Source organism: Struthio camelus, chromosome 1 (genome assembly GCF_040807025.1).
Source record: "Struthio camelus isolate bStrCam1 chromosome 1, bStrCam1.hap1, whole genome shotgun sequence".
Lineage (NCBI taxonomy): Eukaryota > Metazoa > Chordata > Aves > Struthioniformes > Struthionidae > Struthio > Struthio camelus.
In genome coordinates this window covers 53,110,521-53,182,609 of record NC_090942.1, presented here as the reverse complement: position 1 = coordinate 53,182,609, position 72,089 = coordinate 53,110,521, and the positions used below count along the sequence as shown (strand labels likewise).

General features: G+C 41.0%; 1 long non-coding RNA gene across 1 annotated transcript; it reads right to left on the bottom strand.

The window, feature by feature from the left end:
* Positions 1-25,513: 25,513 nt before the first annotated feature.
* Positions 25,514-51,292, bottom strand: LOC104143813 (uncharacterized). The gene is made up of 4 exons (XR_693976.2): positions 51,205-51,292; positions 49,303-49,398; positions 47,896-48,013; positions 25,514-26,357 (listed from the first exon to the last, which is right to left on the bottom strand). It is a non-coding gene; the product is annotated as an uncharacterized lncRNA (long non-coding RNA).
* Positions 51,293-72,089: the final 20,797 nt, after the last annotated feature.

Below are 72,089 nucleotides of genomic sequence, written 5' to 3'. Positions count from 1 at the left end.
ATTTCATATAAAAATGCAGATGGAGATAACAATTTCTAGATCGTGGCCTCTCCCAGAGCAGTGGGGATGGCTGCTGCAAAAGCGTCCTGGTGGCCCCTGGCACCTGAGTGTCTGTGGCAGGCCGGGAAAAGCCTGGTCTTTGGCACCGATTTACCAACCGAATATTAGCATGGTTCGAATAATCTTTCAATGTCTTTTTTATGCCAACTTCATACCTGCATCTAAAACACCACTGAAGAGAAAGACAATGTGTTTGTCAAGCAAGATGGGAAGCCTGGCTGAGGTTTTGTAGAAGGGAATGAGATACTTTATGGAGGAGAGGAAGGAACCTTGGATGTTTGGAGAGGTGAGGTCAAGGGAAGCATATGCTGAATGCTAAGTTAAACTGCAGATATTGCATTTAGTTACCACAGGAATGGGTACTTTTGAAATAAAATGGAGAGATATTTAATATACTTTAGTGAACATGGTCCAGACTGTAACTTTTCTTTTTTTCCCCACAGAGCAAATACAACTGAGGTAGCAGCCAGGCTAACCTACCAGTGTGCTGCCAGCTGACTTGGAACAACTTGTATGGGAGAAGAGTAGCTCATTTCCATGGTCCATCTAACCTTTGGCTTTTCTGCTAAAAATGTGCTAACTAATGCTGCCTGGGGTGGCAGGTTTTTTGCAAGCCAGTTCCTGCAAAGGTATAAGACAAGGAATACCATTTCTAACATGGCACTAAAATATTCTCAGAAAAATAACACTTTGTTGTTAACATCAACCTTGGTAACAAAAGAAAGCCAGACCCAAAGGCCACATGATTCTGAACCAGCAAAGCTCCAAACCAAGCTTTAAGCATACAAATACTCCCCTTGGTGTTAATGGGACTGCTCATATGCTTCCAGCTAAACTTGTTTAAGTATGTCAGTGGACCAGGACTCCAGTGATATTTCTAGTACTTTAAGGATCTTGTTTTCAAATATGGCTTTCTTACTTTCTACCTTTATTTTCTACAGCATCTCTATGAGGATGAAAAAAACAAGCAGGGATAATGTCTTCTAAGTATTAGAACTTAAGGGTTTAGAGGTCTTGTGGGGATGGATCCCATTATCCCCGAGGGGAAAGCTGCCACTGGTCCTACCAGGAAGAAATTAGTTCACACAATTAGTAAATTCATCTATAGAAAGAAAAAGTTGCAGTAGAATTAAGCAATCTAAACCTAATGTCTTAGAACCTGTAAAGTGATCTGTTGAAAATCAACTATATTTTAGGAGTCAATGAAATATAACATCCTTTTAAATTGAAGCTGACTTATGCTTAAGTGCAATACTGCACTTTGCAATTTTCTTTTAAACAAATAAACCCCAGGTACAAAGTGCTGTGAAATAGCGGGATTTCTGAGTCTGTTAAATAATTAAAAATATGTAAACGGATAAATAAATAAAAAGAAATACATGAATGCTCTACATTTCAAAAGCTGTCTTGTACTTTACACGAGTTGTTTTACTGCTGTCTTGTACTCATCCTATGCAAAACTTAAGAGATCCACTTTAAATGTGAACTTTCCAAGTACGTACTTTACAAAAGGCTATCTCATTACGCAGCCAATTAAAACGATTTGTTTGTTCATGATGGAATCTAATGTAGAGATTTGTTTTCTTCAAATAGATACCTTCTGCTAAGAAGCCAAATTGGCACAACTTTATAATTGCACTAGTTCCACTGGGAACTACAAAGAAGTTTGTGAAGCTGATAATTCTTTAGTGCAAATGAACTAACAGCCAAGAAAAGCCACTTATAAAATTTTCCATCATGAAAATTCAGAAACATCGCAGCATTCAAAGAAAATGTAGAAGATTAAAAAGCCAGCACTGTATTCTATTACCAGCTCTATTGTCTTACCTATCTTATAATATTTATTACATTATTATGTTACCATCTATATTATATTTTCATCTTTATAGATGGTATGTTGATGAAGTCTTTGTGATGAGGATTTTAAGATCAACAGCTCAATATTGCAAACCTTGCTCTTCCCTGAGTAAAATACCAAAGATGCTAAAAAAGTTGTCACAGTGACATAGCTACAGCCACTGTTGCCCAGATAAAACCGTTAGCAATAAAAGCCTAACAGGCCACACAATTCAGTAACTCAATTAAACATGTTTTAAAATTGCAAGGAAAACCCTCACAGCCGCCTTCTGCCTGTAGTGAATGTGCATGGAAATTAGCAACAAGGAGTGCAGAGCAACAGGCAGCGTGCTGTCCATTCAGAAAAGTGCAGCATGTACAAACTCTGGAGTTAGACTGCAAGACGTAGAGGGAACAGGAAGAATGGGGATGGGGTTTTAAAACATTAGAGGTAAAACTGAACCCACATGAAAGGGGGGTGAAATTTCCAAGGACAGCACAGGGTTTCCTTAGCTCAGTAAAGCTGATTTTGGCTTGGAAGCTTAACTGGAGTCATTACTGCAACAGCCACGTGCACAAATACTTACTCACCCTTTGACTCTGAGGTTTGGTTTTCAGTTCTGGTTTGGAGGAAAACAGCAGCAGAACAAGTATCACTTGTCTTCGTCCTTTTGTGAAAAGGTGTTTTTGCAGCAGCAGCAGTAGCATCTTAGGGGTGCACTGACACTCGCACTCCCAAAGCACTTGAGGGACAGCAAAAAGATGTCTGCAGCTGGCAGTGCAGTGGAGTTTGTGTGTCTCTTAACAGTACCAACAAGTCATATTTATGGGTGACTGGAACCATAGGCAGTTCTCTCCTGGACAGTTAGTATTTCAGGAGAGACAAAGAATAAATATTAGTACTGAAGAGAGAGGAAGCCTCGTTCCCTTTCATCCCGTCTCCTTACAGTGAGCAATCTAGTCTGAAAGCGTCGAAGCTGAAGAGGGGTCTCTGAGCAGCCCAAAGCATCAGAAGGCTCTGCAGAAATGTCAAAGTGCCTGAAAATGAAGCAGAGCCCTTGGTATGAAGCATACGTTTCATCATAGGCACACAAGTAATTCAGTGGCCCACCGCTGAGGGTTTTGTTCACACTGTGGTGGAGGTGGAGAAGTGGGTTCCCCTTTCTCAGAGGTATAAACTTGTTTTATACCATTTGCTTCAGAAGACTAAAGTTAGGAGCTAAAATCTGGTGTATGTTCAGAAACACAGATACTTCTAAAGACAGGGATTTCCCTCAGGGCATCTAAATTGCCTCAAGCAGATCTCCTTTTCTGGTCATAAGTGTGTGCAACTAGCATCTCCCTTACCTTGTGACTTTATTGTCTTTCAAGTCAGTGCGAAGCAGTAGTCAAGTGCCACCAAGCCAGAAGTGTGTATCATCTCATTTCAGTTTGGTAACTCTATAAGGTGCAAGAGAAAAAGATGGTTTGTCAGAGCATTTGAGCTCTTTCCCTTTAGACAATATATGCCAGTTTGAAACATCGTTATTATTCTTATTGTGGATAAAATTAGAATTTAAACTTGTAAAATATATGGCAGCAGCTGACAATATAATAAAATGAAGTTTTGGAACTGATGAATTGTTTACACTGTGGATGCTTCAACAGGATAAAGAATGGAGTTAATGCAGAAAAAAATGAGCTGGATACATCTCATTAAGGGCTTACTGCTGTATTTGCATTTTTGTTTAATACTCAAATCCTGAAGCACTGCAAATGAGCTGTAACTTTGCAGCCTTTAAAAAATAAATAAAGATTAGATAAATGCAGATGCTATGCAAATAGTCGATCACCAGAAGGCTATTGAGCAGCCATTAACGAGCGCTGGAAAGTTACACAGGTGATCATGAAAGACCTTTCCAACAGGACTAAATGCCACAGTAACGTGAAAGTTCTTTCTGATTCTGCCCTTGAATTTCTCATATGGGCTGTACAAGGCAGTCTCAAGTTACGCCTTATTAGTTGGGAGAAGATGATGTATCTGTAGGTGGGGAAATATGTGTATTGAATTGCAATCGTGTAAAGAAGAGACAAATAGTATAATTGCACAATGCTTGAATTATTGTAAGGGAAAAGAAATAACCTTTTCTATTATTGCTAGTTTTTCTTCATTATCAAGTAACATATGAATATCTCCAGTGTTCAGGATCATACTCGGATCTTCTAAAAATGACTCATCCTAGACCAGATGAGACAGTTGCTCATTTATACTCCAGATTACAAAAGCATTTTAAAAATCATTCTTTCACTATCCATTTGTTTCTCTTCCCCATGCTTTCCTATTGGTTGTTCGTTATGAAAGAGATTCCTAGTTTAAAAGTCCATCTTATTTATCCCCTTCCTTTTAATGAGTAACTATAAAATCAGCATCATTTTCCTAATGTGCATTTGGAGTGTCAGAAATAGGCAATTTAAATGTGAAGCTTCATAACACTATTAATGCTGCAATTTAGTGACAACATATCTCTCAGTTTTCAGTGCCTCTTGCCACATTTCTTCATTTCAATGATTTATTATTGTATTATTCCTGTGGCTGTAATAGTTAGGGACCTAAGTAGTGGGTTTATTTTTGTATTTCTTCACAAATTAATATATCTCCCTAACGGCTGACTCTACCTTTATTTGACAAGCAGCAGAGAGGAACGCGCTGTAAGCCCCCCATTGTGCCAGGCCCATCTCGACACCTTTTCTGAGATCGTCTCTCCATTCACTGACTGCGTATGAATCCTGAATATTAACTTAGAAGAGCTCAGCCTGCCATAAATGGCTCCAGTCTCTTCACAGAGCACCAACCACTGCTTTCTATACCTGATGACAAGGGGGGAAGGCTGTCACAATGACTCACATGAAAATGTAAGTAATGATAGAGATTAGCTGATGATTAGCTCAGCTTCACGCGCTCCGAAGCCTTCAGAGAGGATGAACTCTATCTCAAGAAAAGTACTGTTGCTCGGTAAGTTTACTGGTCTCTCCTCTGCTCACAATTACACTACAAGCACAACTTCTGAGCACTCAGTGTGTGGTGTGCACAGCTTCCGGGTACGGGATTATAATGCCTGCCTGCATGAGGCACAATGCAAATTACCAAGCATCCTGCTGCTATTCGAAGATATCAAGAGGACTGTTTCAATTTTAAATATGCATTCAAAATCCAGAGACTATACCTGCATTAGATACACACTCATAGCGAAAATGTTTTTGGACAGCTTTATACAAACTGGATGTTTGTAAAAATACACTGTGGTGCTCTGAAAGCTCCAGAAAGACAAATCACGCACCTTTCCACAGTCTTCTCTTCTCCCCCCAAACTTCAAAGCCTGTAAAAACAGTACAGGTACTCTATTCATCTACACCCCATGTACGATACAGGGGAGGCTTATCATCAGTATTTCTTGTTAGGGCTGAGGAAACAAAGCCCAAACCAGTGAGGAATCTGTTTTAGTGTTGTACAGCAGATAAATAGAAAAATTTCCTTGTTCAGTGCCCTAATCAAGTATTGCTAAATGGCTGGCACAAACGCATTCCAGTGATGGTGTCTATACAAACAGCTAAAGCACATTAACAGCAACATTTGTCACTGGACAAATGCCTATTACCATAAGTTTGGTCCTGAATAAAAGGCTCTGCGCCTCTGCAGCTCACAAGCTCATTTTTATGGAGATTTTGTCCTTCCGTTTGAAGTCCTTGCAGAAACACAGGACTTCAGCTCTGGGGATGAGCATACAGCAAGCATAGCCCCTTTCTCTGACTGAGTGCTCAGAGACCCTGAAAGCTTATTTCTAGGAGATGCCAATGCTGTTAAGTTACCAGTGTAAATATAACTGATGGCCTTATTGTGAAACTGCATGATTTATTGTGATTAACAACTCAGTTTGGTGCCACAGGAGGATGGCACTTGAAATAGCCTATCAATTCATGTTTCTTTTCCTCTCTAGAAGAATTATGTCCCATGAACCTAAGAGAGGACGTCGTGGGCACGTGTCTCGCAGACAGCGTGGGGAAGATGTTGCCACAGAAATCTCTACGTTCCCCCAAGGGGAAACCAGTGCTGAGGTGCCCAGGAATAACAAGTACAACTATACTTTTGTAAAACCTGCCCAGGCTTGTCATGTTGTTCAGGAGGGGCCCAGGTGTGTATTTTGATCACATATTCCTGTCTTTACTCCTATTTAGATGTATGTTTGTATAGTATTTAGCATCAGAATAAGCCTTTTTTTCACCTCAAACTACATTTCTGCGAGGAAAAAGAAGCCCATCACTTTAATAGGAGTGTCCCCAATGCAACGCATTCCCAGGTGCTTGGCTGGATAGGAAGATCTGTAGCGTAGCTCCTAGACTGTGGACTGGACCACCCCATACAGCAGACTTCGTGTGAATCCCCCCAGACTTCAAGACCCTCCGTAGAATTAGGGATATCCCTGAGCTGGAAGAACCAGGCCCTCTGAGCACTTTGTGGGTGGGTGGCTCGTTCTATCAGACAGCTTGCATCTAAAAATGCGGTCACTGTGAGCCCAATTTACATCCACCTACTACTCAGTCTCACCCTTAGTTTTGCTCTGGGAGGGTGTAAGTTTGCATAGAGCCTGAAACAAAAGCTAGAAGGATATATATTCACCACTTGTAATAAAGCAAAAAAATCCTGAAATTTTGTAAGCGAAATATGAAATAAATGTCATTTTAGTGAATGAGTTCCCCTGAAAGAACACGTCAACCACAAAATTGTTCTCTACATGCACCTGAATGATCTTTGATTGCTGCAGTCAGTGACAGGCCGTCACATTATTCTGTGAAAGAAGAAACTGCAGGACTAACCGCAGAGACTTGCAGACATTAGGCCAGCAGGACTTGGAGACGCTCTGAAAGTTTTTCTCCCGGCTCACATGGAGTGGCTAGGCTGAGCATTTTGCAGCTTAACTAACCACAGAGGAGACTGTCAACTATTTTTCCAAGTCCTAATCATGTCACTTTTGTGGAGAATAAAGGAGGAAAATAATGGGAATAAGTAGCACCCTGGAACAAGAGGATGGAGCTGGTTCGTCTGAAAGCACCTCTCCAGACGCACCTGCAAGGTCTAGGAGCCCAGGCTGCTCAGTGCTTCCTGTTGATCTTCCAGTTCAACACCAGTACCTCTTTTTCCTTTTCACCTGAACCACTCATTTACTTTCTACTTATTTTAATTACTGGATAAACCAGTCATTTTCTTATTCTGACATTTTAATTTTATTTGAAGGGACAAAGTTATTAAAGAAAAAGCTACTCAAATTATCAGCTTTTATCAATCCTCTCAGAAAGGCAGTCGTTTTTTTTTTCCTTTGAGTGAAGTTTGCACAATGTTCTGAAAAGAGGAAGGTCTGAATAATTCTGTCAAACAATATTTTGTATCCAAAAGGCACACAGACTGTACACAAAATATTTCACATTTTTGCCACATTTTTCAGTAGAAAAAGAAAGAAATACATGTGGAATGACGTACTTCAGGTTTATTAAGTCTACTTGACCCCATGTCATCTACTGACATTTTAATTTTACTGCCTGGCATTTAACAAATCCTTAGCGGGCCTGAAAAAGTTAATGATTAAAACAAAAAAAAAGAAAAAGAAAAAGAAAACTCTCCTCATAGTTAACTTTAATATATGCAAATAAAATAAAATAATTAGCGGCTCCTTTTGTTTTATCACATGAAATTGTTCACTGTGGTGATTTTTAATTGCATATTCAGCATGTGTTTATCCATAGCCTTTTGACTAATAGTTTGCCCTATTTCTTTAAATAGCAATAGTTATAAAAATGGTTACACTACAAAAAGTAGAGAATGGTATAATAATAATTTATAATATCCCTAACATTTGTCAAACTTCTCCCTCCTTCACATGACTGACTTGGGGAGCCAATATTACCAGAATGAAAGCACTATGATGCCTTTGCATATATCCTACAATAGAATCATGTCCCTCCCAGCTATTTGCAAGAAGTCCTACAGGAACAATTATGAAATACTCTCATTCATTCGGCACAATGGCATATGGAAATTTCCTGCAACACTAATTACTATGGTTGCAATTTTTAGCCAAAAATGTCAATGTCTAGGATTTAATTAGTCTGCAGCAGGATTTTAAGACTGACCTTCTAGTTGAGTTAATTAATTAGCCAGTTCTTTTTTTTTTCCCTTTCAGGGAACCCTGTCAAATCACTTTTTAGGAGATTTTAATTAAAAAAAAATCACTAGTTCCAAAGATTGTTAAATATCTAAAAGTTGTTCTTAAACATTTTTAGCAAATTAAAGCAGTGAGGTCAAGTTCCTGCCGCTTTAACGTGTCCTCCTAGCCATTGCTTATGAGTGCTGAAATTGCTACCCAGGTATTTGTGAAAGGCAGTTTGCAAGGCAGTTTGTTTAAGTGTAATGAAGTTTTTCCCCAATTAATTTCATCTCTATGCTTGCATCAGCCTTCTTGCTGATACTGGTTACTTTCTGGGAAGTTTTTATAGTATTAATTAGAGTTCTGTTTGAATCAAAATACTAGAAATGAACACTGGAAGTCTTGGAAAGTTTGAATTGTCTCAGCGTCTGCAGCGAGTGGCTGAGGCCAATTTCTCATGCGAACCAGAAATCTTGATATAAATTCACTTTCAGAGTTATAAAGACAGAACTGCAAGAAAGATTTTTTTTTTGTTCAGTTTTATCTTGACATGAGCCAAAATATGCCTTTTATTCTATCCTCTTTCTTTGTGACAGTTACTCTGCTGAGAAGTTACACATTACTCTTTCCTGTGGAGAAAATTAAAAACAAGCTATCTAGCAGTTCCAACTCTGCAGCACATTCCAGCTACTGAACTGTGTCATACTGTTTTAAAAGAACTATAGTACATCTCCTGAAACGGAAGAAGCTGTGACTTTTTAGGTGCAAAGGAATCAATAAAAGGATGAAAAGTACACGGACATGCCTGAGACTGCTCTTGACATACAAACCCAGACACAATTATGACCTATAGCGTACCATAATGGTAGGGTCTTTACGGCCAAGATTTAATCACTATGAACACATTTAAGTTGCCAGCTAATCTGTGCAAACAAATCTTACATTTGTGAATGCTAATGCAAGGAGGTGTGCAAAATGGAAACTTTTGACTGGAGCTGTTCATTTACTTCTAAAAAACCAGAATGTATTAACCCTGGTGAAATACTCTAATAAGACCATGTGGCTTTTGGAAATTCTCATTTTCTTTACATTTTGCAGTGTAGACATGCCTAGGAAGAAAGATCTGGTCTGTAATAAGCACTGAGAAGTAATTATGTCTTCTCCGCTAGTGATGTTGCCTACTACCCTCTAAAATGTGGAAGAAACATGTGCCTCCCATCAGCCATTTCTCCTCTGCTGGTGTGGAGAGACAGGCTTTTCAGTCTCCCCTTGACTGGCGCTGTATCCAGCTTCAGCTCTGATGTATTCTTATTTGTTTTTTCATACTCCTAGGTTGTCTTCATAGACATTTTATTTGGGGTTTTCATTACTGTTGCAGAATATTTTTTCTTAATTTTTTCAGTAAAAAGATAGAAAAGCAGATGAATTAATCTGAGTCACCTAATCTGAAATACTCCCTTGGAGATAGTCACCACATCCTAGAACACTCTTCAAAGACCATTTCTACGCCCTACCTAGTCCACCACGCAAAAAACAATGAGAAGCTTCATATGAGACAAGGCATATCTACCTGGGGATAGATGAGATTGATTTGGCCTCTCAGTACCACTCCAGAAGTTAAAAGCTCCCTGCTAGACCCTACTGCATGTCCTACCATGTTCATGCTATGTGACTTTGATACAGGAGCTGAGTTGACCTCCAAGGTCAATGGCCCCACGGCTGACTGAGCATTTTTCTGTAGGTCTCTAGAATCCAATGCAGGACTCTTGGAGAATTTCCCTGTCACTATTTTCCAGCCATCAAGTCCAGGACACAGTCCAGGCTGAGTAGAAATGTTACCGCACTGTTTATGTTAGTGCCTGTGCCAATGAACAAGCCTGTTGGCTAGCTGAGGACCTGCTAGTTCCAGCATGTTTGCTCAACAGAACATAGGTCACCACTGTTGAGTTATAAATACTGCATCAACTCACTTTTGGTACAAAATTTCCCTTGAACATCATGAAATATCTAAAATGCAGGAACCTGCACCAAATGTTCCAGTTTTCAGGGATCTGCTTGTAATGCTGCCTCATTCTTTATTCATCATAAGGGGCCATCTGGGCATTTACAGACTGCACATGCTTGCTGTCAGTGGACTTGCCTGAAAGATATGAATTCTGTTCAGATGCATTTTTTTTTCTCATGCTGCTGATCTCCTCCTGGTGGTGAATCCCACATGGCAAAGTAAGCAAAACTGCACCGTGGCATGATACTAAGCTCCATCACAAGGACTACCAAAAATGAGATAAGCGCTCTCTCCTAATGTTATGTATTTTAACCACTGAACATACCCTCTCAGCAGAGCCAAGGAGGCTTTGTTTCACATGTGACTGAAAGAGGCTATGTGGTCGCAACATTGGCTGACCAGCAGGGGAGGGAATTTCACAGCTCACAGCTTTATCTGAATGTGTCACAACCTGCATCACTAAGTTAAAGCGAAAGGACTTCTCTCCCTTTAAAAAAAGAATCAAACAGAAGTTGTTGCCATTCAGTTGCATGGTAACTCTTGACCATTTAACAGTTCAAAGCAAGTTCCAAATAAGATCAAATATAGATCTTGCTTATTATTATACACTAAATGAATGGGTGACTATTTCTGTCTCAGAAACCAGAGGGCAGGCTGGCAGTAATCACTTCTGAAGTGAAATTAAGCTTACAGACAGCTAGACTGAACACCTCATTTCTATACTACCATTAACAATTTTGACTTTGCATGGTACCATGTAGGTTCTAAGGGCAGAATTTCATTAACATGAACATATTTTGGGCTCATCAAGTTAAAAAACAAGCAAGCAAGAGAAGGAAGAGTCACTGCATCTTTCATAATATTTTTACTGTTAGAAACTGCAGGGCTTTCATGAATTGCCTGAAATCATTAGCCGATTTTCTCGTTACCTTCACAGTCTGGAAGAAAAGTTCCCTCTCTCCCAGATTTGACTGTCTACAACTTTATCTCAAAGAACCTAGCAGACTTCCTGTACCCATAGTCACATTAATTTTCATGTTCTTTCAACAGCTTGAGGTGCTTGTTCTGTCTTCAATAACATCACCCCTTACTAATCAATAAAAAAGCCCAGAGAATATGAATCTTTCAAAATCAATAATATGTACAATAATTACACAAGTATGCTAGTGACAGTCAGCATGTCAAAGCAAATCCCAAGACCCATGATCTCAAAACCTTCAGAAAGTAGTAGAAAATGATGCAGTTTTATTCACTTGTGCCTTTGTATGAGCTAGTGTCAAGCCTAGAAGATGAGTGGGTGTTTTAACTCCTCAACCTATTCCCTCAGCTTTCACAAAACAGGCTCCACTTAAATGCAGAGATTTTCAGTTTGATCAAAACTTTCTACCGCTAGCTGTCCATTGAAATGGCAGAGTTCAGAAGAAGTGGCAAAGAAAAAAACAGTGTATGTGAGTGATAACCCCTCACACTAGCCACTTATGTGATACAAAGAGGATTCACGATGCAGAATCACGAGGCTAGTTAGATATGATCGCAGCAATGCAATCCAAAATCAGCTTGAAAAATCCACATTTGGTGGGGAGCTAGTCCCTTGAGTGAAGGGTTGGAGTGCTCCTTAACAACATTGTTCAATCATATTGGGAAATTAGCTGGTGAATGCTCTAGGAAATGCACTGCTTCCTAAGTAATATATCAATGTCATATGTTTTTGAGAAGTCTGCAGTCTTCAAATTCCAAGATACCAAATCATTGCCATGTAACTGTACGACTTTTTCAAACAGAGGTGCTTTTCTGAATCTGAGATGTTTGCAGGCTATGGCTTTCTTAAAGTCTTTCTTAGCGCTCATTCTAAGCTCCATCTATTTGCATCCACCTGTTTCTACAAAGAAAGTACAAAGAATTTGGCAGTAGGAAATGATGTGACACAAGGGTAGCTGGCACAAAGGCTTATGTTTCTGCATTCACCCACACTGTAGCACCAGTGCTTGCTCAAGTCTAGCCTCAGTTTCCAATGTTCTTTCTTTCTTTTGGCTTGGTGCTTAAAACTGAAGGGACAGATTCACAACCTTGACCTTCCTTGCTTTTGACCATTTCCTAAGTAAAGCATAATGGGGTAGAGCATAATGTTGCTGAGGGTCCCACAGCTACACAGTCCTACCTGTGCTGGGGAAGTGAACTATTAAAAAGCATAACTTAAAATGGACCTCAAAACTGCTTAAATTACATATCTACACTTTCATCCATTCAAGTATGCTCAGATCCAGGAATGTAAAAAGTATGTTACAAACAACTTCTTCGACCTACCACTCCTCCCTTTTTTGTTTATTTTTTTGTTTGGGAATACAAATTCCTACTTACATCTTTACAGAGTCACAAAAAATATTTTGGCATGGATTACACTTAGCTCTTGCAAGCTGAACATGATGCCCAGAAGACAGGCTGAAACATCCCTCTGAGAAAGGTGAAATGAGATTTACAAAAAAAGCAGCCACAGCTTGGTCATTCATTTATACTGTAGCCCAAAACCGTAGTGGAATAGAGGCAAAGCGAGAACTGGAAAAGACTTTAAAAACAAAGTAAAATAAATAAATAAAATTTAAAAGTGCACATACGTTGATGTTTCAAAGCAGAACGTTAGAACTCAGGTTTATCAGCAGGAAGCGGAATAGACTGATATCAAACAGTAGCTCTAGACTGTCAGTCAAGAGTTCAGCCAAATCTTGTTTATGAGTGTGTGCAGTTCTTAGAAATCCTTTGGAGATAAAGTGAACTTGGACACAGTCTACATTTTCTGTGTCCTTGGACTCCAAGGAAAGCGACAAACTTGTTTGAAAGGAAACTTTTCAGAGTTATAAATGTCTGCCCTTTGGTCATGTTTCTAGACAATCAAGCTAGAGAAGCTAAGAGTTTGACCAGGCAACAGGACTGAAGATGGATGTAATCGAAACACAAGAAAGAGTGAATCTGTTTGAGGAAGTAAGTGATGAAAGGAAAAAAAAATTAATGATGTGATGACTCCTTTATCTTTCTGAATGTATTTTTAATTCATTCCCTGGCCTTCTCTGCTATGTTCATTGCTTCTTGCATTACCTGAGCATCTGTTTCCTTCTTCTCCTTTCTTCCTTTCTCATTTTACATTTACCAGGTATTTTAAGGACTCCACCAGCTTTATAACCAGGAAGGATTGGAAAAGAAACAACAGAGGAGCCATAGATATGAGCTTTTAATCAGCAGGAGGGGAGGGTTCCTGAAGGACTGAAAAATCCAAATAAAACATAACTTTTCCTCAGGGCTGGCCATTTGCAGTTGTCTTATTATCTCAGGGCCCAATTCGCCTGCTCCAGTTATTCTGCACAGCGGCCTGCACCGTAAAGAAAGCCAGGCAAGCAGAGAGGAGTGTTTACAGGGATCCTCTGACATGAGTGTGTTTCTCTCCCTGCAGTTTTAGGGCACCTCTGCCGAAAGTTTCCCTATCAATTTCCACAGTAAGATTCAGGACAAGGGACTCTACTTTGTTAAAAGTTCTCAATCCTATGTAATCCATAGTTTTTAGGATATATATGTATCTTAGATAAAGTTTTGATGATTTTAATTTTTTCTCCACAGCTATGGAAAGAATAAACCTGAGTTTAAAGATGCAGGCAAGTAAACCCTTAACGTGAACAAACATTAAGGGAGAGCAATTCTTTCAGAACAGCCCCATGTCAAAACAATACCAGATGTCTATTTTAGAAAGAAGAGCACAAAGCAGCATGTAAAACTTTAGTATGGGAGTGAAAGATTTGACTTGGTTTGGTTTTCCAGCTCACTATAGCAGTGTATCACCATATTATCATTTAGACAGAGTGGCAGATCTGTTAACAGGATAAGTAAGATTTGCAATTAAGTCCTCATTGAAAAAAATGCCAAAATTCATGACCAAGACTCTTTGCAAAGAATTTCATCTTTTTTTAACCAGTTCTAACAAATGAGGTGACAGATGGCCCCAGATTCAATACAAGGTTGCACTGGCTCGGGGGCCTCTGCTTGTTTATGGGTAGCAGATGAACCCTGGGAGTGGGTTGCATCCTGGGAGATGCCTTTTGTTTTAATGTGTGTGGCTTCACATTTTTGTTTCCCATTCCCCTCCCCTCCTTTTTTTTTGTCAAATCCACACAATGGCTTGAAAATGATTCCTCACTAGGTTTCCTTTTGGCAGCATTTGGCAAACAGTTCTTATGGGAAGAGGCTTGCATAGCTTTCCCATAATGGCTTCCTTATCTGTGCAGCCAGCAGCATCACCGGCAGGGTGGGAAAATACAGTTTGTTAATTAAACTAGTGCTCCCTCTGTTGGCTGGATGTCAGTGCCCAGAAACAAGGACTTGCACAGCCAGGAATGTCATTGATTTTTGAAGAAAGATGCAAGGGGTAGAGTTAGAGTCCAGAAGATATCCCCCAACACAGTACTAGCGTTGTATTGCAAATGAAAATTAGGTCCCGAATAAGCACATTCACTGAGTGCAGGCACTGGGAGCATCGCAAAAAACTAAATCATATAATTTCTAACTTTTTGCAAAACATTATTTCCTGCCAGTCAGGAATAATTTAGAGACTCTGAAGTTTATGTGGTAAAGAAGAGAAATACTTCAGACTTGTTGTGTCCTAATGTTGCTGAATAGTGAAGGAAAGCTGAGAATTATATTTATTCTATGTAACCTTGGGCTGTGCTCAAATACAATTCAAGAACATTTCAGAGACTAAAATCAGCAACTGCATTCCAGCTGGACTATCATCTTTCACGTAGCTGAACACCTAAAAAGAATCTGAATGAATACACACCAATAAGGTTAAAATGGAAAAAATGCATCTTGCTCAAGTTGTTTATGACTTAGGCTTCAAACTTGCATAGCACTTTGTGAAAAATTACTCATAACCCAGTTTGTTCAGATTTGAGGGTTATTCCTGTCTCAGTGGTTTCTGCTTGCTTGCTGAAGAAGAATGAAGAACATTCCACCACAGAGGAACTAAATTACGTATCCGGAAACTGATGGAATATTTTTGGGTCCCTCTGTTTATCTCGTTCACATTGATGGAAGGTGAGTCAAAAGAGTGTAATGAAGTTTTGCCCTCCTTGCTCCATTATGACATGGTGATAGAGAGCCTCATTATTACACTATTCTGTTTATGAGGATGGGACTAGGCTTGAGAAAAACTATGATTAACCAAGCTCTCCACAGAACATTGAATGTCCTCGCTAAATTACAAACCTCGTGTTTCAGAACTAACGCTACTCTCCATTTCAAGGAATCCATATGTATCAACTTTTAAATTAATTACTTTACCTGGTGCTCCGTTGTGAGATAAGTGCATTTGGGGTTGTACTGTTAGAAAACAACATTATCTTATATGCAGCCCATTGGGTTGTTAAACATTGCTTGTATTTGAGGAGAGTGTCTCTGCTTGCTTAGCATCATGGAGTTTAGGATAATTTGAACTTCATAAACTGAAGGAGATGCAACACAAACTAAAGAAAAAACCCAGGATGTATGTGCTTCAACTAAGTACAGGCACTCTTTAATCCTTCCTCGCTGTAACACACCTTCCCCTGCAGAGGCGTTTCTTGGCAGAGCACTAGCTGCTTGACTGAGGCTCTGACTGTGAACAGAGAGTTGTCTCACTTCATCCGATCTTGCTGGACGCCAGCTGCACTCTCATCTAAATCCATTCTTGATGGCTGTCCACCTAGATGGCTCACTGAAAATGTCTCCTTCCTCTTTATACCCTCTTTTGTGTTTTTAAATTTATCTTTACTCCATATTTTGTTCTATTTCTCATTTCATTTTCAATCTCAGACTATTTTATACTCTCTCCCCCTCACACAAGATATTTTCCATATTTGCGGCTGAAGTCATATAAATTTAGCCAGCGCCTATCCCTCCTTCAGTGGAGTTCTTCAGTGTCAATCCTTCTGTTTCCCATTTGTGTTAGCTCAAATCTTGCTGAAATCATTTCTTGCATTTCAGGTACTGCACGGAAGATCAATAACAATTAGGAAAGTATATTGTAATAGAGATGTATTAAAATTTTTCATCCTTATAGGCCAATTTTATTTCTACTGAAGGGTAAAATAAGGCAACAATTTAGTGACAATTCCCATTTCCTGAACAGGGCTATATATCAAGTAGCTAAGAGCTTAACAGGGCATGCTGCATTTGCCTAGAGCAAAAGCCCTACCCCTTCCTACCAAAGTGCTTGTTCTTAGTTGCTTTTGAATACAGAGTAGTGTATTAAACAGACCTTACTTCTGACCTAAATGTAGGAAATGGCTAACATATGACTTACAGACCTGAAAACCATTGAGAACTTATTTTAATGAATGCATATCAGTGGGGTTTTTTTTCCCCCCCCCTCTTTCTTAGTGTAAGAGTTACAATCACAGTGCTATTTTCTTCCCTGTAGGCAAATGCAGAGGTCTGGTTCACTTCCCTGAGTGCAGGAGCTGGCTCTGGCACAGGATTTGGCTCATGCTGCTGACAATATACGCAGAAGGCAGTAACATAGTTACTAAGCTTTGTTAACCTGGGTATGATTTCAGAAATGTGTCAAACTCTGCGTTAAAATGCCCAGTCAGCTCCTGGTGGAAAGACACTGGCCCTGCTTCCTTAGGGAAGCAGCCTACGGAGATCACATCAACACAAGAGAAACCGAGGAGTCGCTGTATGTCTTCCACCACCAGGAGGGGCCATAGCCGCAACCAAGAGCGTGTCCTTGACTTGCACCACACCCCTGTCTTCCTTACATCAAAACCAAAAATGACTTAATTTTTTTCTCGTGTCGTTTCCAGCCCCCCCACTCCCCCCAACCCAATGAATTTGCCTGCGCTCCCTTCACAAAGTCTTTAATGGGTAGGGCAAAGCACCTCATGCTCTCCCTGGGCTGTTAGGTGCACCTCAGAAAGTAGAACAGAGTCATATCACAAAATAAGGACAGGTTATGCTGTTTACTGCAAATGAAGGTTTGGGGGGGGGGAGTTGCTTTTCACAGCCTAGTATTAAAAGGTAACTGTCTGCATCTCCGCTGCTGTCAGGAAGAGCTACTCGCTAAAGCAAATGGATGCCTGACAGTGCTCATTCTAACTGCTGGAGTTTAAAATAATGACCTCAGACTTTAGTTAAGCATTTAACAAACAGCAAATTAAGATTTGCATTCTCAGAGAAATTACTGGAACAGGCCTAATCTCTGGTCTGCCAATCAGGCAGTGGAAATACATTAAAAGAATAAATTGCTATCTCCTGTCCTCCTGCCTGTCTCCAGACAGACAAACCCACAGCACCAAGAGAAAGTGTCCTGCCCAGATTGGTCCTCTGAGACAGGCATTATGCCTAAGAAAAGGCCATCCTTTTGCAACATGCAGTAACCTGGCGAGATCAGAGGACGGTTCGTTCCTTCTCCATAGCCTCAATATTTGCACTAGCCCAGCAGCCCCCTTTTTCTCTGTCCACATACTGGACCTGATTCTTGTCTCCGGAGCTTTGTTCCGGTGCCTTTGGCATCATCAGTGTTGCAGTTATGCCAGACTAAGAGTGGAGCCTTAAGTCCCTGCTTTACTAATAATTCTGAGGGTCCCTCTTGAAAATCAGTACTTTTCCTTTGCTTTTGTCTTGCTCGCTTCTTTTGTTTTGTTTAAACAGCCTTGACAGTAATTTTGGCAACTCACTATCTGTTTCTTCTCCTTCTGCTCAATGTAAGTGTCCCTTTTTGCACCTTCTCCCCTCCCTGCCACAGTAGCAATCTGTTGTGCATCACAATTCATTGAACTGTGTCAGTGTCACAGTTCTCAACCTCCGTTCTCTTAAAAACCTCAGGTAATTTCAACCTAAACCATGCAGTGGGCAAGGAAAGAGCCTGGACTGCAGTGCCAGAAGGCTTCAAAGCCTCATCACATTTTTGCTCCAGTTCATAAAGCTACTACCCTGGGGGGTGGGCTGGAGGGGCAAATGTGGATGATGCCTGAGCCTTAGAAAAGTGTGGCGTGACTGGTGCTTGATCAGTTCATCTGGTGGTTCAGCTTCTTTATCGCTTGCTGTTAGAGAATTGCACGGCTCTGTTCAGGCATGAAAAAAGCAGAAGACAGAGGGTTGCCTTTGTGATCTGACACACGGTGCTGCTTGATAATGCTGAGAGTCTGAGTTTCATCCCCAACCGCTAAGGGCAAGGGTATGAGAGCAGCAAGAAAGGGGCAGCAAAGCCTAAGCAGATCATTAGGGTGAGCAAGGAATATCATTTTCTTCAGTGACACTCAAGATTCCTAATCATCGGTGTGTGTCGGACACCTGCTCTTACCCTTACAAACTTACATTAACGGTTGGGGAGAATTTACATATAAAATGAATGGAAATTCTAGTTTCTGCTTCAACTGCAAGTGAAGAGACTCTGCATTCTGATTCTGCATTAGACTTTCTCAATGCAGATTCCCTTGTACCCCTTCAGACATGTTGGGATCTGACTGCCTAGCTCTTCGGGCCACTGATAGCCTCTTCATTGCTTAACTCAGGAGTTTCACAGCCTTCAAACCTTACAGGCTCTTTTTTTTTTTGCTATTTAGTTCTCCACAACTGTGCAATAACCAGAAAGTCCAACACTCCGGCTTCACAAAGGTGTCTAACTCCACTAGTCTTCTACATCAAGACAATACAAGAAATAAATACATACAAAACAGTCAAATTCCCACCTGCTTTTCCCTAATTACGCTTCCTCACCAGTCTTGAGTGTTAGACTCTTTAAAAGCACTCAAGAGCTGTCCTCTCCTCCATCTTTGGGACTCCTCCTGCCGAAGTAGAGTCTCTTCTCGTCTTGGGCTGTAAAATTAACCTATCCTTCATGAGTTCCCACAAGCTCTTCCCTTAGAAAGCCTCACTCAAATCCCCCACAATGTTATGAGACTATCAGTGGACTGGGTTTTTTAAGCTGGTTACCCTCTAATTAAGAACGTTTCAGTGCAACACAAAACTATCAATGTTTAACCTTCCTCCATAGTCATTCCCCATCATTGTCCCCTGAAATGTCCCCAAGCTGAAGATAAAAACAGTGGAAAAGGTAAACAAGGCCCTGGCTCAAAATGTTATTTTGAGACAGAAATAGACTATATATAGATATATGTATATACCACTGAGCTTGGGGAACACTTCTGACTAAGAAATAAAACAGCAGGTATTACTAAAACAATAACAAAATAAGTGACTCTAGAGCAATTTGTTTAAAAAAAAATTAGAATAAAGCCACAATTTAAAACAAAGCCAAATAATGTTAGTTCTGTTTCAGAATTTTCAACAGAAAAAAAATGATTACAAATTTTCCAGCTAATTATTTTAGTGAATTCTGTTGTTTATCATGATTTTTTTAAAGAAATTCTTAATTTCTTGGAAAAAAGGCTTGATTTCTTGGCTAGAACATTTTTCCAGTTAGAAATGTCTGACAGCTTAACTGATGCTCTTATTCAGTGAGTAAATGAACAAAAATAATTGTGATAGGGCCAAAGAGATAGTCTTGTTTGTGTATCTGAGTTTGCTAGGAGAAACTGTTAAACACATGTGCCATTTCCTGAGATCACTGATGTAAGGGGTAGAAACAGCAACACTCCCAAAACGTTAGACTAACACTTCTGATCCCGTCATTTTAGAAACAACAATTCTGGATTATATACACAACTTTTTAACACCATTCATTCATTGGCGACCTGCAGGAGTCAAACCGTGGAATGACGATAAGATGCAGTGGGAAGTAACTATCATTCAAGAAGCAGTGAGTACAAGATGATATGGAAACTGAAAAGATTTGAGAGAGGAAAAGAGAGTAATGTAGGTAGGGTCCTTGTGTTGGTGCCAGCGAAAGGTGGTGACTGAATGTGTGAAGGGCCAAGGGGTGCTACAGGAGCCACGTTTGACAGAAATAAACACTCAGTAACTATTTGATAACCTGTGTTAGCTACCTGAAGAATCAATAAGGGCAGCATACATAAAAAAGTGTCATCTTGCATTATGTAAGGAAGGATTTGTGTGGGATAAGGCAAATCCCATATGGTCTGTATAAACTCTGTCACGATGGGCAGTGTTGGACAAGTATGTTTACGCCTCCTGTAAATCAGAAGTCTGTCACTTCTTGGATTTGGGAATCCAAGCAGAGGTGTATTTTTCCATTACATAGCTCTCTCCCAGAGCTGTTCTGTGTGAAGTACACAAAGACTTCACTAGTGCAACTGTGGGGTACAAACGAAAAGGAAGAAGTGAATTCTAAACTGAGTCTCTTCTCCCCCATTCCTTCTCCTTGCACAGTTTGAACTAGATTTCCAGGGGGGGGAGGGATTAGGGGAAGTGGATATTGCATGAAACAGAAGTACACTCTCTTCCCTTCCAGGCTTCTAAGATAGCGTGTTAGACGATGGAGGATTGAAAAGATTAAAGCTCCGAAATTTTTAAACATGAATATTCTCAAAATCTAGAATCTGAGAAAGGACTGAAACTTATTTTTCTTTTCTTATTTTGTGCCTGCCAAGTGAGTTCTCTCATTAATAGATCAAGTATAAATAGCCCACACATTTGGCTCTGGTAATTTTCAAAATATGATATACATAAATTTAACTTTATAATCTCATGATAAGTATGACTGTATGAAGAAATAATAAATGATACACTGTGTAATGCAGCTTTAGATGCTGCCAGAATATTTTATTGCTGTAGCAAGATTCATACCATCCATCGTGTGAGGAGGAAGGGGAAGATATTTTCCTTTCTCTTTCTCCTTCTGTGCCTACCCTCAATGCCCCACAGAGAAGGCAAACCATTTGCAACAGTCCTTTTGCAGATAGCTAACCTCATTTTCTCTGTCCTCATTGGGGATTTAATGCCATGGGCTGAGTTCAGTCCCTATGTAGGGACAATTCCCAGGAAACTCTCTAGGTCGTATCAGCTGAGGCCACAAATGCTGTTGGTTTCACATGTCTACAACATCTCAGAACCACCTGAGATAGAAGAGTATGAAATGTTATGTCTAAAACTGAAAAAGCGTGGCTCAAGGGGGTTCATTTTTCCAAAGTGCAGGTTGGGAAGGAAACAGGAGTAGGAACAGGGAAGCAACAGGTATAGAAACAGGATGTGGGAGGTGAAAAGTTGCAGAGCAGTCAGCCAATCTCCGCCTAAGTTTTGTGACCTATTTTTGTTCATTAGCAGAGTTGAAACCCCAAGTCCCAGATGTAAACACCCTTAGGATTTTTCCGCTCTGTAGACACACTGCTGCAACTGCAGTCTCTGGAGACATGCTTGGGCCCCTGGTGAATGAGTTAGCTTAGGTAATACTAACTATGTAACTGGGACAGCTCAGCGACTGGCACAGACAGCTGAGCATTTGCTCAGATATTCAGGCAGGCTTTGCAGCCCACACAGAGTCCTGTGTTGCCATGACTGCCCTTCAAGGAGCTTCAAGCTACTTCAGGTGAGCTTCTGCGGGGATTGCCAGCCCAGGCAGCCAGCCCTCAGCTGCAGCCCCAACAGCAGCATGGAGTGGCACTTGTATGACTTTTCAGAGTATGGTCACACAGGTCTCTTCAAGCTGTAAGGCTCCAGGCCTCTTCTGTCGTCCTCATTCAGCATGGTTGGTGCCTTTGGATTTTTCTCTTTCTTGCAAAAACACAGCCTGCAGCAACATCTGAGTTACGCTCTGTGCCATGTTCTTCAAAGTTCAATCAGCCAAAGTTGCAGATTCTTGAGCGACGGGCATGGAGGAGGCAGTGACTTTTCCTAGGGTGGTAAATGAAAGAAAAGGTGCTAATCTGAGAGTGCACACAACTGTTATGTTGAAAAGCCCCACAGGATGAACTGCTTCCCTTCTGTGTTCAGATCTACATGAATTGGCATAAACATCTACAGACTTATTTGCTACCTATAGGATATTAGGCTAACTACATTGATATATACATGCACACACAAATATACATACATATGCAGACACATATATAGATATACGCGCCTGTGTCTTTCTCCCCAAAGTGTTTAGAAGCAAGCACTGAACAGACTAAGCAGCAGGTTCTTGATTAACCCAGGAAATGTGTGAGACTTACAGAAACAGAAAATACAACAGAAAATTTCACAGAATCCTGACTTTTGTCAAATGTGCAATATCTTCTGACTCTTATGGGGTACCTGGGAGGAAGCAGAGTGGTGAGGAAAGCCTTCTTTGTCTGGTCGATATACTTTCGCTTGTTCGTCTCCAGCAAGAACTGCGATCTGTCCATCTGCCTGCCCTGAGGGACAACACAGAATTCTCACTGCCTCGAGCTGGACTCACCTGTCTCAAGGTGCTGGGGCAGATACTCAATGCAATGTAAGCCAACCAAGCCATGTAATCTGCACAAGGCCAAGTGAATACTTCTCATCTGTCTTTATAAACTTTCCCGACTACAAATTCCTTCAGGCCAAGCCGAAAGGTCAAGTCCTGCTTAACAAAAACCCTTTCAAAACTGGGACTGATCCACCTGAGAAACACATCCACCACGTTTCTTGTGGTTCTCTGGAGCCACAGGACTGAAGGAAATGGTTTTAAAGCAATATGAGTGGAGGGCGCAAGAGTATCTGGCCAAGCACAGGCTGCAGAACTCACTCCTGAAAGATATCAGACTAAGCTATACTGTGTTTAAAATTAACCTTTTTAATATGGCCTTTCTTCAGTGACAGTATCAGTAAGTGAAGCAATCAATTTCTATGTGGGGGGAGGGAGAGGAAGAGAGAGAAGAAGAGAAGCATGCACATGCTGTTTCTTAAAACAGTTTTTTTCTATCATCAGCAAATAACAAAGCTGTGTCATCATGGGAAAAGTTACCCACCACACAGTGCATATCTTAAGGCAGGATTTGTTCCTCTATATTGCTACGCCTCCCTTCCATTTCTCCATTCCTGACACAGTTAAGCTGCACCATGTTGAGCCCATCCTGATTTTCCCACCTCAGAGCCATTTTGTAACATATGGTGTATTAGGTGTAGATGTGCAACTGCTTACATAACTTAAGGCTTGCTAGAATACAAAGACCTAAGTATATAACAGATGCTCAAATGAACATGGGGATGAACGTGCTGTGGGTACAAAATGATGATGATACTGCTCTGAATCAGATTTACTCTGCTTCTCCTGTGGAGTACACCTGCCTTATGCTGGCAATACATGTGGCTCCAGCCAGTGAAGCTTCCTAGTCCAAAACTAATCTTAGATCTTCGCTCCCTCTTTAGTGCACTCGTAACTCCCCCTCCCACACCTAGTTTGTGCAGAACTTCGACATATTTGTCGAAGCATTTCATTAGCATATTCAGGGCATACCCCCAGTAGACTTTCTAAATGCAATACACACAGACACAAACAAATAAACCTAGATGAGCAAACATAAGTATACCTTGTGGGCTCGCAACAGGTTTTAAACAAATCACTAGGAAGGAAATTAAAAGTCATAAGAGCTTTAGTTGTAAGAAAGTGAGTCTTGTTTGTTGATTTGTTCTATCAGTTCATGATCCCCTTTAAAGGGTGCACGATTCCTCATGCTGTGAAGGCGTATGAAACCACACGCTTTGTCAAGAGAACATCACCAAAGGACCCTTGGCTCTGGTTTTCTGCCAGATAGAGCTCTTCCAAAGGCCAGATAATATTAGCTCCTGGCTCCTGCTCCTTTGCTCTGCTCAGGTAGCACAAAGGTCATGGAGCTCCTAATATCCAGCTGGGCATTCTTCAAGGAGTCTTCCTGTGGGGTAGTTCTGGGGCAAATGAGTTTATACTGTCTGCTTTTCCCTCTGATGCATGCATTTTGGAGTGTTCAAGGCAGCCTGGGAGCAGAGCTAGGTATGCTGGACTTCAGCCGTTTGGGAGTCTTTAGAGGACTGCAGTAGACACTGAGATTTATAGCAGGATCAGACCAGAAGAGAAATGAAAATATGCCACAAAGTAGCTTGCCCAGGCAAAGATCTGGTTGCAAAGTTCTCTTGATTATTTAAAATAAAAATGACTTCTTCAGAGGGCAGGGGGACTTCTTCCCTCCTGCACTTAGCACTACAGCTTCCGTTTCCCTAGCAGGTCGCCCACAGTCCTCCCACCCTCATGCCCTGACCGTGCACTACACGTGTTGGGCCTGTTCTTGCACCATTCCTGTCATTCCCTCACTGGGGTCACACCTCGTGTTTAGGATGATTTTATCTCTCTGAGACTGCTACAGCTCTGCCAAAACTGGCTGACAAGTTATCTGGGGTCAGGGATGATGAACAACGCAGACACAGGGGCTTGATTTCCTTGGGACTTCTCATCTGCATGAAATCAGGAACCTTTAACAGCGTCTGCAGTAACCATGCCGCTAGCGTGACAGAAACCAGGCTCTGAGGCAGCAGTGGGTCTTTTACTAGCAAATCTTTCCTATTTACCATCCTCAATGGCTTTGCTGCCAACAGTTTAATCACCTTAGAAAGCCATGGATCCCTCTGACAGTAAAGGATACTACCTAAAATTACCTCAGATGCTTCTTCCTGTGGCTATATTGTCAGACATTATCAGCAAATATTTGCTTGTTATAGACTGTCATTGGGGAAAAAAACATGCCAGTCTTCTTGCCTTCCAGGTAACTAATGCTTTGTTGTTTACCCAGAGAAGACCGTCTTCCCTGAATTGTTCTTTCTGTGTGTATTTCTTATCCAGACAGGCTGACAAGAGTGACAAGCTGCACCCACAAGCACAAGTAATTCTAACTATATAAAGGAGTGAAACCTTTATATTTAAAATGGCGTGAGTTTGTTTTCTCATTGTCCCCACATGCATCTTCTCAAACTTCATCTCATGGTTTACAGAGAGGGTAGAAAGAACACTTCCGACAATGAAAAGCCTCATTGTTCCTAAAAGGAAGGAATTTCTGCTGCATTCATTAGAAAATGAGGGATTTTGGAGCAGAAGAATGAGATGCAATTCAGTGACTGTTTCCCAAGCTCAGTATAAAATGATTCTATCTAATGCTTTAAGCTTCTAGTACAATTTCACGTTGAAAATATTAAGAAATAGTCTATAGTTTCGAGAAAACATCAGACTTGAAAAGAATCACGTTTCTCCTTTTTTATTCCCTTATTCTTTCGTATTGTACTACAGAAAAAGCTGAAGTCTTTATTTTATTTAGTTAAGGGTAAAGAGAAAGGTAGGAGTTCCAACTGAAATGCAGACACTACCTGCCAGCTTTCATGCCTCTCTTCTGAGAGGGAACATAGGCTGATACCGCCATGTAAAGTTATAATACAATTTTAAATACTTAATACTAGAAAACAAGATCTTCAGTACAACAATATATGTAATGACTGTTTTAAACATCATTTTGAACCATAATAATAAAAAAATACAGAGAGTACCAGTTCTTAATTAATGGCCCTTTCTTTTGGTACAACTGCTTTATACCTTGGGTGTATATAACTACATTTATCATGAAGTACGGTTACATTTGTCTGGTAGTCAAGCTCTTTAATGGTGCCTCCATGGCAAGGTTCTGTTTTACTCTTTCTGTTCAGATCTCAATTTTTTTAAAGCCATAGATTAACTAGGGTTGTTCTAAAACAACATAAACTTCTTTTAAATCCAGACATATGAAACATAAGCAAGGGAGAATTTGAAGTCTTTCTAACAACCAGTATTATCCTGAATCATGCAAAAAATGCCTGAATCTATTACACACACTCCCTCTAGACCCCAGCTGCATGTTAGAAAAGCATCTTCAACTGCATTTTAACCTTAAAGTCATTCACTGAAAGACAAATGATTTTGTTTTAGTCCTTAACAACCAAGAGCTAAAAATTTATTTGAAACTGTTTTGTGCCAACTTAAATACTGATGGTGTTTTCTCAAAAACATGAAAATGCATGTTGTGCTTCTCTCCCGTATAAGCTTGCCTTTCTCATGCTGTAATTCACTGCAACATATAAGCCTTTATTCCTTTTCCTATACAGGGAGTCATGTAACTCAGAGTGTTTTCCTGTTGTGACTGAGAAGATGAGGAATTATAAAAGACTAACACTACAATTTAACGCTTCAGAGAAACAGTGTATATCATTACTCCTCTGTAGCCAAGCACACTAATTAATATTTATTGCACCTGTCAAACCAGTAGCCATGGTCAATCCATTGCTGCAGCAGTTCAATGGGAGGCTGGGCACCATATTTCTCCTTGGCAGGCATGTTTAGGTCATCAACAAAGACAAAAGCCCTTTTCCCCAGTGGAGCACTGTAAACCCTCTTCTTTCTCCTGCAAAATTAAACCATTAATTTTATTCATGTTAATTTTCATCTTGCTTTGAAACAGCAGAAAAATAAAGAGAGGGGGGAAAAAAAGAGAGAGGGAGAGAGAAGAAAAGAAGAGAAAAAGAAGGAAGGGAAATCATACACTTTCAGGGGAGCCTGTCTGACATTATTAGAACCAGTTCTTTTGGAATCCATGACCTTTTATTTTTATCAGATGTGCCGTAAAGGTCACAGAAACATGGGGAGGACATAGTTATAAATCCACATGGAGTTTAATCAAAGATGGCACGTTGTTCTGAAGTAAACAAGCTAATAAAACTATTCCAGTTTAAACAAAAAAAAAAGAGAGAGAGAAGAAAAATCTTTGTTAGAGACTGTCAGCAAAGCACTGATGAACGTAAATGGCTACCAATGGAATTAATTAGGCAAGAGGGATTATAATAAGCGAATTTCAGTATTGCACCTACGGTAGGCACTTTGGCACCCTGAGTGAAGCGCTTTTATTTCCAGCCCTGTGCCTCGTTCCAAAGCATGTCACGGTGCGCAGCGTGCTGCTGGGGAGCTGCATTCACTCCAGCTAATTACAAGACAATGAGAACTTGAACTAAAGGCAACTACAGAGCAGATTGCTTCAGTTCTGCCAGTTTGTACCCTGATTACACCGAGAACACTTGTGACACTGTGAAATAACAGCATAAATGGAAGAGACCTGGGATATTACACCCTCCGTTTCAGTGTATAGTATGAAAACAAATTTTAATTACAGGCCCTGTAAGAACTCTAGGTTTTTTTCAAAAGTGTCTAGTAAGGCTGGCAGCCAAAGGACACCATGCTCAAGTCCAGGTACTAGAGAAGTTAGGGGAGCCAAAAACAAGACGTTTGCTCCACTTCTACTATGACTAGGTTTGTTGGTTCAGGTCCTTCGGAAGTGTCTAATGTCCCTAAGAGCCCACCCTGCTTAGCCAAGAGGGTCAGGACAGGAGACAGCGTGCAAGGACAGGAGGCAGCGTTGAGACAGTGGCTACCAAGTGTGAAACTGGTGAAATAACTTGAGAACCTGCTGGCTGGAGGAGCAGTAAAGCACTGGCTTCTTTTGGAGAAGCTGGAGACCACCTTAGTCAAGCTCAGTCCTTCAGGAGGCCTTGAGAGCGCTGAATTCAGATGACAAGGCTTTAAGAATATACTCTTAACTGTCTCCGTGGACATTTCTGGCAAACAGTCAGTGTATGCATATTTTAATGTTATGGGTGCATATGAGCAGTGTGATGCTTCTCCTGCAAAAGGCCGTGGGCTGGGTTTTCAGCAGATACGCAATACAAGAGATGTAGATAAATGCTTTGAAAATCCTGCTGGCTGTCTAAATAACTCATTGAAATAAGAACTGGCTGTCAAACCTACTAAGGTACATTTGAAAATCACTCTAGCAGTTACATGACTCAACAGATGTCTAACTACCTTTGGAAATGCAACCCTTTATGGTTACATATATAAGGACAGCTGTATACATAGTTTGTTTCTCACACTAAGATTTCTTACTCAGATGGCTCTAGATTCACAAGGAAGATCTCGGCTGTGCAGCATGCAGCTTTTAGGCACTCTGCCCTCCAAAGGAAAGCACAGCCCCAGGCTGCTGCTGGAGGTTTCTCCACGTAGTCCCTGGGGAGAGCTGGTCACTGAAGAACAGGTTCAGAAGCACCACCTGGCAAAGCCGATGTCCAGGGACTTTAACCAGAAGGAGACTGTAAGTATCTGCACAAAGCTAAGTCCCACTTTTTGAGGAGAGTTAGGCACTCTGTCGCCAGGCTGCTCTCATTCCTCGTTAGCCTGCGTAATAGCTCATTCCTTGGTACAAGTAGTGGAAACTGTGCAAAGGTGACCCTAGAAAAATGCCTTGGGTAGGGCACATCTCCTGGGAAATGGTATAAATCCATGCTGAAGCGAAGGAGAGCTTTGTGCCCTGGTCTCCCTTGTTGCTACCAGGGGAGGTTTGGGGAGCTGGTGGCGGAGCAAGGAAGGCAGGTTGTGAGCACCGAGTGGGCTTCAATGAGCACTAAGTGCTAGTGTCTATCTTGTGAGTCTAACCTATATTTCCTGGCTCTTTAATTCCTCTGCAGGGTTTATTACGCGAGGCTGATGAAATGTATCAAGAACTACACTGTGGGCTGAATGCAGAGAGAAGCCATTTTCTCTGCGCAAATAATTATAGAACTAATTCTCAGGTCTTTTGTCAGCTGTCTCATCTCTCCCTTAAACACCATTGTATGGCTGCAGCGCAATAAAGCAGAGTCAAAATAATCCTTGAAATTAATATGGCTTGATTTAGATGGCTGTTTATTTTATAGCCTGGTTAAAATGTCAGGGAGATTTAACAGAAGATAAACTTTATATTTGGCCCTTTATGTTAGAATAATTCTAGCAGCTAAATGCCTTGTTTTGAGAGCCTCGTGCTAAAACATTTTTCCTTTCCCCTGTCCAGTGGCCTATCAGTTAGCCATTAGTTAATAACTGACAGATAGAGGAGCCATATCAGAAAATATTTTGTATCAAACAATCACAGGAGTTAGATTCAGAAAGGATCTCTCATGTCATTCATGTCCTTACCATCACAGAGTTGTTTTGTATTCTATATTTCTGCCCAGTTCATTTTATGTGACCCAAGAAATGCTGCCTTCATTGTTTCTCCTGAAGTCTATTCATTAATGGGAGATTTTTTTTCTTAATATGCAGCCTAAACATTCATTACCTTATTATGCTTCACAATGAACTGAATTCAGTGCTTCCAGCATATAGTTGTAATTTTACCTATCAACTGGAAGTGTACTCTACTGTATGAAAAAGCCAGAATTATCATACAGCTCCTGCCTGATAAAACATTACTCAAATCCTGTAGTGTTTTCAAATCTTGAGCTATTAATAATTTAACATAATTAATTCAAAACACTTCACTCAATGTGAACCAGAGAGAGGCGATAGGGAAATGATGCATATTCCATCTTTCAAGGATGGAATTAAATATGGAAAACAAGGAAAAGATAAAGAGCTGCCAACACTTACGTGGAGTGTAATTCACCTGTTTTGAACTTGCCGTAAATTTCATGTTTCTAAGACTTTCAGCTAACTTCACAGGCATAAATAAAACCCTTTCCCCTATCACAAGTGAACAATTTAACACGGTTGGAGCTGTTTGTCAGGCATAAGAAGAAAAGAAACAAATTAACAAATGGGGAAGATTTCTCTACAAAGGGAAGTAACATTTAAGTAAAAGAACAGTTTTGTAGAAAAGCCTTTAAAATGCAATCACATAGATTACTTCCTCTTTTTTGTTACCACTCATCAGTGAACAGAATTGTATCACTTACACTTTTGCTTGATTCAACTTTCTTTAAAAATAGCTTGTTGCTGCCCCTTTCCCAATGGGGTGGTTTTTAAATTTTATTTATTTGAATCAAGGCTGGACCCAGTCTTTGTTTTCCTGGTTGAAAATTCTTGCTATTAGAAAGAACTGCAGGTGCTAAATTATGGCACAATACATCGCAGCTGCAGAAGTGCACCTGGAAAAAATTAGGCTAGTAATGAAAATTTCACCTGAAAAATGCCAAATTGGAAATCTCAGAGACTGAACGCATCCATTAAGCCACAACTTGGGGCTTACAAACTAAGTAATAAATATTGAAACTTTTAGCCTTCTCTGCATTGACCACCAGCACTTCCTTCAGATGTGTTGTTCTTTTTGGGGGGAGAAGGAAGGGAGGAACACAGAGAGAGTATATTGGTCTCTCATCTCCATTAAATCCCTGGCCAATCTCTGCTGCCAATAGAGGTACCAATTAGTCCTAATTGTAGTAGACACTAATAATGTAGACACCTGTCACTATCTATTGAGCTGGGACCATCACTAAATTCACGAAGGCCACAACAAAAGCATGTAGAATAATAACGATCATCTTTTTGGTACTGACCCAGTCTGGAAATTAAACTGTTGATTCTATGGTGATAAGCTGAGCAATGCTTTTCAAAGGTACCATAATCTAATAGAAGTAATGCACATATATATAGATACACATATATTGTTTTTTATTACAGAAACACATAAAAAAAAGATACAGGGCTGGTTACCATAGCGACAGTGCTTCCTGCACTGCATGGACCAATGGTTCTCACTATTTTGTAGCATTACAGTGGATTCATGCTTTATAGAAAGAAGCTGAGCAGCAAACCCTAAATATCCCCCCGGGCAGAGGCAGGACCTGTGTGGGTAGAGTGATGAACCCCAGCCTGTTTGGATCCCCTGTGCAGCCGACACATGCATCACTCATACACACACAGGCAGTGTTCAGGCTCTCCAGTTTCATATGTAATAATGTCATAATTTCGTATGTAATATGTCACAACGTGATGAAAGGTAATCACCTTTCATTTTGACAAAAAGCGTGCGACATCTGTCAGCTTCGCTGCAACAAGGGCAGTTCAAGGGCTGAGCCTGAGCATGTTTCCAGGCCACCTACCGACTATGTGATGCAGGTCGTTCCAGTAAATGCTCCCTTCCCTCAACGTGGCTGTGGAAAAGACCAAAAAACCCATAATGGGAATCACGCTAAATCAGCCATCCAGACACAGGACATGTGCTGCTTGGCTCGGGAACAGTAACCAGCACCTGTTGGTCTTGGGGAAGCTTGTTCTTCCTGCAGTTATTCTGCAAGTGCTCCAGGCATATTCTGCAAGCACTGCGAGAGTGATAACAAGCTCATAAAACACTGAATGCTAGAGATTACATGTAAGCATGATAGAGAAAAATTAAATCCATTAAAAATCCCTGCCAGGCCGTGATTTGCTGTTATTATTTTTTAATTCATTGTAATATATACTATGCATAAGAGAAAAGATAGCAAACATAAATGGGAGGGAAGTTAATGAACATATTAATTTCCTTTTTAACTTAGGCCTCCTACTTGGAATAAAGGGAACCGCTAGCTCATCTAGATGAGTCTAATCTGCTCTGAAACCTTCTGTATAAGGGACCCTTGCAGAAATACCAACAGGATGCTGCTGCTTGTGAGGGGTCCCTCTCTGGCAACGAAAGGGATTGGGTACTGTACTCAAAGCAAGTCATTTTTACTCCACGTAGAGCAGTTGGACAGTCACAGATTCTCATGCAGTTTTCTTATAGTCCAAGGAAAGCTACTCACACATGGGACTGGGAATTGGGAGATCTCCTGCAAGCTCTTTCCTGCTTGAAGCTGAACACAAAGCAAATCTGCAGGAATGTTTAGATAAGCAAAGCCTTCCCCCAGATATCACAGAATCACAGAATGGTTGAGGTTGGAAGAGACCTCCAGAGATCATCTAGTCCAACCCCCCTGCTCAAGCAGGGTCCTTTAGAGCATACTTCCCAGGATCGTGTCCAGGTGGGTTTTGAATATCTCCAGGGAAGGAGACTCCACAACCTCTCTGGGCAACCTGTGCCAGTGCTCTGCAATGTTTCTTTTTCAATACACAAAGTACCTTTTCCATTTTTCAATTTTCTGGGGGAAAACCTTCTGAGAAGCTTCTCTCTATATACTAGTCTCTTGTAGGGCTGCATCTGAGGAGCAGGAGCACAAATAAGCTCCTGCAACGCCTGACGGGCCCAGGGATCTTGGTAAGGACAGTCTCTCTTCTTCATCCCCCAGCTGGAGGGAGCACAGGAAAGGTCTGTGTCAGTCCCTAACTCTCCAGGGAGAACTTGGATCAGGAGTTCCCTTCGCTCACTGGAGAGCTGTGCAGACAAGCATGGAAAAGTGCCAGTTCACTCCTTGCTTTTCAGGACGGCACTTCACGCTCCCCAAGCAGGCATGAAGTGACGTGCTTAACAGTGCAGCCTGCCTGCATGTCCTGACGGAAAATGTCCCTGCAAGCAGTTAAGTTTCCACTCAGGGACCTAAGCATACACCTTGAAAAGACCCTGTCTGTGAAAGAAGGTACTCAGCGAAAAGTCCCTCTTTTTGCCAAGTATTAATTAAATGTGGTCACCAAGGAACAGTGAAACAGCTCAGGAAAGGAACTTCAAAACAGAAGCTGTAATCAAACTGCAAACATCACTCAACCCACATTTGTTCCAGCAGGTGGGTAAGTGCAATCTGCTCTGAGAGGGAGGCAGCACAAGAAAAGCTCCATGGGAGAAGACCAAGTTGCTTCACCAGCCCCTGAAAAGCATCGTTCCCCTTCTCATGTACCAGGCCAGAGTGTTTTGACTGACATAGCGGAGGGTAGGCTCCAGCCCTCACCTCCCCCTCACTGCCCTTCAGTGGCGGGGCTGGATGAGTTACACTCCAAGCAGACGCAAGCGAAGAAGTACAGGGTGTCCGTCCTTGCCCACTAGTTCAAAGAGGGCAGTCGAGGGGATGAAAGAGATCTCATTTTTGAGAGCACACTGTGCGCTGTTAGTCCCCTTATTTATTTGACTGCTTAATTCAGTACGTGACTTCAGGCATGTAGTCAGACGTCTGGTGTTCATTTTCAGTCAGTTGACAAAATGCCTGGAAGTTTGAGTCATTTGATCAAATACTCCACAGAAATAATCACTGACTGAATCACTCTGACAGAACCAGGATGGGTTCTCCTTTAGCTGATTTCTTTATAGACCAGAAAGTTACCTTGTACTGTATGTAACTTAAGCACCCCTTTGATCAGGCGGTTTGGCAGTGTTTGTTACACTAAAGGTACACCGTGTACCACTGTCACAGCCTCTTGCTGCCTCCAATCTGATTTAAAACCATGTACTGTTGACTCCTTCACCCTGCCCCCTCTGGGGCCACCACTTCTCTGGTCTAAGCTGATGATGATCCAGGTGGACCTTGCATTCACATGGTTCCTTCACCTTTCCCAGGTACTTCTGCACCCCTAGGAGAGCCCTGCACCCTGCCTGGGCTCCCCTTGGTCCTCACCCACAAACAGCCGCATTGGAGACCTTTTGTGGGGGTTTCCCGGACACCACCACCACTCACAGCCTTCTCTTAATAGCTAGGCTTCGTCTGCCAAATTGGTGCCTTTGTTTCCAAATATCTAACTTTCACATCTCAAAATCCACAGCCACCATACCGTGCGGTCCAACTTGGATGCTGCATCATTCCAGCATCGACTTTTACTAGACTAGATGGTGATGATTTGTACATAAAATGCAACATGCTTTGTGCTGAGGTTTCCAATTTAGTGCCAGATGTTTAGCAATAAGGAAGTTAATAAAATACAAACAACGACCTTTCTTACAAGGATAGTTTCTCTGTTTTTTGCTTTTACAAGTCCCGGTGATCAAATGGAAATCTTAAAATGAAGCTCTGCAACACCTGTACTACAGTTCGATCTCATTTCCAGGAAGTGCTTATAGATGAACACATGAAAGACTCAGTCGGTCTAAGTAAATATTTCTGAAATATTCTCCACTTCAGTGGTGATGGCCAAAAAAACTCTAGGAAAATATACTAAAAGTTGTACTATACTAAAAGTTGTACCACAATGATCCAGGCATCTAACGAATAACCCCTAGTGAACCTGGCTAAACAGACTCAAGGAGGAAACCTCATCTCTTCCACATAGCTCTCTAAGCTGAGTAGCTGGTGTTTATCAATTGAAAAAGATACATTTCTTTCCTACAGTTTTGGAGTACCACATTTAAGGTTGGTCAGCAGCTTTTGGCTCAGAAGTAGATATAAAAAGATTGTGAAAGTAACTTTTTTCAAAATATTTAACTGTTTTTCCGGACATTTCTTGTATTTTTCAGAATCTACACATTCTCACTCATTTTATAGCTAGTCCACTGCAATCAGTCGTCGAGACTGGTACAGATGGACTTTTAAAGTGTTTTTATGAACTGAAAATGAAAATGTTAATAATCATAAATTTGGCAATTTTTGAGCATCTCTGTGTTGAACTGGCTCTTTCCTAGAGTCTGTTCAAGTGCTATGTTTATAGCCAGATCCACAGTAAAAGGCTATTCAGTGCACTGTAAGCCAGCTCTTTAGCATCCTTACTTAGGAATATGTTGGGTCACAGACAAGGCATCTCCATGGAGAAGGCGGTCGGTGTTTGCAGGCGTGGGAGGGATGAGCTCAGGTCCTGAGATAGCGAGGAAGAGACATCACAAAAGGTGAAATTATATTCTAGAGCATTCATATTACTTTTTTTTAATCTCAGGTTGATCAGTCATTCCTTGCATACTCTTCCTTTAAAATGAACTCTAGCTGGATTGGGTTTCTCATGACATTGCATATGTGCTATATGTAAATTGAAAACAATTCCCTCCAGAGAATTTTCCTTATTGAGAGAAATTTCTACTTCAATGTGAATTAAAACCCTCCTGTTACCTAACTCACAGAGCATAAGTCTATGGTGGCCCTGCCAGGAGTGGGACTGTCAGTTTTTGGATGTCTAGTTTTTCCAAATCTTCCGCTTAGACTACTTTAATATTTCCTTTGGTAATGGAAGTTTGGAAACATAGCTTAAAGAAAAGTATAAATATAAGAAAAAAAATACATCGAGCAAGTGGTTTTATCTTTGACTATCTAGAGATGAAAATGATCATGACTCATGAGCCTCTTCAGCAAATATCCTCACGGCATTTTCTAGTCCTTTGTACTGTTGGTATGATGTATTTCTTCATTCACTAGAGTCTGTCACTTTCTATAATAGCATTTATCAATCCCTAGTGTGCATGAAAGTGTATTCTTTATGGAGTTCAACTATTTATGTTATATCTGAGTCTAATTCTTAATTTTTTTTGCTCAAGGAAGTTGTACTTATTACAGTAAGTTTTAACACCAAAAATATAATCTATAACATTCTTAACAACTCATCCCTGAACCAACCACTTTTAGCACTGAGCTTTCTCCTTACCTTTTTTTTTTTTTTTGGCATTAATAACTGGTGTGTGATGTTGCCCACAGATCTCATTTCTGGTGCTTGCAAATAAAAAGTTTCAAGATTTGCACTGCTTGGCTGGCAGGCAAAGCTCTCCACATTGAAAGATGTAGAATACAGTATGAGCTTCCTTTTATCATGCCAATTAATGTTTGACTTGTTTGCCTGCCATGTGATGAATTAAAAATGCATGATTTAGATGCTGGAGAGCTAACCATTTTCTAGATATAATCCCCTGGATGCTGCCATTCTTCCAGTTGATCTTTTTGCCCTCCCTGTGTTGGCGAGTACCATACATAGCCTACTGCTCACATCTTTCTCTAACAGATGGCTCTCTTTACTAGTTGGGACCCGATCTGATGATTACCTCTAATATGCTTTAGTGTCAAGAATGTCCAAGGACAGGCAGCCGATTCATTCTCCTAAAGCAAAAGCAGCTAAAAAGAAAAAGTTAAGTAGACATGCTTTCTGGTCTGTGTTCCATCCTACATACCCCATACCCCATAAATCAGAATATTTGTCAACATCAATTAAAATGTAGTTTCCCCAGTAATAAACATTACATGGAGAAACAAATCAGCTTTCATTTATTCTGTCAGAAATGGAAGGAGAGCATTTCGTATTATTTTGTGGATAATCTCTGTGGAGTAAACTAAGCACAATTACATATTTGATTTTAATTAAAACTCTGGGTACCTTTCGAGTTTCGTTAGGAAGATGTCCTGGGTATGATTAGCTGAGGCCTGCACTGAGAAGTTAATTTGACATACAACATATTTTTCATGAGGTAACTGTCGCAGGAAGTTGTTTGTAATAGCTATCTTTCCCAGGCCTGTGGGGGCAACAAAAAGTAATGGCTTATCCTGAAGCAGCATCTTCTCCGCTATGCGGTACATCTGCATAACAGTCCCAGTGGTGCTCACAATAATGCCATTAAGCTGGGAGACTAAAAGAACGAACTAAAAGATGCAGATAAAGGTGTTTCATTACCCTCTGTACACTGAACAACAATAGAACTCAGTCATAAAATAGTTCCGAGTCACAATAAAAGCAAAAACCACAGAAAATACCTGGGAATGACAAAGGAGTTACAGTTTATGAGCAGCAGGCCTGGTGGAATTGCCAAGTTGGAGGCTTAAACACAAAAGAGCACTAAGAAATCCTGTTTCGTGTTGAGGGAGGGAGGCTATTATACCCAATGCTGGTAATGAGAATGCAGAGACTTTGTGTCGTTAACTGTTTTCTTTTACAATATTTGACACCGGGATGGCTTAATGCTATGTTGTTTTCTCTTCAAGCCACAGTTTTCCTTCATGCGAGTGTGAGAGCAGAATTCTAATGGGAACATACACTGGGAAAAAGGGCCTCGCTGCTCTGTTTTGTCTTTTCCAATCTCTTACACTTTAACTGGAAGGTCATTTCATTTATTACACACAGAAAAGGGCAGGAGCCAGGCTTAAAGCTTGGTATGTACTCGTATATCAAACTGGCACTTATTTTGTTCTCCCTTATCTAGGCTAGCCTCCTGCCCTCATCCCTCCTATAGCTACATACAGTTGGCTAGAGAGAGGTCAAAATGACCTCACTGCATGCACCTCTCCTCCTTTGCACCCTTCCAAGGGAGTTAAGGTAACTTGGGGTATTGGCAGCAGAATTGCTCTGCCAGGCCACAGGGCATTTTGCAACCTCTGCAGCTATTCCTCTGCACGAGAAAACTGCCAGGAACATGTGCTTCATGCAGCAGGTTCACAAAGCAATTTCATCTATTCACAGCTGGCTTATTAAGGGAATCTAGCAAATGGCTGTATCATTGAAACGTTATGTTTCCTGCCCTTTTCCTTTTGAACATAGCTTTGAAAATGTAACCAATATAAACCAATTGGTGGGGTTGATAGCTTGTCACTTATGTTTCCTGAAAACCAGACACTCTGCACAGTCCCCTCTACTGAGGTCCAGATTGTGCTTTGAGCAACCAGGGCTGTGCGCACCTCGTCTTATGTGGCCATCCAGAGCGGCGAGTGGTGCGGAGGCTGCGCTGCCTGCCCCAGCGTGCGGACTGGCCGGCTCCGCTCCCAGCTCACCCCGGCTGCAGCACGGCTAGCTGTCCTCCCAGCAGCTCGCACAGGCTCTGGCTGCAGAGACTTCGGCTGAGGTGTGGAAATGCAGAGGACTGAAGGAAGGAGCCTCTCTTGTTATAGCGTCACTTTTCAGATGAACTCCCTCTTTGGCCAGGGTCAAACCGCTCAGGCCTCCTCCCTCATTTGCCCTGGATGAGCGCAGATGCTGCATTTGCATTGCACTGGCTACATTGCATGCAGCCACATTTTGCTAGGCAGTGTGCAGACACACGCACCCCTCACCTGCAAGCGCCTACCTCTAACCTAATAAGGTACATAAAAGCTGGGAAGGAAAGTCAGAGAGGTGGAGCGATATCCCCAGGTCAAAACAGCAGCCCTGGACCAAAAATGTTACCACGGTCCCTGGCTGCCCGTGTCTCACTGCAGGGTCCTTTCCAGCAGGGTGCCATGGTGTACAGTGGAGGTGGATAAGACTCAGTACCCTCAAGTGAGGAATTCTGTGATGTTTATAGAGAGCCACGGCCAAACACACACATCCCATCAGCGCACAGGGATCTAACAACAGCCTCTCTATTTCAACAAGAAGCCTCTGAAGCTTTTTAAAGCTGCACATTGAAAATGAAGCAGTTGGCCTATGCTCCTGCAGTAGAATATAGACTTTCCTTTGGGACTCCCGTCCATTTTTGTATGCAATGAATTAGTCTGATCTGGAGCGCGTCCTGAAGTACTGTTTCTCTAATCGGCCTCCTCCCTGTCCAGAAGCTGGCCCTGGGCCTGGCGGTACCTTACCAAAGAACTAGAATTAGTCATCCTTGCAGGTGGCCAAACGTTTTTGCTATTGTCTCACCTCTGCACAAATCACATCCCAGGGACCCTTGCCGTGCCCTTTAGATGCAGAGCTTTGAGGCTGCCGTAGGAAAGGGGAAAGAGAGGAGTCAAGGAAGGACAGAAAACTCCAAAGACTATTTAACTGCCATGGCCATTTTGTGGGTCCAGAGATGTGCACCGCATACACCTGTGTGTATACAATTAAGCTGTGAATTAGCCACAGTTTGACCCGTACAATATTGGTAGCTGTCCTTACAGATTGGTTACACTCCAGCCCAAATTCTCAGCCTAAAAGGTTAAATATATAATACTCCATACTGTCGATAATCCATTTTTCCTGCTTTCGGCGGTAGGAAGAAGGTGAACATACAGCTAATTAAAATACATTTGTTGAAAAGGTCAGTGCAGTAAGCTGCAGTGCAGCTGAATAGAAGGATTACGATCCTATTCACCCAATCTGGTGACAAACAGACTGAAAATGGAGACCGAGATACAATTAATCTGTTTTGCTCTCACAGAACGAGGAATGGCTCAAACTTAACAGTATTCAGGTTCTGAAAAAAATCCCAATCCTTAGTGTTCCCAACATGCTCTGGTACAGAGGTAATAGGCTGTGCCCATGCTTTTCACAAGAGATTTAAGGGGTCTGCTGCTCCAGTTCCATTCAAACCCAGTCTGAGCATCTCATTCACGTTCCTTTAAAAATACCAATTTACTTTACAGAAGTAATTTGTACAGTGCAGTCGCATATTAGTGACTACTACCTCCTGGCGAATAACTAAGCAATTAAAATCTACGCTCAGTTTGAAGCCACTGATCATCTCCTTTTTCCTGGGAGACAACTTACAACAAACAAAGTTTTGTGTGCCTGCGTCTAAATGTTCCACGGCAGATTCTGATCTCAGTTCAGGAGTCTGATATTTGACTTTATCAAAGACGGGAACTGTTTTATGTTTAGATTTCACCAGCTGCCAGAGGAATCTAAAGGTACCTCCTCTGTATGCATGCATAACAAATGAAGTTGTGAACATCACATTTTTCATGCTATTCACTACTGTGAGTCAGATATCTCCATGATGCCACAGGCCGGAGAAGATTTTTATGTCAAGGATAGTTGTATTTTAAAGAGAATCAATTCACATTCATCATCTTCTTGCATTATTCAGAAAATATTTGAAGAGCCCCACATTTGGGCTTTTTGTGATCATTATTTACCCTGGGGTGCTCTGTTGAAGTGCCAGCTCCCCATCATAGTCAAATTTTAACACCAGGGCTCCTGCAGGAACTAAAGGAGCTTGGCACCCTGCAGAGCCTCTCTGTGTGTGTGTATGTGCATGTGTGTGTATGTGTGTGTGTGAGAGAGAGAGAGAGAGAGAGACTTCTGAGGTGATGCTGTAAAATGATCTGTGGCTTATTTTGGAGGTGCCTGTGCTGTGGCGGGAGGAGAGCCGTGAGGATGGTATGACTCGTGCAGTGCTGAATACCCTGCAGCACGCCAGGGGTATCAGGAGTACTGATGTAAAGCCTTCTTGCTGCATGGGAATGCAGAACACCAGCAGACACAATAAGGGAGTGAGAGGATGCTACCTACTCGGTTATGTTCGCAGGTAAAAGTGCCGATGGGCAGCCAGCAATGAGCTAGCCACAGATATCGCGCTTGCTGAAAATGAAAGGCAGCCCAAAGCAAGATGTATTTATAGTTCTTCATGTTGAGTTACAGGGGGTTAAATTCATTATGTAACTACAAAACACTGAGAGAATATGGAGTTTTAGAATACCTAAAATCATTTGCAGAAAGACAGATGGGCAACAAACAAGACCAACAGCTAGATAAAAAAATAAAGTGGACTAACAGCCAGATCCCACAGTGCTGAACTCTTAGATTCCTGCTTCTGCCTAGATTTGAGATCCCTCATCCAGCTTCAAAAGTTATTGGTATAGGTGATCTAACATGTCTTCATTATGCAGGGCAACACCATGTACAGTTATGCCCAGCTAGAAGTAGCCTTGATAAAGTAGGTGAACCGGCGTGAGCTACAAGCCCTCTGCACTGCAGTTGGGTGAACACAGCAGATCCAGCAGGGCTCAGTGGAGGCTCAGGTGGCCATAGCATCTCCATTTGAACTGCCAGGGGCAATAGCTACACCCTAACCGTGTGACACGTGGGTCTGTGTAGCAGCGCCACTTCCCCCATTCATAGTGCATCCAGCGTGGTCTCTAACAGCACCACAAAACAATGTGTCACACATGCGTTCTCATGAGCAACGTAACCCTCACGCTGGGCAGAAACCTGCCTAGAGCTAATCAACATGTGAAGCTGATGACAAAAAAAAGTCTTAAAGCCTGCCCCTTAGGCAGTTACTTGTAGCAGGAAGGCACCACCAGAACCCTCTCTTGCAGGTTGACACTAAGACTTTTTCTTTCCAGGGTGTGAGCTGGATTTCAAGTGCTCTCAGAGCTGTCTCAGGGAAGATACTGCTGTGCTGGTGTTCTTAGGAAGCCTAGCCTGGCTGCCTGTGCCCTCCAAACGCTGGTCAAGCTGCTCAGCAGATGAGTTACCTGAGAGAAAGTCTGGTTTCAGAGCTCCTCTGGTTAGGTTTGGGGCTGGGCTGCTCAGCTCTGTCCGAACTGCAGCCTACCACGTGGGATCAGGGACTGAACCTGTAGTCATTCTTAGAACCAAACTAGTAAGATAATTAACTAAAGTAATCACAGAGTGAACGGAGAAAATCTGTGAGCAATGGACCTGAAAGCTGGTTTCTCTGTTGGATTTTCTGCTGTCTGACAGAACATCAGTTCTGACTGGAGATTTCTGAGACCGTGGTTTTTCTTATTCTCTCCCTCTCTCTCTCATAGACTTTTCAGTGACTAATGAGGATTAAACTCATGCTACAGGCTTTCTTGTGGTGGGCACCTTAATTAATGTCTTACTCCTCTACAAAGCTGTTTATTTTCATGAAACTCGTAGAATATATTTAAGACTGTTGTCCCACTTTGAAACCTGCTTGAAACTGAATAATGAGTTCAAAATTTACTTGAAGAGGATTTGTAGGTAAGACAAACGCGTACAGGGTGATCACATCAGTCTTGCTTCCTTAGGGAACCAGGAAAAAATGCAGTACCTGTGAAGTATAGGTGCTTCCAGAGGTGGTAGGTGGCAGCCAAAGGGGAGCTTTCAAAGGCATCTTTTGTAATCTGATGCTAAATTCTGATAAAGATCTATTTCTGAGAGATTTTTCTTCATTAAAAAGCCAAAACAAAACTAATAAGCACTACAGAGGAAAGGACTCATTTGTTTTCTTAGTAGGTTGAAGAGAAATTTTCTTCTTCCGACCCACACGACCCTGCATAGCATCAGCTGTACTAATTGTAAACAAAAGTCACACTGTCAAAATAAAAGGGAAACGAATTAGCAACAATAGAGTTCATTAAAGCTTGTTAATCTTTAAGAGGATGGGTGCGATGTAATTGGAAGAAGGGCTAAGAGCTATGTGGGTAAAACATTTCATGGGAATACATTTCATTTCAAATGACAGAATATAATTAAAAGTGAGAAGTTAAATCAACTGTCAAAAGCATAGTTACAACTGCCTTTTTTTTTCTTTTTCTTTTTTTTATTTTAAACACAGTCATGCTGCTTTGCCGGCTTTACCAGCCTGTCTGATCTCCTGTTCTTTGCTTTGGTCTTCGCTGTAAGTTCTGCGAGGCTGGTTCTGAAGGCTCCAAGAGAGATGGTACCCCCTACAACATTTCCTCTCTCTTTCTCTCCTGTATCCCGCTCCCAGTACTTGCCTACTAGGTCATCGGCATCATAACATCTGCTGCAGCCTTCCTTTTTCACTGACTCCCTACTTTCCTTCCTCAGCAAAGCTGATACACTTTTTGAAAGCCAACCCCAAAACTGCTGTTTGCAAGTGACTCCTTCCTATCTTTAAATCAGAAGATCAGGGAACTGCAGTCTTCTGCCCTTACTTCAGTCCCCGAGATCTCCCTATGTGAAATGTCTCAGCCTCTTCTGGAATCCTAATTTGACTGTCTTGCCCATAGCCCTCATCTCCTTCTCCACAACTTTGCAGTTCTATATTTTGCCATCTATCAGTTCTTATTCTCCTTCCTACTTGAGATGCCTGAACTACTGCTAACAACACTTTTTATGGATTGAATACCTTTTCTCTTCTGCTGGGCACAGTAGCCTCATGCTTATCATTCACATCATTTCAGCTCGCATCCTGCTCCATTTCTTGGACAATCTCTGCTATCACTGCAGTGCCAGACTAGTCAATAAGTCAACATTTAAGGAAACTTAGGAAGCAAAGTGTAAGCTTAATGCCATAACATCTGCACCCACCAAATACACTCTCCAGGAAGATCCTGCTTGTCTCCCTTTGCATTATTGCATGCTATCTTATCTCTCAGTTTATTGCTTCTTCTTGTGGTACTTCCTATCTCTGCAAGACAGTCAGCTCCTTGAATCATGAGCTTTCATGTATATGCTATCTAAACAGCACACATACACTCAAGGTGTCTCTTCCTTCACGCATAAGCACATATATTACTCTCACAATCAAAATAGGTGCTTTTCATGGAGGAGAGACAGGACTAAATAGCGGCATGCTGTGACTTTTTTTCCCAGATCATTACTTCTAAGTGCTCGCAGTGATACTTTTGAATTCTGATTTTAAACACAGGATGTGCGCTTACGCACATGCATGCACATTTGTGTGAATACATCACACAGAGAGGTGGGAATGATCATTGCCTGTCCCCGTCACCCTGCCTGGGGCATCCTCCAGCCCCAGCCCCGTTTCAGCCCAGCTTGGGGCTGTCTGCCCCTGTCCCATGATGCCGCATCGGTGCTGGCTCCAGCCCCACCATGGCCCAGCCCTGACCCTCTGGGAGCCCCCCAACACCAGTCCTGGGAGCTGCCGGTCTCATGGTGCCCTGACAGTTTTACCTCTGATGTCTTGCATTTTCTGCAAACTTTCACAGAGAAAATATTGCCAATGATAAGGTCTCTGCTCTAAGTGTTGTATCTGAGTCACCATAGTCATGTAGTCACATTGGAACTATAGGAACCTGATTTTCAGCTTTTCAGATGAATTACAAAATGTTGGTGCTTACATTTGTGGAGAGCTTTTCATAGTGGACTGGTACAAAAAAACAAAAAAAAACCCCTGACATCTTTTGGCACCTCATATTTGTCTTTCTGTCGGGCTTACCATGCTGCCTTACATCCAGGGCTACACCAGTTTGATTTTCCTAAAATGTCAGATTCTCCCCTCTTCACACCAATATCACACAATTCCTCATATGTTCAACTAGATGTTGATTTCCTCGGCTGTAAATAACAGTCCCAAAGGAATCACTTGATAAGCATTGTATTGTGAAACTGCTATTCTATTAAAAACCTCTGTTCTCGCAGCTGTCAGAGAATGAGTTTCCTGTCAGTTTTTTACAGGAGTCACCTATTACAAAGCACCTTCAGGTCTACAGGCAGCATTTGAAGTGTGCCCCATTGACCAGCGGCAGCAAAAAGATTGTCTCTGCAAATAAACTAAATGTCAACCTCTCTTCCAGCATACAGTTTCTGGGAAAGAAGCAAACCTAATTGTTTTGCCCTACAAAAGCAAAAAACTTTTTATTTTCCTCCTCTCAACTTGGAGTAACCTGTTCCCACCTAGGCACTGGGCGTTACATGAGCACTTCAGATCCCCAGGGCTCCAGAGCTGAGCCTTGATCTACCCCCTTTAAGTCCTAGTGACGTTGCTTAATTTCATCTACTTATGGCACTGACCTTGTCATCCCATAGTATAACCCAGAGCAGCATCAGTGTCTTGAAGGTGCTCTAAAGAAATGAGGCCATGTACTATTGTGTTATCTGCTGACTGCTTCCGTCGGCTATGCAGGCAGATGTGGGCACAGCTGACTGTGAAATTAGTTGGGATGGGGAAATGTGAGAGAATCATGAAAAAGGTTAAAAAAAACCCTGCATGCAGAAACATGCACACCAAACAACATTTTGGTCATAGATTTAAAGACTTGTATCCTGTCCCAGCATCCTCTTACTTATTATAGTAACTCCTCAGTAATAACTCCTAACTTTGGGGACGGAGAGTTATCTGATTATGTTCATGTAAAATATCTAGTACCCTGCCTATGCTATATAAATAATACATAATATTACTTATGATATGGTAATAGTATTCACAACTTCCACAATTGTCATTTTCATCCCAGGCAAATAGACAGATAGAAGCCTCACCCTTTCTAAATGAGAAATACATAGAAAATAAAAAGCATAAACACAAAGCAAAAGAAAAAGTACCCTCATTCCCAACCTATCTGAATCTCAGACCCACGACCTGTGTGCAACTTCTGTTTCAGGCTGAAGGTTAGGATGTAAAATGAATGGGACCAAAATTCTGCCTAGGCGTGCCTGAACGTAAGAGTTCCTAAAAGCTGCCAACTCAAATTAAAGGGGAGAAATACTGTGCCAGCAAAGGTAAAACTACTAGGTCAGTGCTATTTATACTGTCAGCTTAGGCCGTCTTCCAGATGGGGTGTATATAATAGTTGTAACAAAGATTATTATTGCAGGTTAATTGCATAACTACAAGTGTATACAGTTGTTTAAATGACATTGCTGTGAACATAGATCTGCTTGCCCACTGTCACTGTGTTTTAATATGCCTCCTTGCAGCATGAGTTACGATTAATGAATTTCTAGGTGAATGAATTACAATATTGTGATTAAATGTAATACATTAAAATGTCTCTACTGGCATCTCTGTATTAGAGAGGAATTATGCTGACTCTTTAATCTTCGCTTGTATGAGGGCTTCTAAAATATATTTTAGCAACTGCATATGTGATAGTTCTGGAAAACTTGAAGGGGGTGCTTTCAAATAAAACTTGTCTTTAAAACACACAACTACCCAGTTAATTCATTGGGAAGAAGCTATACCACTCTTTCAGAGCTTCTAAACCATGACTTTCGGCACGAGTACATTCTGCCACCAGGGACTTCAGCAGAACTTTTTCTGTTTGCTTTATTTTAGTCATATCTTGGTCTATTAAAACAATCCCACATTATAACCCCAATTCAACAAAGTGCTTGAGCACTGTGCATCTCCACTGCTGTCGGATACTTAAAGTTTTGCCTAGGCTCATTTTGCTCAAGGGAGCAGAGAGTTTATGATCATCTCTACTATGTTGAGAAAATGCCTTCTGCTAGGGGGCTTACCACTAAGTCTGGCAACAAATTTAACTTAACTCAGTCGCATTTAAAAAGGAAACGATTGACTATAGACAATACATTAAAGAATTACATTCTTTTAGCTACTTAATATTTTTACATAGGAAAGAGAGTTTAATTTTCTCTGGAGCCTTGAAGGTTTTTTTGTATCACTGTTTTAATGAAAGATTATCATTCTCCTTATTTTCTGACTTAAAATATTTAAAAGAAACATATACATGCTAATTTTTCTAATGCTTTTTCTTCCTATGCAATCATAAGAACATGAATGGCATTTTCCCTTTGATTTTTGTTTTGTTTGTGTTTTATTTTAGCGCATACAGGCCACATAACACCAAAAGCACAAAATAATTATTCCAGCCCAAGGATACCGACTGAAGACTAACAAAGAAATTATTCTGTTATCAAAAGATTTATATTTCAAAGAATGGTGCGCTGTGTTACAAGTACAGCTGGTGGAGTACAATCTCTTTAAATATTGCATTCTAGTCTTAAAAGTCAAAAAGGTGCAACCCCCCTGCAAGATATTGACGAAAAACTCCACTAAATTGTTTGTGCCACCTTCAATTCCCTGAACAGTAGCCCTTTAATATTTTTTCTAATAGGAATCATAGATCCAGGCTGTAGCATACTAATGAGTCTAAGCCTACCAATTACATTTTGCTCTCCATTTCAGATTAAATGACTCTCTATCTAGGCGCTCATGCAGCCCATTCCCTCCCCCTCCCCACGGTATCCTGGTTTTCAAAAATAGAAATAATAACAATAATAATGTACTGTATCTTCCCAGTTAGCTACAACTCTATATGCTTTGTTAGGCTAATGATAAAGAAAATGCCTGAATCTCGATGTTATGGTAGCTGCTTCATGAGGATAATCAACTTGCCATGCATCTCTGCCGCTTTCCACAGCCGAACAGAGAGATAGAGAAGGCTTTAAGGAGTCAGAAACAGCAAAGTGTATATAGAAAAGAAAAAATGTCCGAAAATGAAACAAAAGAAGAAAGCGGAGGGGTAAAAATAGCAGAACTGCTTAGGAATTTTCCACTTCTTTCTTTTCCACTGGAAAAGACTTTTTTTCCACAAAATCTTTCCAGTGTTTTCTATTTGAAGAAGGGTCTCGCCATAAAAAAGAAAGCAGACCTGATAGGAACCTTCAGGTGGGCTGCCTCCACCTCCGTGCCCACACTGTCCTTCCCTTTGCAGCTCTCCCATGCCCTTTCTCCCCACTGCCAAATCCAGAAGAGCAGGGATAGCTGCTGTCTGGCCTCCACTCATGCGAGCTCCCAGAAAAGCAAAAGTTTAAGGGCCCTCAGCTTCCAGCAACACGCAGGAATGTCACTCTTGATCTCACCACCTGCCTGCCAGATGCTGGCACACACCCAACCGTACAAAAATATTGCACCTCCTTTGAGCTCACGCCTTGCAGGTCTGCAAAATGAAGGACGTCGAACTAGACCCACACCTCTCATTATGATCTGCCTTTCACGTCTGAATGCCCGTCCCCCACCTTTGCCGTCAAAATTGTGCTCAGTATTTTTATCAGTTGTGCCAAAAGCATAACTGGACCAACCTGTGGCTTCCAAAATGGTAACACAGACTTTGCTATCAATGGAAAAATATTCTACATACGCACACACACACGCACACACACGGGTCCTAGCCTGTAGGATTCACAACGGATGGCAGATTAAGAGAGGGAGAGTGAGCATGCAACAATGGGCTATTTTTATAAGAACAGGAGGCTAGGTTTATGTAGAATAACATAATAACAAAGGTTTCCTAGAGACTTGTAGGAGATGGTTATAGTATTCCAGACAAACTTGAAATTCACATGCAGCCAGGAATAGCATGGGCAGGATTAGGGCAGGACTGCAGATAGACAGGTTGCATAAGATCAGAGAGAGGCCAGGGCATCTCAACACACATATCTTCACACACACCATTGCCTTCTCATACCTTTAGGCCCTGGCTGGCAGGAAAAAGATGGCAGGCTTTAAAGTGATATTTCTCACAAGTGATACTTCTGACAATGAGTTGGCGTCATGCCTGAAGAGTAGATGTAGCAGCCCTCAAACTGGCTGAAATTAATGAAGGAGGGTAGATGACTTGTGCCATAAAGCCATTCCTGGATTGCTCCATGATGATGAGGAAAGGTAATAAACTTGCTGCCAAAACCACATGTATCTCATATTGTCCTGAGCCCCTGAAACTATGGAATACTCTATTTCTCATCTCCCTTCCAAGGCTGAAGATATGTCCCCTAACTCTTTGCAGCTGTTGTACAAACCTGCTCTCTCCTAGCGCTGGTTGGGCAGAAAGGGCCAGGTACCTAATTTTATCCACATCTAACTTTCATGTGGCTTGTCCATTTAGTGGGATACTGGGCCACCTAGCACAGCAGTGACAACTCTGATTACCTTCTCTGTTGTAACTCCAGAATGAGAGCAGAATTCACCCGACTGTCATACGGGGCGGGCACATGCTTACCTTATTGAAATCAGTGGCAAAACTCCACATGTGGGCACCACAGGTATGCTTCAGAGGAATCATTGCCAGGTTACAAGTCACTAAATGAGTCCCACTGGTTTTGTATCAAGCATATGCACTGTAAGAGAACGGATAAATGAATTAACGCATACTGAGGTTGTTAATTTTGCCTTGTAGGCACAACCGGAAAAAAAAAAAGTAAAAATTGCAGGTATTCTCTCTGTTCCTTCAGAGCTCAACCTCATAAACAGCTGAACTGGCACAGCCATAGAGGCAGAAGACCTCACAAAGGAGGGGAAGGAATGGCAGACTCAGTGGTTTGCAGTGGGAGTTTTCTAGGACAGATTGACAGCTGCTGGAGGATATTTCTCCCTCTTTGAGCAGACCCTCTTTGATGGACCTTCTCCATCCACCTTGTTCATTCTCTCCTCCCTCTGGGGTGCCAAGTGCTGAAAAAGGTATTTTAAGACCTACGGGGGCAAGATCAAGAGGCCTTGTAAAGAATGTGCAAAAGGAAAAAGGATTACTGTTTGTGAAAATAGCCATTGACAAACAGGTCCCCATCTAACAGCCCTAATCTGGACTTAGCTGAACAACACTGTTGAACAAAGAGTCCTTGGGGCGGGGGCGGGTTGGTTTTGGTTACAAATGCAAAGAGACATGATGGCCCATTTTAGCTTAGCCTTTCACTTCGAAGGGACTCAGATTTCACCCAATGAGTCTGTTTAGTTGGAATTTACCATACTCAGATACTTTTTGCATTTCATTCCCTTCAGATCTTTCACTCTCGGCTTCCAGTCGGGAACACAGCATGGCCTGCAGCCTTCAACTTGGATACCTCTACCACAGAAACAATTTTACTGTCAGGTAAAGTCTTACTCAGCTGCATCAATAATCTGTCTAAAAGAGGAGACATTTGCCAAGAAAGGTTAATTGACAATCAGAGGGCCTGACTTACATGGAAAAATGAGAAACCTAAATTTGACTAGGGTGGCTGAACAGCAAGTATGAGTGTGTGGATACACGAACCATCCAGAGGTATCAGAAATACCTGAACACTAAGGTCGGAAAGGTGTTGATTAAAGTGGTATCAGAGGTAAAAGTAAGAGCAATAGGAGGATTGTCTTTTAAGAAATGATGTATTCACAGCTAAATACAAAACTAAGCTTTGACAATGGAACTGGCATATTGTAGAATAGTTTTTCACAGTAAGCCATTAAGCCCTCTCTCCTGAGACCTTAAGCCTAGATTCAGAAAGTACCCTATAAGGCAGGGACAAAGCTGTCACAGCCTCTAGTATGGAAAAGATGACCCAATATATCTTTTTCTTCCATAATTTCCATAATTCTATGAGCTTTCATATTTTGAAAATAAAATTTATTTCTGTTCATCTGGTGCTGCCACTACCTGTTGCCTTGTGAAAGTGGAAACCTCTGCCCAAAAAGTTTCAGCTGACTTTTATTGCAGTCTTTCGTCACTGTCACATCATAGTCTTCAGGCTATCTGCAACAGAAAAATTTGTTTAGGCAGTAAGATTAATAACAGGTTTATTTGAAGTGGTAAAAATGCAATCGGATGCATGATTTTTAGCCTCTAGCTGTTAATGCAGCATCTTATACACCTCGGCACTCTTTGCCTGTGAAAAATAAGAATGCTGTTTCTGCTGATATTAGAAACACAGCCTGTTGACAATGCTCCACTTTGAGTAGACAAGTAATTGTTGACCGCTTGCTATTAATAAACAAAGAAACCCTGACTCTGAGTATAGCACTGTTTTCCAGAAGGATATTTTTTCTAGTTTACCGAAACTACCATATTTTCTTTAGCGCTCTAAAGTGCAGTGTCTCATTTTTGAATTGAATTGAGGTTGGAATGGAGTAGAACGGTAAATGAAACAGTGGGAATGGAAAGGAATTCTTTGTTAAAAATGGAATGATTGAAGTTAAATATACCAAAAAAGCTTTCTGTAGAAGAAAACATTACTCTATTTGTAGCAAGTAGTTTATTTTCCCTCAGCGCTTACCTTGAACCACTCACAAGAAGAGAGAAATCAGAATTTCAGCAGGACTCAGTATAGCCAGAAAGGAGACACAATGGAGAGCTGGACAAAAAACTGTAAATAAATTCCGTGAAAATTGTATTTTTTTTCCTAATGACAAGAAATCTTCATTCTGTCCATTTACTTGTTCTTTTTTATTGTGTCCTAAGTAGTTAGTCCCCATTTCACAGAGTGGAACGTGTTCTGTTGGGAAATAATTGCTCAGCTAGGGGTGAAGAAGGGGGATATTTTATTACACATCTTGGAGAAGAAGGTGTGTTTGGATCATTAAGCCGTTCTTTTCTCTCTGGATAAAATCAGATCAGAGGACACTGGAGACATGACAACAAGGGGAGCATGAACATAGATGGATATATACCCAGATAAGATGGGTAGACAGGTATGACAGATGCTGATAACAGGGTTTTAATATATGGGGTAGCAGACATTACAAAACCTACAACCTTCCTACGGCCAGATGTGGACAGAACGTCTTTCTGGAATGTTACATTTAATGTTAAGAATTCTGTAAAAGCATTGAGGGTGATCTGATGCATATGATTTATAGTAACTATAAAGAAGCCACCAACCTACAAATAGAAAAATAGAAAGGCTCTGAGAAGCAGAAAATCATGGGACAACAGAAATACTTTGAAAAATAGTATCCTCAAGTAATATAGACACTTTCTCACAGATCTCTCCAGAGCAGAAACTTCTTACTGAAATAAACAGCAATCTTGTATCTAGTCCCTGTAACTGATTACATCATGTGCTATATTTAGAATACCTCCAGTGTAACCATGGAAACTGCTTTTTCTTAAACTCGCATTATTCCATTCAATATTAGTTGACACTATAGAAATACTTTGGGAAGCTCACAAAACAATTAATGTTACACTATTATAATGTGCCTGTAGATACAGTAGCATGTTTTTTGTCTTTTCTTAAAGTATGTATTGTGCATACCCAGGGATGCCAGATTTCGGACAAAGACTACAAAGAGCCACACGCATAGCAGTGGAGTGAGCATACAAGACTATAGGAGAATGCAGAGTACATCTTCTGTACTTTGCTTTTAGCCCAACTGCTAAACGAAAGGGCTCATGCTGTCACACTGCACACCCATGTCTCTGCATCTGTTTCTGCCATCCCCCCATAATTTTTGCACCCAGTTTCAACCAAATTTGACAAAGACAAGAGGAGCTTAGAGGATTTTAGGCTCCTACAAGCTGTGCAAAAATAAACAGCTAAGCAGAACAAGAAAATCTTACCAGTGATTCCTCTGAGAGACTAGGAAGTCCAAGCCTTATTAGACATAGGAGAATCTACAAAAAAAGACGCTAGGAAACCAGGTTGTATGAATTCTGCAAGTCAGGGAGCTACTTACAATGCCAAAAATAATACTAGATGCCAGATGAAAACTACAGACATAAATTGCATTGCAAAGGTGCAAAAATGAAACTTTTCTTCTGTTTCATTATAAAAGTGCAGCTTTGCAAAATCATAAAAAATCCCAAATCGGAATCATAACATATATTTCCAAATTCTTAGAAAGAAATTCAGAAGAACACTTCCAAGCATAAGAGATCTTAGACTCAGACATCCAAACTGGGGGAAAGAAGCCACAATCATTTCAATATAAAATTGCTTCAAAGTTATGGAAGGGGTTATCTGACGTTAAAAGGTAGGCTTAGTATTAGGAACAAAAGGTTTGTGATACAAAGTAAGCACAAATGGACAGTTTCACAGAGCAGGAATTTTACCATGAGTCCCAAATGTATCTGTGATGTTCAGACTGAGCTGTAAATGCAAACAAGGTGACCACATTTGCAGACTAAATTGCAGAAGGATCTGATGAAATTATGTGGCTGGGTGATAAGATGGCAAATGAAATTCAGCAGCAATAAATATGAAGCAGTGTATGTGTGGGGAAAATAACCCAAACTATACACGCACAGGGATGAGCTCTAACTTAGCAATTATTTCTCAGAAAGAGATGCTGGATTGTAGTCACCTCAGCAATGTGATGGGTAAAAAAGGCAAATCAGATATTCAGAGTTATTGGAAAAGAGAATCAGAACAAAATAGAAAAGACCTTATGCCACTTCAATATACAATTCAGAGTGCGGACATATATTGCGGACTTTGTGCGACTTTAGTCACCTCATTTCAGAATGAACGCAAGAGAATTGGCTAACATGAAGAGAAAGGGGAGAACAGTGAGCAGAGCTGTGCCATCCTTTCAAGGAGAGAAAAATAGATTTGAATTCCTCATCCTGGAAAATAGCTGGCTGAGGGGTGGCAAGATTAAAGCCTGTAGAGTCATGGGTTGTAGGGAGGAGACGAAGGGGGAATGACCTCTTTCACACTGGGGAGAGGATGAAATGGGAAGAAGAAAAATGGCCTTGACCCCAGCTTCCACTTTATGTGACAGTCCTGCTCGTGGTGCAGCTTTTGCGTTTGTTCCCAATCCTGTATCCTTATTCTCGGTGGTGTTGGCCAAGAAGCCATGATGGATAACAGGCTACAGCACTTTATATCACCCAATAAAGAGACTGCAGGAAAGCAGAGGAATCATTAAAGAAACTGGGAAGAGAAGTTCCTAGTAACTACGTATCTAAATGAGTAAAATACCAGCAACACTTACCAAAGACATTACTTTTGCTCCACTAAAAATGTAATGGGTAGCATGCTGTCGCTAGCAGCATCCCAATTCTGCAGTAGCATCACATCAAGACCAGCTGGATACTTCAAATGAGTGGCACAGCACTTAACTTTGAAAAGACTATATAACTGTCCAGCGTTTTCAGCTGTTCCTCAATAACAGTGGCGATGTCTTGTCCTTGGCTACACCTGCAGTGGACAAGCTGTGGAATAAGAGCAGATTCGTAGAATGAAACATTTGACGTGGAGGAGCTGATGTCTTTGGCACATGGTCTGGGGAAACAGAGGTGCTTCAGACTTGCCCTAGCTCAGCTCCAAGGCCTGAACATGCCAGATGCCCTCCTGCCCTCCCTGCGCTGCAGCCGCTGCTGCAGCGCGCTGCCCCGGTGAGCTGGCCTGGCACCGCGCTTTGCAGAGCCAGGTTGTAAAACAGGTCACTGAAATGATCCAGGTTAACAATAACTAGGCAGAAAAGTCTACTCAAAATACAGCTCTGCTGCAGATGATGGCCAGCTGCTTGTGAGCTGCCAGATGGGTTTTGCTCGCCTGATTTCTGCAGGAAAGCAGTCAAATGGAGTTTGCATGCAGTGGCCGAGCAAAGGAGGGCAAAATGAGACAGTAACAACAGCCACTGGCTCCAGGACCAGAAAGTCCCCACAGTGACCAGAAAGAGATATCTAAAAGTCAATCCCTACAATGTTGAATATCAGGGTGTCTCACACACCATGGGTGAGGGAATGAGTCCTTCCTTCACAGAGGAAGTCTGCAACCCCTTCATAGTGGCAGACCACCAGCTACATATTGCACAAGCATCTGTGCTGGACACACAAAAACCATTTCATGGTGAGAAAAATTATTGCTCACATGTAGTAGCTTGATTTTCAAACAACACAACACTCATCTTTGATGTTTTTTAGCAAACTTTCTTCAAAGCACCAATCCCTGTTCCATCTTGACAGTCTCAAAGCTGCTGGCTTAAAAAACCACCTTTCAAAAAATGTTATAATTGTTTCATGGTACGTCCACCTGTACCAGTGGAATTCTTTAACAGAAAAATCAGAATGTTACCAACATCCAGAAACTAATTAGGAAGGAAAAGTACATTTCAAACTGCAAATAGTCTTTTCTGTGCTCTCAGAGCATTACAAATTGAATGACAACCTGATTTTCAACCCCTGCCCCCTCCCCCTTCTGCAATGTTAAAAATGTGACTGGAAAATAATATATCACCAACCTGAAACCTTGTTTTACAAATACAAGTTTTAGCCTGAGGCAGCAGTTTCAAGCAGTCAGGTAGGAAACCTTGAAAATAGGGGCTGGAGTGTCCTATTGGAGTGGAAAGGCATCGTTAACCAACGCATTGTCTACATGTTGCTGTTTAATGGCATCTTATTGCCACTAATGGGGTGGAGGTGATTTCAGATCTACATTAATTTGCTAAGCTAAGTCATTAGACACCTCCAAGTCATTTGCATCTCGCTCTAATCCTTCAGAGTAACGCAGGCAGTTCCATAGCCCCACATAATATGTACCAGCTGAATGGGTTCCAATTTATCAAGAAACTATAAATTGCAAAACACCAAGCTGAAACTGCAGTAACAAACCCAGTGATCACTGTCCCATACATTTTAGACTGTTATTTAAGGCCTCCTGGGAGATCAATCCTGTATAACCTATTTCTCAGGATTTCTGTCAGCTATATGAACTCTTTCCAACTGTTTTCACTAATATATTATGACTTGTTTATGATACTGAAGAATAAGCGATGGCATCAGCACGGTCACGGTGGAATAGGAAATGATGTGGAAATTGTCTGGAAAGGGTATCATTTTTTTCCTGCCTCTATGTGCATATAGTGAAGAGCAATGCCATTACTAGCTTATCCCACAGGCCTCCCGTTTAGGTCCCTCAGATGCCTCTTCTTCCTTAGAAATATACTATCCGGGATGCTGATGCAATTTTGGTTGCTTCCTAAAAAAAAAATCACAGAGGTTCTTTTCTGTTTAATCACATTTAAGATTTAACTTTAAAATTAAACTTAGAAGTTACCAGCAAGATCTCTCAGAGAAATTTCAAATGGCATTTGTGGATTTCTTCCTAGATTATGCAGCCATCAGGTAAAGCAACACCCCATTTGTCAGGAGCTGGTACAACAGCACATTTTGACCTGCTCTGCTCCCTTGCCTACTTCCCGGTTTTGCCTATGGCTTCCTGGAAATAGAAGGCCGCATCCATTTGGAGGAGCCTCCCTGCTCTGACTACCACAGACACAATGGATCCAATAGGTTCTTTTTGGGGAAGTAACACATCAAGTTCCCACTGAACAGGGAATTTCCTAGTTATACCTCTGTTACTTTTCCAAATTACTGCTATACTTCCTCAACCAGCGCTTCTCAGCCAGTAAGCCAAGCCTCACCAGCAAGGCACCAGAGAGAGTAAGCAAGGGGCAAAGCTGGTCACCCTCCCTTCCATGGGAGCTGCCTATGGTGAGGAGGCTCAGAAAGCAGTGACGGCTAGAAAGATTGAGGACGGCAGCTCTGGGCACTCTGGTGACAAAATGTCATGCTCCTTCCTTCTGATCATTCTCAAAGCCAAGACCCCTCTGCATGTTTTTAATGGCTCTGCATCCCATGCGTATGAGTTCATATCTGCATACGCAACCCACAGTGTGACCAGCACCCCAGCAGCCCCCTTTCAGTCTTACCGCAGACAGAATCATGTCCCCCGGAAGACTGCCGTGTGCAAACTGTTTTCAACATATTTTGTGACAAATTTCCCCAAAGGCTCGTGCTTTCAGTACAATTATTTCCATTTTACAGAGAACATAACTGCAGCTGAGAGCTTATCTGATTTCGTCAATGATTTGTCGCGTGAACCGTAGATTTAGCTCAGGAATACATTTAAGTATATACTTAAGTCCATTTGCATTGCTTTCTAAGACTACACTCTTAAAGACTTATTTTAAACTCCTCTTTAAATCCTATTGATTAAAGTGCATGCCGATATAGCTTTCTGAATAAGAAAGTGTCTCTGAATTGGAGTTTCATGTATGACATGGAGGACTCTAAAAAATAAAATGCTGTTCACTGCAGGCACCTGACAGAGCAGAGAAATATGTCAGGGGCTTTCACGCTTTATGTCAAGCACGATCAGATTCATTTTGGGGCTGTCTTCTGAGCAGAGAACCTACCAGCAGATTGAAACTGTAATACATAAAATAAGAGAAATAAACACAATGGTCTTATCAGATAATCAGGATGCAGTGTGTTTCTGATGCTTTTTCTCTTTTTTTCCCTCTGACTAAAGGTCTACTAGTTTTCCACAGAGCATTAAAGAAGAATAAAACTATTTGCCTACTAATGGAAAGCTTAATTTCCCGTTGTTTTTAATGCCAAAGCATACCCAGCAACATTTCTACAAGGTAGTGAGTTTTGCAATCAATATGTGCTTCTGTGACAAGGTGTTTTAAGAGCTTATGCTCGAGTGTCATTTCCCAAGCAACTCTTCTCCCCCCTCTTCCTTCCCTCCCCCTGCACAATGATTTGCAGGATGCAGCCAGCATAAGATACTTGTAATGACATCACCTTATTTCATACACACAGATATATAGATCTCTCACAGCAAAATACTGAACAATGAATTGAAATATAAGCCATAATGAGAAGAGTTAAATTGTAGGATGTATTGCAGTTGTTAAACAGCAACTATTAAAGCCTTTCTCTTTTCTGTCACAAGACATGGTGTGTATCTTTATAATGCTATAATTCAAAGAACTGTTGAATTATAATAGCTGGGTTCAAGTTCTGATTCTTAATCTACTTATTTGTGGCATACTTTCAAAATGCTACATTAAAGGACAATGCTACCTTGACCTAATGGAGAGAGAGCAGGTTTTTTGAACTCTTGCCCAGCTATATTTTGCTCCACAGCACAGTATCATAGTTGTATGTATGCCCAGATGTGCATACACACACATAGGCTAACTCATATTGTCAAAGTAAGTACCGTGTATACTGATAAAATATGTCCTTTTCAGGGTAAAATCCTACAACTGTTTAATGGCATGCAGTCAGACTGCACATTAATTTAAGAAAGCAAGGGTTTTAACTGCAGGGGGGAACCTCAAGCAGCAAACCAGGTACAAACTAAGATTTAGCAAAGCCATCAAGATTAATAGCCACAGACTTAAAGACAAAATTACCTGCAATGAACAAAGGTGGCCAGGTCCCCAGCTTTATGGCCCAGTTAAACCATAGCATTTAGTAGTGACTCAGCCTGAGCAACTCAGCCTACCAAACGCCCGTCACCTTTTCCCATGGCACAGAAGTGTTTCTTCTGTATGCTTGTGCAGCAAAGGCTGATGCTACTTGCTGCTCCGGGGCTAGCTCTGGAGGGGCTGGCTGGAATGCAAGAAACAGCTGAGCTGAACTATGGGTTGTTCTGCTCTAGCTTTGCTAAGAAGCCTGTGGTGTTGTGACAGGCTTCCCACCTAAGAAATGATTTACTTGATCCTTGCTTAGCATATCAATTCAGATAGGATCAAAGTACTAGCTGACATGGCTGAAAACTGATCAGCTTATAATTTGCAAAGGGTACAGTGCTAGTATTGTACATCATTAATAAATATGACAAAAATCAGACAACTCTGCTTGCTGGTCATTCATATTACATAGGAAATTGACTGAGAATGTCATTAAAAAAATCTGTATTCACTCAGAATCAGGAGTGCTTTTTCCCATTTTTCTTTTCAGGAGTAGTCCAAACCTTTAAATGTACGGAAGAGTTGCTTTGATTTTCTAAAAACTCAGCTATCCCTAAGTGGGTTTTTTTTACATTATGAAAATTATTGACAGCCTTTTTCGTTTGCAACTCTAGGAATGTTCCACAAATCATTTTTTTTTGTTTGATTTTAGGTCAATAAATATCAGGCTATCTGCAGAGGAGATGAGATGAAAAATGAAGCAGCTGAAGAGTCATCAAGTGAATTGCTACTTTCCAAAGACCTACTAAACTAGAACAAAATTTTTGAGACACTGGAAATCACTCAAAAATCAACGAAACAGCTCCACATCCGTTCAACAGTCAAAATATTTTGCACAAGCCAATCTGAAGGGTTAGTCCTTCTTATCAGACTGTAGGTGTGAGTGGCTTTGAAATATTGTAGCAGAGGGCATGAGAGCCTACTAGTAATCCTACCCGGCTCCTGGTGAAAACAGTTTTGAAAACAGTAAATGAAACCCGACAGAAAATTCACTGGCCTTTATGCAGGTGGGATGAGCAGGGCTTGTCAAAATGAAATCCAAGCAGCTGTCCAAGATGCTGCATTTTTGGGACTGTTCCTCCTGCCCGTGACTTTTGGGTGAGAAAGTGCTCTTGGCCCTGCCACAGGTTGGTCTCAGGAGGGGTATCTGCTGCTTTGTGAAGCCTTTCGCTGCTCTCATCCCTTCCCACACCCCACTGAGGTTTGACTGCAGGGTTGCTTTCCGTTCAGCTGTTGGTCAGGATCAGGCTGCTTTCTGTGGGATCTGACTTTGCAGTGTGTCTCTCCTAGCTGGCTTGGTGAGATCAGTCACAGCCACAGTCTGACATGTTCAGTGGCGTCCGTGCAAATGCAGGAATGCATTCCATAGTCAAAATGAAATCTGGGGCTTTTGAGCACCATGTTTGCCCAGCCTTTCTCATTTAATTAGGAAATACCTGTAAGTGGGAAGTAATTCAGAGCAATAACAGGGTTTTTAAAGGCCAAAATCATGCATAACAGTATTTTTTAAGTGTTTTCTCTTATGAAGATCAATTAACAAAAAGAGCCGTCTAAAATAATCTCTAAGTGCAAGCACCATTGAAGGGACTGAATATTTAACAATTTCAGGCCACGACCAATAAGAATTAGTTAAGAATAGCTCTTGTCTTAAGTACAGTGATAGTAAAGGATAGCATCAGCCATTTTAGCTGGAGAAAGGGGAGAAAAGAGTTTGGTCTGCTTTGATATTTAGGATCCAGTCTTTGACTTTGTTAAGATAAAGTTGAAGGAATGAATTATTCATATAAATGTTGCCGTAGTAACAGGGTAGCAAATAAAATAATGAAACCAGCCTCTTGTTTTTAAGGGGAGAGTACAAGTTTTAGCCCATTGGCCTTGAAAGTTAAACACTTTGTACACTCTGGAACAACTTTAAGGTGTGATTATACCTGCAACATGTCAGTTCTCCATATTCCTGATTTCCCCCATACGATCTTTTTTTAGCAATCAGAGGAAGGCAGGAGGAACTGCCTTGGGGAGCCTCATGCTGCATGAGAAGAGTATTCAAGCACTACCTCGAATCTAGTTCTGTAGTAAGTGGAGATTTTTTTTCTTTTCCCAGTAAGACAGATTACTCCATTCCAAAGGCCTTATTAAAAGAAAACTAAGGTTAAAATGCAAAGCACACACAATCATGAAATTCCAGTGCAAAAGTGATTACAAGAGGGTTTAGAAATAACGCATTTTTGTGGAAAGGTATGCAGATACATAGTCTGGCATTTCCAAAGCAGTTAGATCAATTAGGACAAAACCAACAAAAAGAATGGATTTTATCTCTCTCTCTTTTTTTTTTGCTTGTTTTTGTTTTTTACTGCCTAGTGAAAATCACAGTGTGAATTCCTATCTGATGCTTGAGGAAAATCCAACATCCAAAACCACCTCAGTCCAGAAGCTGGCACAGTGAGACCAGATTGTCCAAGTCCATCAAAAAAAGGCTATGGATAAGGGGGCCAAGTCCTAAACCCCCAGCCCTGGGGATAGTGGGATGCCAGAGTCGGGCTGAGCCCTGGGAAGGGCTCTGCACCCTGGGCACCCTCTCAGGAAGGGCCGTAGGGTGGTGCAGTGATGCCGACCTTGTCTGCCACAGGGTGCTCCCAGGGGGACTCCCCACCCTGCTGCTGGGACCTGAGGCATCAACCACCCAAGGTCACCGGGGTGGTCAGGACATCATCAGGGAACCCAATATTTTGGTGAGCCCAGGCTGAAGTCAGAGCCTACTATTCAGGAGCTAGTATTTAAAATGGGATTATAGTCCAGCTGGAGAATAGAACTACAGCCAGGTGAGCAGGGCACTGCTGTAAATACTCACCGATCCGTGTAGACAAGCCGTGGTGTGAAATTTGTTTTCCTGAAAGTTCTTGTAGTTTTAATCATATGCAGCTTGGCTTATTTTGCAAATCTATTTCTATTTACCTTTTTCCCAAGTCATTAAAAAAATCAGCCAGGTAACAATACTTTGCTCTGTAAATAAACCTGAGGCTAGACCTGAAGCAACACCAGTTTATAGCAACAGAGAACCTGGCCTATATTCTTTCATATTCTCTCTGTCTCTTTCTTCCCCCCCAATCCCTTTTTTTTCCTGGAAACATTTTTTCATTTTAAGTAACTGTACAGAACATTAGAGAAGATAGAGTACAACGTGATATCTTTGTAGCATACTACTTAATATCCCAGGTGAAATCAATTGAAACGATCTCTAGTAGTGGAGAGTTTAAATAAGGGTCAATTGATGTCAGCAAAAACTTAAATTCTTTACTCTCTAAAAAGTTTTTTAAAAAATGTGTATTGTGTGGCCAAAAAATTTAATATGGATAGGTGATATCATACAGAGTATCAGTATATACTCTTATGTCTAGTGTTTTTCCCTTTATTATCATCTAAGCTTGGCTTTATATATTTTGGAATTGCCTTGCATTGGGTCATTTCAAAGCAACATCTGTTGGTTTCAAGGTTAAGCTTGCTGTTACAATAAAGTACCGTTAAAATGTTAGCTCTCTACAGAAATATCTTGGCCAAGGTTCACTTTACGCACAAATTATTGTCTTCGAATACTGGATGGCAACTAGAAGAAAATATGCGCTAAATTACAAGGACATTTGTTCGGAGCAATCAGTTTCATTACAACAGCTTCAATCTGATAACGCTAAACGACCCTGGAATTACACTGTTTTGGAGTCTGCGAGCAGGTAACAGGGGGCCCCTTGTTAGCATCAACACTGGCTGCCCACAGCACCCGAAGGTCACCCCACTGGAGTGATGGTTTCTGCTGGGTTGACACGAAGGCCAGACAGTGCTGGATGCACCAGGGCTGCAGCGGATGCCCAGCAGCCCAGCACGGCCCGCGAGTGCCAGCAGGTCCCAGCAGACCCTCGTGCACGGTGCTGTGGGATTATCACATACCCTCTCCCAGGGCAGAGCCTCAGCTGGGGCGGCGCTGACTCCAGCAGAGTAGTACATGCAACTAAAACGCTTTTGTTTCTGGTGGTTGTTTTCATTTTAGTGAATTTATTAAACTAACATTAGACAGACTCCTGGCAATTTTCATCTTACCAATTTACCTTGCTTGTTATACACAAAACCGCCTCTCATTCCATCTAGTCTGTTTATTAGATCAGCTTGTGAGGTTAGTGATGCTTGTGAAGTAGGCGACTACCTAGGCATTGGCACTGCTAAACTTATTTTTCATGTCAACAGCCCGAACCTCCAATCTCAGAGTGGGGCAGATTAATGCTTGTACCACACAGTTCCACCAGGATCACAAGTTTAAAAAATTCTCCTTAGCAAATAGAAGTTTCATTAGAGGTTAGAAATATAAATTGGTGAAGTGACAGATTCTGTGATATGATGGAAGCTCAATTATAAGTGGATAACATAATATAACAAGTGCAGATGAAATCCTATTAAGGTTTGAAAATCCAATATCTCATCTTCCTGACTTTTAATTGATCTTTACACATATTGTCATTGCAGTCAAATATTTGAAATGATTCCTGTACACATAAACAAATGTAAGCACATTAACTCTGTTAATAATTTTAACAAGTAATTTGTATTTCCCATTAGACTATCTTACAATTTGCTTTACTATAATTAAAGATATCATCAGTGATAAGCTTAATGTGTTATTTAAAGTCTGCCTGTTTATAAGATTTGCTTTTATCATTAACCACAGGTTGATAAGATCCACACATACCCTCATTAAGAAATTATATTTTATGTCTAAAGCAAATAGGATGTTCAGGTAGGGAAGGACGGTTGTTTTTTTGCATAAATCCTAAGTACGAATCTTTCTTCCTAAGGCTGATCTGTGGTAGGTCAAGCAACTCAGTTGCACCAGTAGGTAAAGGCTTTCCGTCTGCTTTACCAGAGTAACAGTGCTGTTTGGCAAACAGCATATCCCTCATTTGGCATAAAACCGCACGTCTCCACGGTCTCTCCAGTACTGACAGGTGAGAAAAGATCTTCACATGAAGATAGTTATGGAAACTTGTCGTGGAAGAAAGTCACAGGTCATTTTGCCTTTTGGGGGAATGAAAAGCCCTAAAGAATGGAAGTTCTTTTGTCTGGGTTTCTCAAAGCCCAGACAGCCAGAGGCTTTTCAAGATCTAGCTAGAGAAACGACTGGAATACATGAGATGTGGGGCACTGGTTAAATCCTTTGCAAATACTTTACTGTTTATACCCTTACAAATCAGATACAAAAAAATAATCCATTATTCTTGAATAATACAATGGGAATCAACAGACTACCTGCCTCTGCCCCTGCTCTGTTTTGTACAGTTGTTATGTGCCTCTTAAAAGCAAAGTGCTCTGAACTGACTTTTGAGATGATTTCTTTTACATTACTCGTCAAGAAGAGAAAGAGAATTACTATGTATGTTTGCAGCTTGAAGTCTGAACTATTTGCTCGTGGTACAAATGTGACATTTGGGAGTCTTTCTTTAAATATACCCAACGCAGCCACATTGTAAACAAAAACAACTTTCGACACAAGCTATGATTAATCCATTGCTTTAGTTCAGTAAGTAGAACATACGTTCAATTCATAATCAAACAGTTAAAATTACCCTTTGAAGCTGGAAAACTGATGAGTGGTTTAGCCTTTTTTTTTTTTTTTAAAAAAAGGTTATAAGACTTTCAGGCAGAGGTAAATAATATCCCAGTGAATAAATTGGTATAGTAGGTGGAGGTGAAAGTAATTTTCCTCAGTTTATTTTTCACTTGTGGTTTATTTGGAGGTTTTTTGTCCTCAATTTTATTTTAAGGGATAAAACACTTATTCCCCAGCCTCAGCACCTGCTGCTTTACTGTACTTATTTTTGTGTAGAGAAGAGATGATTTGGACCTTAATTAACATTGGAATCACTTCTTACCATGGAAGGATATTAAACATTTTGCTAGTTAGAATGAGTATGCAGTAAAAATTTTCTCTTGCTATTATTTTCACGACACTTTCAAGATTCCTCCGTCAGATGAATAGAAAAAAAAAAACCCTATAAAGGCACCATTGGCAAGTAATAGATTAATACTCTTCCATTCCACATGGCATTCAGAACAGCAAAACCCTCTGCATCTTCCTCCCCTGAGACCTCAGTTACCCTTTCTCTGTAACTTACATTTTCCAAACTGTCAAGAGCAAAACAGATTCAAGTATAACATTAACTGAGAACAGTTTAACTATTTATGCTGCTATAATTTTGTATTGATTTTATGTAAACTTTTAACCAAACACAGATTGCACTGCTTAAAGAAGACTTTTGGGAGTTTCTAATAAATTGCCTTTCTGATCTTTAATGGAGCATTAGTAATTATCGGATACAATGTGATTTAAAGTCATTTAGAAGCCACAGAACAGTAGTTTGGTAGAGTACATTTCTGTCTTCTCACTAACAAGTTGTATTCTATGCACTTTACTCTGTATCTGACAAAAATGCTAGAAAAAATGATGATAGTGATTCATCCTGCCTGCAAAAGGTTATGTTATCAACATATCGCATGTTATATACTCTTTTCTTCATTAACATCTACTATGGTGATTTTAGCATTTTTACAGAAAGAAGAATTAGCACAAGTAAAGTCAGATGCACAATAGGAAGTTGCAGCGGAAACTTGCACCTATTTTCAACAAAATCTAAGCCAAGGGAAAGTAAAGAAGTGCACAGCAGATAAGAAAACAAACAAAACACAAACACACTCACCACTCTCAAACTTAAAATCGGCTGCCCATTAAGAGACCCGAGCAGAGAGATCTGATTGTTCCAAAGTTAAGACAGAAAGTCTGATGATGATCTGATTTCTAGACTTTCCTTTCAATCACGGGCTAACAGCCAAGGAAACCCAGTGAACATGTATCATTGAGTAACAAGGATATACACACCACAGGAAAACCAGAAGCTCATGTGACGCAGCAGCTGGACACAAATGCATTGGAGTGGGACATGTGAATAGCCTGACATGTCCTCCATGTCCTATCTGTTTTGCTTCCAGCCCTGATAGCACCTCTGATACTTGCTTGATACATACAAGAGCTTTCAGTACTTGTTCCACAGTCCTCCCCGTGGTCCCCAGCACTGCAGGTTCAAGGAGGCCAACTTTGCCATCAGTCTGAGGACCTCGTTGGGGAGAGAATTCACTTCCCTGTGTTGCTTTATTATTTCCCCATAGCAATCCCCACATTGTCAGCACTCTGTTCTTAAGGCAATGACTTTTTTTAGGCACCTCACATCCACAGACAAAGGCCCCATCACCTCAGAGCTGCGTGCAAGCAAAACCAAAGTGTTTCCAGATGTTTGTCCCAGCACGCTAGCGACGCCCAGCCCTCAGTCCCTGTCACAGCTCACCACGTCCCTGGCCTGCTCGTAGTGCTCACTGCCCCCTGTCATCACTGCTCCCTTCGTCGCTGCTCATCTCCCTGTACCTTCCCTCTCACCTACTGATCCCCCATGTCCCAGCCTCCCCTTTCTGTACATCCACTTGCCATCTAAACATATTTCTCTATCCAGTATCTGTATCGGCTCTTTAGTCTCCTTTCCCCGTTACCTGCTTCCACTTTGTCTATCTGACTATTACTGCCACTCAGTTCTCTTTCATATTTCCACTCTATCCACAATAAGCACTGTCCAGGTCTGCAATAAATTTCAGCTAACCCATTTCTTGTTCCTTCCATCAATCTACCCTGATGCCTTTTATCAGTTTCCTCCCTAGGGAATTACTTGCCCTTTACTTGGCCCCTGTAACACTGTTGGAGTAACTGTATTCCTATCAAGTCTACCCATCTATCTTCAGCATTTATGGTGCTCTAGTCATTACAGAACGTAGGCACCACTACCTTTTCCAAGATCATCAATTACCATTGGAACCACTTCTTTAAAACTAATTAGATATTCTTACCAGTAGTCTCACTCCTTTCTCATTACCGCTACTTTCAGTATATATTTCAATACCTTTACCTTTCTAGAAATGAAGGAACAAACAAGAAATCCAAACAGTTTGACAAAAACCAAGAGGACTTATATTTGTCAATTTTTTTTTATTTTTGTACCAGGCACAGCTGAACAGCCTAACAGTAAGAACAATACTCTTCATCTGCTCAGCAGATTGGTAGCTTCCTGGGCCTGATGCAAGGCCCATAAAATTCTTTCAACCGACTTGAGCGATCATGAAATAGGGTTCAGTGCTTTATTTCCTGTTTATTAGAGCAGTAAGATGAAGCAAATGTTCTCAAGATTTAAGAGATTTTTTGTTAAATACTCGTTTCGTGATGCACAATAACTCACGAAGGTTGTGGACCTGACTCTAGAAAGCCCAAAGCCCACAGAGGTTGTTCCATGCAGCAGTCCACCGATTGAAAGAAACACAAGACATTCCCAGAAAGCAAGCAGCTAGGTTACCTCATGCATTACCTCAATCAGCTTATTCCCATGTGTGCAGAAACCTTCTTAGGTAGATTTAAAACTAGACAGTGATTGATCATGGAAAGAACTATTATATAACTTAGACATTAGCTTGATTTCCACAACCCTAATCACAAAGTTCCAAATGCATTCAAGTGACAAACCAATTTAAAAACAATTTGACTCCCAAGACAATCACAACAGGGAAAGACTTTAAACTGAGCAGGTATTACAGTGAAATTAGCACAATTAACCCTTTGTCACAGCAGCAAATCAAGAGCTTCCACCTCTTAGCATTTCTTTAAAATGACTGCTATTGGAAAATTGACTTCCAGCAGGGAGGAGTTAACACTATGGCAATCTCTTCCTTACAGATTTTTAACAGTCACCAGGTGGCAAAATCTATTTACACACCATATGTTTGTAATAGGATCTCAATTTGTAAGATACAACATTAAATTTCTTGAATGAATATACTAAACGGAATATCATGACAACTGGAGCCGTAATAACATGATGAAACATATTAAAATCAGTGTTAATATAATAATCAGCTGTGTTTTGTACCATATGGCAATTTATGTTAACAGTTAAGTTAAACCCCATCTGTTTCTTCAGAAGTTGAATGTAATAAAAAAAGAAAGGTCATGATCATGAACTTCTGCCTCCAAGTCACATAGTGTGTATTTAATAATGAACATATAGCTCACTGGTTCTCTATACGATGTATGCCAAGTTAAAAAGCATATTTTCCTATGTTAACAGCAGCATTTGGAAGGAATCTTGCTTCCTTTCCCCTAACTTATTAAATACCCTTGAGGAGGTGAGCAGAGAGCAGCAGAATGGTCAATGGCAAAATAAAGTACAGATCTAAATTCTTCCTGCGCTGAAGATCCTGTCAGTACAGGATATACCTGATTCTGTAACTACGACAAGACAAATGGTATGTTCCACACATCTAACAGGTGTGCTATGCTACCCTTCTGTTTATACTGAAATGCGCTGACAGTATAGCAATGGAGAACATTTGTCTTTATCTTTGTAACACCTGACAAGACATATGATTACTGCTGTAAGGGTATCAAAAGCAAAGCAAAACAAAACAAAAAATACCATCCAGGAGTCTTGTTATTAGTCACATCCTGAAATGTTGACCACGTCTAGCAGAGTAGAAATTATTTGTAAAATTGCCTTCAAAGGACATTATCTCCCACCCCACTTCCAATAAATAGATTAGGCAGATCTTACTTGCACTAGCTTTTCATATTCTTTTGTGAGCGTTTCTGGCAGTTTTGTAACTTAGCCAAGTTCCAATTAATAATGGCCACCTGAAATCCATTACATCTGTGGCTTTATTTCCCCAATCTGTGGAAAGAATCTAATTATTATAATAATGGATTCTTATCAATATGAACATCTCAGAAAAGTTGCTAGCTGTGAATTTCCGCGCTGCAGGTGAAATGTATATACTAGATTTGTTTTTACAGGCAAATCTCTCCTGGGATGCCTTCAAGAGAAATGTAATTATTGGGCCCAATATTCAAATAGAGGATCCTCACTTGGAAATCCTCATTCTATCCTTAGCCCCACTGGGATATGTAAAGAAAGAGTCTATGTTATCAATTTTGTCATACACATGAGAGACATGGACAGGCTATCAAATGCTTCTTATGTTAGCTCTTTAAATAATTCAGCATTCCTGAACCATCTTCACTAAAGTAGATGAATTCCTCACTTGCAGCCTGGAATTTAACCCAGAGTCTGACCTTTCTAATTTCTATGGGTGCAATTATTTGTGAATATAATCCATCCATTGGTTAATGGATGCATAGCCCTCTGTAGAGCCCCACAAATTCGCTGTGTAAACAATGCTAGGTTTCACATTTGGATGTTGGAGCCAAAATACAGAAGAGCTTAAATTTTTGTGGCCTGAGAGATCCCCGTTAGCTACACAAATAAAGAGGATTAGAAACATAGCTTATTCCTATCAATAATAATTTCAGCTTCGTGAATTGCCTCAAAGTGCACAGCAAAGGCAAACGTGGGCTTTCTCCTACCCCTGAGAGCATAATTTTAACCACTTCCTCTCCCTCGCAAGGAAATTACTTATACAGCACAGCTAGCTAGTACATAGGTGTGCGAGTCTCATCCTTCGAGGATGTGGATTATGAAAAGATCAATATTTTCTGGCAAAACTCCCCTGAGATCCACCCATGCAAGGATACTTGCCTCTCAGTGAACACAGTCAGAATAAATGAGCTTAGCTACCTTGACATCATATAACAACTAATTTTGTATGGAAGCACCAGTAGTCACTACTCGGGACAGAGCATGAATGTGGTATCTGAAACTCCAGCTCCTTCTGCAAGGAAGGTGGTGAATTTTGTTTCCAAGGTATCTTCTCCCAACAGATGCTAGCAAGGGGATAAGTGAAAAATCTGTCTTTGAAAAAAATCTAACGAAGTCATGGCATTGCTAAGAGCCACAATCACATGATTTCTGTTACCTTCCGATAAGCCTTGTTTTTCTGTTGTCTGTCCCCTCTGTAAGCTCCTTAGCCAGGTATCTTTTCTTTACATTTGCCTGCAAAACCTATCAGTAAATTACTTTGCTGGGCAAATATGGACCTAATAAATAATAACGTGGAAAGTACGTCTTCAGATGGGTGGTAAAGAGTCATTTCTACTACGGACAGGTGTAACCTCAGGAGAGCTATTGTGGCCTCTTTCCACGTTCACAGTCCTGCACTGTTCTTTTTTATTTATGATAAAGGAAAACCAAAATGAATTCAGAGGGAAATGGTATCACTTGTATGCCATTAAAATTGAGATGTAAACCACAGAAGCCAAGATATGCAAAGACACAACTGTCATTTTTCCTGACACCGTACAGTCTGACATAGTGTCAGACTTAACTTTGAATTTCCTGGCTTTGGTGGGTTCATGTTCTAACCCCGAGACATCATTTAAATGTAGTTTGTCATTTGTGAATATAACTGTAACTCTTACATTATCAATAATAATAGGGTACCTTCTACTCCTCAGGGGCAAACTCTCAAACAAATGGCTTGTGAATCAATAAATATGTTAGTCTGCTGCAGCTGAATTTATTTATTCATGAGATGCTTATCTCTCTGTAAATTCCTTAGGAAAAATCCTTAATCCCACCACACTGAACTGACTATTTATCAGTTTTAAATTAGACCTTATTCATTTTTTTCCATGCCGGAAAATGTCTCTCACACAATATATTTTTGTACAAAATTAAATTTCTTTCTGTCTTCCTTTTCTTTCTCAGGGACTAAACCCACTGGTTAAGAATGGGAAATAACAGACGGCAACAAGCTCCCATACACAAATCTGCTGCGACTGAGCATCCTATAAGCTCTCCTTGCAATCGACTTGCAGGAGCTTGCATGCTGTGGCATAAGCACGGTCACATTTGGCTTCTCACTCATCAGCGACGGGCTGGGCTGTTTCTCCCTTTGTTTTATTGCTGGCTCATTGGCAGCTGCTGTAAGTGGAGATCAGCTCCATCGCGACTGAGCACAATTATATTTACAGGGTGCAAAGGTACTTACAAACCCTTAAGCATAAAATTGAATCTGATGTTAAGGTTGTGATTCAGGTGTTACCTACTGATTGTGGCAGGAGATGTCTTCTCACGATCTAGGAATGAAGAAAACAATGTTTTGCCGTGGACTCGTTTGAATAATCTCATCACTCATTAAACACAGCTGCAAGGCAAAGAATGACAGAGTTCAAAGGCAAACCAGGGGAATATATTAGTAACAAAATTATTGGCAGAGCCTGTAGGTATTTTTCCCCAATATTCCCCAACATAACACCACTAATTACTATAGGAACAACATTAACATTTGCAAACACTTGAAAAGGTTGGGAGAATATTCTACGTAGGTAATCTAAATGTCTATTTTTAGAAATGCTGTTGCTAGAGAATTTCAAAGTGCTATACAATTTGATTAAGAGGGTTTACGTTTTTGTGGTTTATTTCATTTTATGTGGTGGCTGAGTTTAAGACCCCACACACCGTGTTCTTTTCTAAAAATTGCTATTATTTGATTTAAAATATCTTGCCTAATCCTAATATTTTCAAGAGGCTGCAGGCTGCAGGAAAAACACAGCACTCGGAGGTTCACCCCGGGTTATGTCTTGCTTGTGTTTTCACATATTACTATCATCGAGCTGCTTCTCTGTCCAAACGGCGTCGACCGGCTCGTCGGAAATGCGCTATTCTCTGCCTTTTGGCAAATCGGTGGTGAGCTCACAACACACGCTCACTGACACACCTGTTACAACAGGCAGATAGCACAGCAATGGGGCGGCCTCGGCTGATTCACTTCCTACGACTGGAGGGTGCCAGAACGCTTCAGGGCTACCAAAGTGTTGACATCTTTAGTGCAATTTTCATCGCGCTCTTTGCTAAATAAAATAAGCTCTCCAATGTGGCTCAGGAGATTGTGGAGTAGTGTCTTTTTTATTCTCTACAAATCGGAATCTTTAATATTTATCAACCCGCATCCGGAGGGAAATATTCAGTCTCTCATTCTCTAGAATATGTGTTTTTCCTCACCCAAAAAAGCTGCTGGATTCTACGAGGCAAAGAGGCTCACATGCGTTTGATCTGGGAAAGGAGGGGGTATTACGAGTGCTTGGAGGACCCATGTGGCAAGTGGCCATTTTTCAGATCTGCTATTGTAATCAGAGGCAGAGTGACTAGAAGGTATTTTCCATAAAGTACCTCTCTGGAGCTCAACCCAGGGAACGGGGCATTGTTTGTGAAAACACCATCATTTTTAAAGGAAATGTACTTGTTTACAAATTGTAAAAAGTTTAACAGATACTTCTCCCATAAGGAGAATTACAGACGGCTAGAGCTGAAGAAAGTTATTTCATAAATACTTAAAATAAGAAGGAGTGCTAACAAGTAAAAGACTTTAAGTGCTACTTATCTGTCATTTTTAACTCGTGTAAAACTTGCAAAGGCAACGTTTCGTATGAAGGCGGTACAGGTACTCCGGGCTTAGCCCTTGGCTTATACAGCACTTAGGTATTTGCTTATCCTTCAGCCTGTGAGTAGTTACGCCAGCTTCCAATGAGCACACTTAAAACTGAGCATCGTCTTTAGCAGGGGCAGAGAAGGAGGTCTAGAGGGGCTGCTTAGCACCACAGCGCCGTGGCCCCGACTCTGCTCCTTTTTCAGGCCAGAGAGCAAAGAATCGTTGCAGGCAGCAGGGTTATTCTGCAGGGGAGCTCAGGGGGCGCACCCATAAAGTCTGAACATATTCACTCCTGATTTAAGTCTTGTTTGGGTCCTGCAGATGCTTTCCTTAACCCCGGAAAGTCATTCATCCGCGAGTTCTCAGGAGCTGGTCCTTTATTAACAACAACCCAAACCCAGCTGCTTTTAGCCTTGCTGTGTGGGAACAAGTCTCATGAAAAAGAAGGAAAGAGAGCACACTTTTTTTTTTTCACGGGGAATTAAAAGTACTGAAAGCCATGGGCCTATCTTACTGCAGAATTTAATTAGACTATTTTTCAGTGGTTTGTTTAGTTCTCTTATTTATATTTAATGTGGCTGCAAATAGCAAGCACAGAGTTAGGTTCACCAGAGTAATGATGCATTATGTTAGCAACTAAACTCTTGAGACTTTGTGATCCTGGCATTTCTGGTCAGGTCAGCTTCTATTATTCAGTTTCAGGAGTCACATGTGAAGTATATTAGCATTTGTTCTTCCAGACAGGAAAAGAAAAGCATACCAAGAGTACGCCAGTAGCTTCTGTTGCTAGGCAAGAGCAAAAATCCTGCAGTGGGGTCATGTTTACTCCCCCCAAAAGGTGTGTGTTGTCATCCCAAATTACTTCAGATGGATTGAAGAAAGTAAATGCTTATTCTCTGGAAGGACAGAATATAAAGAGTGGCTGGAAGAAATGTAGTGTTGAGAGCAAATTGCTACCGTTACTCGGCACAGAGGGCCAAACTCATCCCTTGTTTTAAGTGTGTCGCATCCCGCTAAGGAGGACAAAGAGTACAAAACAACAAACAGAGCTGTTTCTGTTGACTGCTATTCCAAGCCTTAAACAGCTGGTTATCCCCTTCAGCCACAGTGAGGAAGTTCAGTTTAAAGTTGAATTCAAATTTAAACATGCACCAAAACATTCAGATTTCCAGTACAAGAGGACTATAGGTAATGGAATTTGGAAATTTTTACCCTTGTCAACCTTTATATGCTATTAACTTTGCCCGATGCCCTAGAGTTTATCAGAATTTCGGGATCTTTTCAGATACTATGATCTACACTCACAGCTATCACTTCCCAAGATTTAAAACGCGGAGATGTGCCAGCCTGGGGCATCTGCCAATAACAAAAGAACATGACAAGGAGAATTTACATTTTGGTTTTCTCGGACTGTTCTTTTTAGTGGTTTTTTTTTTTTCATCATGGATGCAATTAATTTTTGAGCATATTTCTGTGAATGTATACAGCTAATGTTAGATTTCATTTGACTGGAACGGCAGTCTGTAGAGCAAATTTTTTGAGGATGTATAACAAAGAGGTAGGCTGACAATGCCAGGGCACTCTTTGTCACGGTTCTAGAAAGTGAAAAGATCTATTGAGCGTTCTGAAATATTAGCTAATACAAGGAATACAAATGGAATAAAATAATAAAAAATAACTAACTATTTCTTATCCTGAAAAGTCTCAAAATGTTTATCCCAGAAAAAAAGTAACTTTCAGGGACAATTAATATTCCAGTCATATCTTACCTGCAATTCT